General features: G+C 44.8%; 1 protein-coding gene across 3 annotated transcripts; it reads right to left on the reverse strand.

Annotated features, from left to right (window-relative positions):
- Nucleotides 1-1,195: 1,195 nt before the first annotated feature.
- On the reverse strand, nucleotides 1,196-52,158 carry Ankrd29 (ankyrin repeat domain 29). 3 transcript variants are annotated; one of them, XM_036205302.1, is made up of 10 exons: nucleotides 52,102-52,158; nucleotides 39,276-39,386; nucleotides 33,364-33,462; nucleotides 28,283-28,381; nucleotides 25,565-25,663; nucleotides 21,120-21,218; nucleotides 11,612-11,710; nucleotides 10,323-10,418; nucleotides 8,622-8,720; nucleotides 1,196-3,432 (listed from the first exon to the last, which is right to left on the reverse strand). In XM_036205302.1, exons 1-10 carry the CDS (start codon nucleotides 52,111-52,113, stop codon nucleotides 3,325-3,327), a joined length of 921 nt encoding a protein of 306 aa, XP_036061195.1. In that variant the 5' UTR covers nucleotides 52,114-52,158; the 3' UTR covers nucleotides 1,196-3,324. The 3 variants fall into 3 exon arrangements, with proteins under 3 accessions (XP_036061195.1, XP_036061194.1, XP_036061196.1); XM_036205301.1 differs by having other exon boundaries at nucleotides 39,261-39,386; XM_036205303.1 differs by lacking the exon at nucleotides 39,276-39,386 and having other exon boundaries at nucleotides 52,102-52,153.
- Between the last annotated feature and the right edge of the window lie 19,931 nt (nucleotides 52,159-72,089).

Raw genomic sequence — 72,089 nt, forward strand, 5'->3', positions numbered from 1 at the left:
GGACTCTTTAGTTGTACACATCTCCTGGCCTCTATCTAAACCTAAACCTCATGTCAGTACTCCCCCAATGTACTTGGGGAACCACAGGGCCTCCCTGTGTGTTCCTCGCCCAACGTGGCCCCACCAAATAAGCATCCTCTCTTACATCACTCTTGTTTCTTCAGTTGGCTTATTGAGGATGGACGGCTGAGTCGGCTTGTCTGGGCTGAGAGCCCAGGCTCTGACCTTAAAATGCCAATCGTTTCAATAGCACCTATTTCATAGGGTTGTCGTTGGGGGCAAATGAGATCGTCTCTATCAAGTGCTTACCACCAAAGTGCCCTGTAACAAACGGTCGCTTTTTGTTAACCTGTGATGCATCGCCTGGTTACCACATGGGCACTCAGCGAGTTCCAGCACTCCAGCCACCTTGTTCAGCAGTTAGGAACTGCACATCTTATCCCCACCATGTGCAGGACCATCTCAAATTTGCAGCCATCTCGCTCCCTTTGGGCTGTCCTTTCCTTCCTCCATGTCTTTCCTCCTAGAGAGGGTTAGTAATGACATGTAGCTTCTTGTCACAGAAGGTGGGACAGAGGAAAACCAGAGCCACAAGGGGTCTTTTCCAAGTTCCTGATGTCCCTGCTACAAATGTTTCGTGTACAAGTTCTGCAAACTGATCAGCTGTTTCACAAGAGAAAGTTAGCTGGCAAAGAGCTGACAGGCCAGAAGCAGCACCACCAACAACAATAGGAACTAGGAACTTTGTATTTTCAGTGTCTTCAGTGACTACCCCAGGAAGTTTTGTTTAAATTGAAAACATTGGGAATTGCTCACAAGTGTTCCTCCACAGTAGAAATAATAATAAATATCATAAGTCCTTTAGTGAAAAGACACTTAAAGAGCTATTTTGGATCCCAAACTTTAATCTACTTACCAGCAGAGTTGAATTACTCACTCTGAAATTTTAGTCTATTCAAAATCACACAGGGGTCAGTGAAATGGCTCAGTGGTAAAGATACCTTCTGCCAAGCTTGAGGACCTGAGTTTGATTCCCAGAACCTGCACAGTGGAAGAAGAGAATGCTCTTGCACGCTGTTCCCTAACTTCCAAGAGCACTGCTGTTTCCATAAACAATAAACGTAAAAGAGGGTTTGAAAACCACAGAAATAACTCTTGAGTTGTTTAAAGAAAGGAAAAAAGCAACAAAGGCAAATTGGGAAGTGCATTAGCTTTATTTGAAGTGGAACATGGAATGTGTTGTCAAACAGATGCATGTGTAGTGGCAAACTTTTGTAGTGCAGTTAAACAGGTTGTTTGCATAGGAACTGCTCATGTTAAGTCTTTGGAGAACAGTGAATTGTTAATGAGACTAATATAAAGTAAGAGTCCTTTACACATGTGCAAACTGAAGCATGGTTCCTGAAATAACAGACATTTCATTCAGTCTTTGGTAAGGTCTAGATCAATTTCCCTGCCATGGATAATAACATCATAATTGCATCTAGATCAAATGCTAATCCAGATACCTGTCTTCTACAGTACAAAGGCCTTTATTAAGTATTGCTAAAGATACTGAATTAATTCTATGGCCCTAAAATAGTTCATATGAGGGACAGGCCAATGCCAACATGTTTTAGTGAAAACGTGCAGTTCCTGACACTGTCTTCTGGCATTTTAATGTTGGTACCTACACTTCTCCTTTGCTTGGCTCAGTGATGAACTGGTTCTGGGCTAAATAAAATGCAAAGAATTTAAGTCCACATTATTTTCTTTTTCAAGTCAAACACAATATTTCAAATTTCCCAAGGGGGGAATGTATATTTGTATTACTTTGCTGTGTAAGAGGCTGTCAATGAAGAAGTTGGCACTGATCTTTAGCTACCAAAATATTTGTGTCTGGTGTTCTGGCAACGAACAGCTTTCTTATCATCTCAAAATCAGCCTGGGGATTTTTGCACAGCCTGTCAGGCTCTACACTTTTCTGAGAGCTGTGTGCGCTGTTTGTTACCGGCTTTGTTAGCAACATTTATCAGTATCTCCTCATTCTGATTGCATTTATAATAAACAATTTTAAGAGACTATCTTCTAATTTCAGAAGTTTCATTCTGGCATTTACTGACTTAAATGTAATGCTTCTGGTACCACTGCATGTTAGTTAAGCAAAACTAATTTAGGACTACTTTTCCCTCCATCTTAACATGACTCTACATAGAGACTACTGGTTGGAAACTGGAGCATAACATGAGCAAGAACATTGGATATGTGTTTAAACATGAGAAGGACTACCAGTGTTCCATACGGTGCATCATAGAAGACAGCTTGATGTCTGTGTGTGCAGTTAGGCACTGTCAGAGGCAGTTAGACACCATTGAAGGGGCACTGAACATCAACTTTAGAGCCCCTCAAAGAAACTCTCAGTAAACTTGGGGTTCTTTGTTGGAACCAGTTCACCCATGAGTATGCATTATGAGCACTTGGTAAATACTAACAATGCCTTTTACTATGGATACTCCTTCCCAAGTAGTAACAGTGACAGCAACAGTACTTATGTACATCATGTTTTGTCCAATGAGCTCAAAGTCAGTGTGTTAGAGACTGCTGTCGGAAGCCAATTCCACAGCATATTATGGACTCTCTTGTGGCACAGGAGATGGACTCCAGACAAAACAACCAAAATCAAAGCTCAAGGAGACTTGTGGTTTGCAGCTTTGGGGATTTTCAGTTTTCCACTGGATTCCTCATACACCGACAATGTTGATTAAGAGACTGTGACTTATCACAAATAAGATGAGGTTTTGTCAACAACTATAGTTTATCTTTTCTATGTATCAATGGCTCACCTTTGAGTAGCACATAGTAGAATGTCAGAATGCTTAGGTGTCATCGGGTCACAAGAATCATGGCTATGATCTTCAGGTGGTAGAAAATATTTTATACTGAAGGGACATACACAACTATGATGGATGAAATGTATTTTAGCATAGCTACATTTAACACAAAAGCAAAAATGCATTGATTCATTGATGGTCAGTCTTTGACTCTTAAAGAACAAAGCCTTTGTCTCCACTTTTTAGCACTAAACCCACGTCAAACACCAAGTTTAACTGAGGGACTCACACTAGCATATTCATAATAAGTTTCTGTGAAATCTGTGAATATCCATGTCCTCAGGGGCCAAGTTACCAGGCAGTGTGAGAAGCTCAATGTAAGTAGGGGAAGTAGACCCCAAGCCCTTCCTTGATTTAGTGCACAATGCACAAACCCACAGGGTGGACATTCTTTCTTCAAGAATGTCCAACCTTCTTAAGAACCATTTCTTTCCAGACAACACGGCCTAAATTTCTACCTATCTAAGATGGAGCCAAATTCATTCTTCCCAGGTCCGTCTTTGCTTCTTAGGAGGTGCAGTATGCGCTCGTTTTTGGTCAGTTCTGCTGGAAGCTCATTGGCCTGAAAGAAGATGAGATGGCCTTGAGTGAATTCGCTCACTGGTGTGGTTCTAGGGATTCTAGCAGGGCAGGTGATGCCACACTTTGCCCTTCAGAAGCAAAAAAGCTCCACTGGGCTCACTGTTTTGTAGGAGGCAACTGGGGCCTCCTCTGAATGCAGAGATGGTACCTGCTATTTCTCACCTCAACATTAACTTTGCACTTAGCAAATCTTTACTATATAGAGGCTCCCAGTGGCGGCAGGGCCTATGTCTTATAAATCATTGTATCCCCACTCTCAGCACAATGCCCAGCACATCTAATACTTGTTGAATGAATACAGGTATTTGATTTTTTTATACTCAGTTTATTAAATGAGGTGGTTTGTCTCATAGGGAGAACTCAAGACAGGGATTTTTTTTTTTCTGGCCACATTCCAATTTATTTATTATTTTTTATAACTCTTTTTCCCTAGTTTAAAAAAATGACATGGTGTATGTGTTTGCTTGCTCAAGTGCATGCCACAATGGGTTGTGGGTGAGTTGGTTCTCTCCTTTCACTCACTGGAGTTCCTGGCCTTGAACTCAGGTCATCAGACTTGCTGGCAAGCACCTTTACCTGCTTAACTGCCTCTCTGGTCCCACATTTATTAATACATATTTATACATATGTTTATACATATTTATATATTTATGGGGTACAGTGTGATGATTGATACATAGATGTGAAATATGATTGAATCAGGATGGTTGGCATCTCCATTTCCTTAGATATTCATTGTTACTTTGTTAGGGAAGCTTTGAACATCTTTTAGTTCTTCATAAAATACATAATAAATCATTATACACTACATCACTTACTGTGTGACTACAATTCATTCCTTCCACAAACTGTATTTTAGTATCTGATATCTGACTGCCTGGACTCTTGCCCTCCTCCTTTCTCTGAGCTCTATCTAAACCATCTTTATTCTCTGCCTCTATGAAATAAATCAACTTCCTAGTTTTCATCTGTAGGAGGAACATGTTGCAATAAGACAGGAATCGTCTGAAGAGAAAACAGTCAGGAAGCATTCCGAGCCTAACACACAGCCAGGAAGGCAGTTTCTGCAGCTATAACTTCCTATGGGACCCTGCAAGTTATCAGTCTGCTGATCACTGTGTCACCCGCTGAGACATCATCAAGCATTTAGGGAGCTGGTTTCTCCCACAGGCAGCATGTGTTACAAAGAAAACAATTCTTGAGCTCCCATGACTTCAGGACCATTTTACACTCTTAAATATTATGGAACACTCTAGTATGTTTTTAACTTAGAAATGAAAACTGAAAAACACATTTCTTAGTTGATAAATCCACTACAGGTTGATATGTAAAATATATTTCTGAAAAACAACTGCATTTTCAAAAACAAAAGCCTTAGGAATGTAGAATTGCTTGTCTGCCTTACACATTTCTTTAGTATGGAGCTTGACCGAGGACAGCTGGACTCTTCTGTCTGCCTCTGCACGCAGGCTATGGTGATGTCTTGGATGGAGCACAGGACAGAAATTCAGCTGCACACTCATGGGTGGTCGGGAAGGGAGGAGTGTCCTAACATCCCCACAGACCAGTGCAGACATCTTCCATAGGACGCCAGTGCTGGCCAGGCTCCGTCTGTCTTTTCTACCCTTCCTCTGCCTCTCCCTCCCTGCCCTGCCCTTTCTTCCCTCTTCTCTGTGTCTGTGGCAGTTGCCCTGCTGGAAGGAAGCTCACTAAGACTCAGGAATTTCTAAAAGGAAGCTCCCTAAACCAGGAAGTAAACACTCAGAGTCTCAGGGAGTCCCTGAAACTTACAGGAGGCCCCTCTCCACCCAGATGTAAACACCAAGGACTCTGAAGGGAAGAGATCTCCAGCCCCCAGGGCGGCTGCCAGTCAAGTGGAGGGCGCCAAAGTTCTGGCCTTCAGAGCCTTCACCCATGCAAGTAGGGGTTTTGGGCAACACAGAGTCTTCCCCACCCCTATAGACAACCCCTCACCTATACTCCTGTATGTAAACCCAGCAGATTCTTTGGCTCACCAAGTTGGGCTTTTGTGGCATCATTACTTCATGTGTTGTCACTTTCTTCTCTGGGGTGAGTGGACAGTTTTCAGGTCTCTCTAGGATTAGTGTCAAAGGCCCCTCCCCTCCCCTCCCCTCCCCTCCCCTCCTCCCCCCTCCTCTTTTCCTCTTTCAATCAATCCTCTCCTCTCTCTCTCTCTTCCTGTGGGTCTTTTCTTTTCTTTTTTCTCTTCTTTTCTTTTCTTTTTCTTTTTGATGAAAAGGTCTTGCTATGTAGCCCAGAATGGCCACAATCCTTCTGCCTTAGTCTCCTGAGTACTGAGATTTACAGGTGTGTGCCACCATGCCAAATTTCTCATTAACAGCCATATAGGATCCAGAAAAGTATCATGAATGGTTTTGTACTTTGCTACATGGAAATCTACAGGTTCTAGCATTAGTCACAACATTTGGAACACATTAGCTTACTGAGCCACGCAGGTTGTGCAAACATTGGCACATTTCTACGTGCCATATCAAAAAGTTGCACTCATTAAAATTGCTACTAATTCATCAGAAAAGACTTTCTGGACTGGTAAGCTCTCCCACCCCAAGGGCCATTCTTCCAAATAAACAACGGGGCCAGCGAGTGGCTCAGCCAGCAGAAGAACTCAATCCCTGGACCAATCCCTGGGTTCCACAAAGTAGCAGGAGAGAATGGATCCAGAGGGTTGACCTCTGACCTCCACACACACTGTAGTACATGTGTGTCTACATTCTCTCACATATATGCACAAAACAAATAATTCAAATAAAAATGATGATTGATTAGAAAAGTAACCATTCAGGGATTCAAGGAAATCCCTGGATGCAGGAGACAGACAATAGCAGTTCTCTTTGAAGACTTCAGGTTGCTGCTAGACAACTACCTACTGCCTTGCTTCTGGGGCTGTGATTAAAGAGGCTGGCTGCTCTTGGTGTTTGGTGGACAGGGATGGTTTCCCTGGCAGTAATTCCCAGGACCTGAGGTTTTCCGCAGTATGAGCAGAAACATAAGTTCAAGTCCTCCAGGGAGGGTGGAAGCTCAGCATTTTGTCCTCTGGAAATTACTCATGACCAGTATGCCGAGGTTAGCCCATTAGGGGACACAGAGGCACAGTGGGAAATGTTTTTTGTTTTTGTTTTCCAGTTTCTGTATCAGGGTATTAGCGGTATTCCTAGTCCTGACTCAGTTCTGGATAGCTCACTACCAAAGTTTTATTTCTTTAAGAGTTCCATGTACAAAGTCTAGAGATAAGATGCAAAAGAAAGGCAGTGGTGACTTGAGCTGGCTTGTCAACCAGCCAGGCCAGCTAATGGAAAACAAATCCAGGGATCTGGGAAAGATCTACAGAAATGATAACAGAAAAGCTTTCTGCAAGCAGTTGACTCCAGGAACAAGGAAACAGTACTTCCGTGTGCTAGGTAAAATGAGTGAGAGCCATGACCTGGCACATTGTTTCTTTGGCCTTTCTTAATGGTGTGTGTGTGTGTGTGTGTGTGTGTGTGTGTGTGTGTGTGTGTGTGTTTGTGTGTGAGTGTGTGTGTGTCTACATGGAGGACGGAAGGAGGCTGTTGTCCTTTATCACTTTCCGCCTTATCCCTTTAAGACAGGGTCTTTCCCTGAAACTGGAGCTTATGGTTTTCAGCTAAGCTGGCAGCCAGCAAAACCCTGCCTCCATCCCCTCAGTACTGGGGTTACAGGCAAATGCAACACCATGACAGCTCACTGCATGGATTTTGGCTCCAGACTCAGGTTCAGACAGTGATGCAGCAAGTTCTCTTAACAACCAAGTCACCTTTCCAGCTGAGATGGTTAGTTCTAACTGGGAACCTTGCACAACCTAGAGTCACCACGAAAGAGTTTTACCAAGAACTAATTGCTAAATCGGGTTGGACTATGGGCGGCCAGCCACAGACTTCTCTTTAATAGGATTAACTGAGGTGAGAAGACCCCCCACTGTGGGCAGTTCCATTGCCTGGGTTTGGGTCCTGGACTACGTAAGAGCAGAGAAAGGGAGCTGGATGCAACATATGACTGCACTCATCGTGTGTGTTCTTGACGTGGGTGTGATGTCACTAGACGTTTTGTCCTGCCGCCCTGACTTCACAGCTGAGATGGGACCCAGGGCTAAAATGAACCCTTTCTTCCCTAGATTGCCTTTTGTTGGGTTAATTTTTTTTTTTATAACAACAACAGCAATCAAAATACACCACCAATCCTAATGGGTTTCTTTTAAACTTCCAATTAACACACAAGATGACTCTAGCAGACATCAAGTAAGAGGAAATACAACGACAAACCTTTCTGCTGTGGTTGTAGATGCTGACTTCCAAATTTGGTCTAATCCAAGGATTTGAGATAATAAAACTATGGATTGGTATTGGAATAGTGGCATGCAATCCTGCTGATAAAATAAATCACATTTTCCTGACCAAGCCATGAAGCATACATTACTAATTCTCAAGATATAAACATCTGACTTACAGGGAAGGCCATAGGCTTCCAACAATGACATTTTTAGAGTACATACTCCCCATAATGACTACCTCCTTCCTCCTACTAAGAAGCCACACCACTGCAAGCTTCTGATTCCCTGCCTCCAGCACCTGAATGCTGGTATTAGAGATATGCACTACCATTACCAGTTTATATGATTGCGGGATCCTGCATGCTAGGCATGCACTCTGTTGCCCCTAATGTTTGCACATTTTATTTTATTTTATTTATTTTTTTAAAGATTTATTTATTTATTAAGTATACAGTGTTCTGTTTGCATGTATCCCTGCAGGCCAGAAGAGGGAGCCAGTCTCATTACAGGTGGTTGTGAGCCACCATGTGGTTGCTGGGAATTGAACTCAGGACCTCTGGAAGAACAGCTAGTATTCTTAACCACTGAGCCATCTCTCCAGCCCTGCACATTTTATATGAGTAAATGGTTAGAGAAAGCCATGGATGATATAGGATTTTTTAGCAAAATTCCCTGGGTCTAAATGCATTGGCTAGGAATAATTTGTAATTGCAGTCCTGCCCTTTCTGTGTATAACTATAAAAATAGAGACAGGAGCCCGAGAGATGCTTGTGTTGCTTTACAAAGAGGTGGTCTCTTTGCACAGGGGCCCAGTGCAGTCAAAGGATGGGTTGGGTGGGTACCTGGTTTCTCAAGGCTGGATCTGCCCCTGCTTCCAGGAGCAGTGCAACTGTTTTCATGTTTCCGCTGAGCACTGCTGCGTGGAGAGCTGACGTCCCATTCTAAGAGAAAATGAGAGTGTGTGTCAAGAGTTGAGCTCACAGCCCTCAGGGCTCTTCCTGGCTTTCATCACAAACCATCTGAGAGGTGCGATGGGAATAACACAGTCTTACACCACTGTATCTTTCCTTGTACTCTTCAAAGTCACATCTGTACCTACTACAGTGTCCTCAGATACACAGCTATGTGGTATATGGCTAGATGTATGGCCATATACTATACAGGGAGAGGAGAGAAGAGATTATAACCAAACTTGCAGAAGAATGGGTGCAGACATGGGCTCCAGTGGGCACAGATGTCTATGAACAGCACTACAAAGCAAGCTAGGCTTCCTACTTGATGACTCATAATCACCATGATTTGGTAAAAGTTAAAAAAAAATCATACCTGGAAAAAACTGTAGCAAAGCAGCCTTTCTCTGGCCGCTTCCACACTTGGAATGCTAACTCACTAAGCTGGCACTAGCTCAAATGTCTAAGTCTTAGCCGACATGCATGGAATGGCTAACCCAGAGGCAGAAAGGTGTGTGTGTGTGTGTGTGTGTGAAGCATGAGTAGATACTGCCCAGCTCATGTGAAAGTTTCACTTTCATAGATAAAGCCTTGTTTCCAAATGATTGTAAGGAGTTACTTCCCCATTCCCAAGTTCGTGGGAGATTGGAGGAAACTCAGTAAGAGGAGCCGGGGACGGACATACTGAGCATTGCCATTCTTTATTAGGCAAGAATGGGGTCTAAAGTGTGAAGGGCAGACAGAATGTTTCCAGTGTGGACATGGTACAGTCATGGGTCATTCCAGGGCAAAGAGTTTGCATGTCTCAATGGGTCCTGAGGACACGGCCTCCGAATGCTAAGCCACAGTGTCACCTTAGAAAAGACTTGGTGTCCTTTATTTAACAAAACAGGAGAGTAAACGCTTCCTCCAGTCAGCAAACTGCCCCTACGGGTTGGGCCTAGTCCACTGCCTCTTTCTCCTATGTCCTGAAAGCTAAGAACATTTTGTAACATGCCCAAATGTGAAATTTCATTACTGTATACCCGAAATTAAAACTCTGGATGGCAGCCTCACTCATTTGCTGCTGTCACTTTCTTTGGCTCCTCTGAGATGGCAGAATTGAGAACCTGCACAGGAACTGCAGGTCGCCGCAGCCCAGGTGCACTTGGTACCTTGCAGGGACGCTTTGCTCACATTGCTACATCCCCCGCAGCACAGACGCATTTCATCCCAAATGATTCCCACTTAACAAAGCATTCCTAGTCTCCAGAAAGACCCATTTTCTCCCAGATGTTTGAATTTTACACTGAAGCTAATCACACAGAGCGGGGCTTTCCTTGGGGATGAAAAGAAAGACATGTCTTCCTTTGATTGTACAAATCTTCCACATGATATCAATAGTTCACTTGCCTGTTTTTAGTGTCAATTATACTATTTTTTTCCCTAAAAAGCTATGTATTAGGAGAGTGTTCTATTTACCACCTTCCCATTCCCACCTAGACCCAGGGATCCTGAGCTACTGACAATCCAATTCTATCTCAGTCACTGATATGTCTTGGCTGATTTGTCTCTCTTTTTGATAGAATGGCATAACTTCTTTTTAGGTCTTACCTTCAAAATACCGAGAGCAGGTGAGAATTTGAGCAACTCCTCGATGACGTCACTGTGCCCTTTGTTGGCTGCCTTCAGCAACGCTGTGGTGCCGTCCTGAGGAGGGGCACGGCAGTTAGTTATTAACATACATTTGTGCTGGCAAATCAGCCATGTCTCCATCTAGGGCAGGTTAGGGCACCTAGGCAGTGACTCTGCATGCGAGGATATCATCCACAGTGGGTGACGACTGCCATTTGGTGAGTCAGATGCTTCTCCAGTCCCCGAGAACACTGGAGCATCAGGGACAAGGGGACTTCAAGACCATATTTTAAGGTTATCATGGACCCAAGAGACCTTCTCTGCTGTTCATGACAGTGGAAATTGCTTAACTGCCTTTAATGATTCATGTTATTGAACCACATTGCTGCCTTAAAAATACACGCAGTCTTGATTTCACCTGCCCTGTGCATTATTGCCTATGTATGCTGGTGGTGTTGCAGGAGGAATGGATCATATCTGATTAATCTTTTAAAAGATTTATAGACAAACTTAAAAATCCATCTTTAGTGATCATTTTTGGCTCAAAGAGAGATGTTTCCAAATCATTAGCATTTCCTGCTTGTATCAATGACTGTGTCTGGAGGATCACTTCTGAGCTGTCTTCTGAGCTCATCTGGAATGGGAAGGAGGAGGAGGGTGTGATGGGGGATTTCTCTCTTCTAATTTCCGAGACCACAGGAAGACAATGATGAGGGGCAGGACAGGAACAGGGCCTCCAGACTTCCCTTTTCTGAGACTTTATAGGCGACCAGGAACGACACAAGAGAAGGCACAAGGTACTTCAGACCCGCGACACACAGCTGGCAACCTAATGCCAGGAGAATCTCTCCAAGTCGCCCTCCATCCTATAGGCCTGCAGCTGGCACAGCAGGCAGGATTCAGGGCCACCCTCAGAAGCCCAGTGTGTGGAGCAGGTGCTTGAGGGGTGGAGCACAGGGGTTTGCAGCGGCAGCGGGGTGCAGCAGCTAACAGTTGGCTCTGCCTGAGCTCACTCCATAGATCCTGCATGTCCCCTGCATGCACGAGGTCAAAGCAAACTGTACCCCTCCCCAGCTCCTCCAGAAGTCATCTCAGGTGGAGGAGGGAGAAGGTGACACCACCTGTGACGTTTCCACTTAATCGGACTTTGACTGTTTTCCTGCTAAAGAGATGGCAGAGGTTGGGGGCCAGTTGAGTGGTAAACAACACACTCGGGGGTCACATCTGATCCCAGTCGGGGCTGGAGTGGGGGCAGGCTGTCTACTCACGTTGCGTGCAGCGTCACGGTCAGCTCCCCTCAGCAGCATCACGCGCACCACCTCGCTGTGGCCCATCTGGGATGCGATCCACAGCGGCGCAGTTCCATCCTGTGAGAAAAGGAGGTACCTAGTGTGACAGGGGTTCCACTCACTCATCCCAGAACCTCAGGAACATCAGATCTCTCTCTGAGTCCAAAAAACCCTGGAGAAGATCCCTTCTCCAGCTGTTCTGCACACCTAAGAGGAATGAAGCGAGAAGGAGGTCGGGTAAACACAGGCCACAGAATGGCATTGGCAGGCAGGACCCAGCAACTAACTGTTCATGATAAACTTTTGTCTTATACAGTCTTTCCTTTTCTCCTTAGTGACAGAATGTTGTGCATTTTAGGTTGGATGAAAACTCACCGTATAGCTGAGGATGACCAGAGTCCTCTCAGCCCCTGCCTCTACCTACTGAATGCTGGGATTATACTTGTGCCACCATACCATTTTATGTAGTACTCTATTGAACCCAAGGCTTCCTGCATGCTAAATAAGCACTTTACCAACCAAGACACATCCCCACAAATCTCGCCTTTGATGTCATGGTATAAAACAGGCTGGGGAAGGTTCTGTCCTTATTCAAGGACAGCCAAGATGTACCACATTCTGAACTCCTCCCCTAGCAATGAGGCAGCTGTGTCTTCCCCTCAGATGATCTACTTCTCTGCTTTCTGTGTTAGGATGAGGCAGCTGTGTCTTCCCCTCAGATGATCTACTTCTCTGCTTTCTGTGTTAGGATGAGGCAGCACATGTCCAGCAGGGAATGGCGGGCAGTTTCTTTTGAGGTGGGTCATTTCACTTTCATATTTGGTACCCCAAATCTCCCATGCTTTAAGGAAGCACAGACTTATGTAGAAGGCGATGCTTTCCCTAGGGATGGATGCCCAAACTAGTGTAACAGGACATTGGGGTAACATTTCCCAAGGCTGAGGAGGTGAGATAATAGAAAGAGAGGAGGGGAAGAATTTGACTCCAAGGCTGTCAACTGGAGATCAGGAAGCCCTTGTAGTTCAGGAAGAAGCAGGAGAGGGAAGGGATTTATGTTTCCTTCCTGCCTGGCTTGACTCTGGCGTGTGGAGGGCACAGGGGTAGATAGCTAGGTGGTCCAAACACCTAGATAGAACACTGGGAGCTTCAGGTGGAAAGGGAATTTTCTCGTTTTCATAGAGCAGAACTCAAGAAAACAGAAAATGCCTTAAGGAAGTTCTCTTCTAGGCTAGAGCCTGAAGTGAGGAGAGGATTGCCAAAGGGAGCTGTCTGGGCCACAGGGGTACCTGAGAGATTCCCCCCAACAACTACGATCCATAGCCACCCAGCATCTGGTTATTCAAGAATTTACCATGCTCGTGGGAAATTGGAAGTGCTGAGGGAAGAGAGGCTTGAAGTAAGTTTGAGGTTGAGAAGGCAAGAACACAGAAATGACTTCACAAAGAGGTGTCAATGCGGAGCCAGTATCTAGGAAGGGAGCATAGGGATCTCTAGGAACCAGTGCAGACACTTGAGGACCAGAGAGGCCAGCACAGATTCAGGAAGGAGTCTCCCCAACCCCTCCTCCAATACCTGAGTGGTAGCCTGATCTCTGAGAACCAGTTTACCTCAGAAAGAAGAGCAGGAGGAGGGTGCAGGATCCAGAATTGGAGAAATGTAACTGCTGATGTCATCATGGTAATCTATCCCAAGATCTGGATTATCTACCTATCCACAGCAATGGGGGCCAAAGAGTATGATAATATACTGACAGATCATGAAGTTACAGCTTCTGCTGTAGTGTGCAATTTCAATCCAAGCCTACTAGCTAATGCAGGCACGCAATCACTGGAGACTGCCATCCTGACAAAGGGGCAGAAGATGGACTTTTGAGTCTGGTAGTTAAAAATGACAGATTGAGCCGGGCGGTGGTGGCGCATGCCTTTAATTCCAGCACTCGGGAGGCAGAGGCAGGCGGATCTTTGTGAGTTTGAGGCCAGCCTGGTCTACCAAGAGAGATCCAGGGAAGGCGCAAAGCTACACAGAGAAACCCTGTCTCAAAAACAAAACAAAAACAAAAAAACAAAAAAACAAAAACAAAAAAAACAAAACCCAACAAAACAACAACAAACAAACAAACAAACAAAAAAGATACAGATTGAAAGGTGGGGCTTGGGGGGAGTGGAATCTGTAGGTGCTGACAGGCGGAGAGTCTTGGGAGGGGTGAGGAAGGAGAAGCTGAAGGATAGAGGAGGGCTGAGGACACCACCAAGCCTGCTTCACACTTCTCTCAGTCTCTTGGAACTATTTTTGGATGTGAATATTATCACTAACAAATTATAATTTGTACTAAAAGCACAAATTAAAAGTGCAAACTAAAGACTAGCTTATTGTTTATAATAAAAGAACTTCCACAATTTTCATTTGATTCTCCCAATCGAGTATTTAATTAAGTATTCACCCAATCAACAATTAACTATGAAACCCCTTCTACGTCTCAGGTAGAATACTGAAGTACATCTCTCTTTTCAAAGGAAAGTCTAGAGAAGGAGATAATATTAACATTTCTGTGCAATTGCAAATGATAGTAAGTGAGCAAAATGTGCCCAATGAACGAGGAGAGGCCTCTACTGCTGTGGGGCTCGGGGTCAAGCTCCACAGACGGGGTCATAGTTGAGTTAGGTCTTGCAGGAAGGCCAGGTTTTTGTCAGGTGGCAGGGCAAGCATCCATTTACAGCGACTTGGACAGGCTTGCCGTGGCAGGCGGGCGTAGCAGGCAGGGTGAATAATGCCATTGCTTTGGCACATGGGTGCAGGTGGGACCCTGAGAGACCACAGAAGAGCTCTGGGCTCCATCGGTCTGTCATGTTAAGGTGAGCTGGCAAGTATGCTTGTTCCTTGCCTGCTCTGGGTCTATTTTGTTCTTTGTGGATGTCTCCACCAGAGGGCAGCCAGGGAAGGGAGATGGGCTGCCTCGTGACTGGGTTTGTCAAAGGTTTGGTTGTTTTAGCAAAGTTGCCTGTGGAAAAGTGCTGAGACATCCACACTGAAAACAGTTATCACTACTGTCAGCTTATAACAATCATAGCAATGCTCAGATCTACCACATTAACTGGGAAAACCCGCCAGCACTTCCTGCAGTATCTTCTGCAAACATGTCAACCTTGTAGAGACCTACTGATGAGCAGGACATGTAAAGGCGAGAGCATGAAGATGGACAGGTGCTTAGAAACGCTTACTGCATCCGAGTGATGTTTACCATGAAAGGCATAAAGCCCTGACTTGTACTCTGGTTCCTTAAGCCCTTCCGCTTGATTTCTTTTACCAAGTCTCCAGGTGACCCTGTACAATTGGATAGGGAGCAGCGAGGTCCTACTGACGTGGGGTCGCCAGCATCTGCTGATGATCACTTCTCCAGATTTGAGGTTGGAACCCAGGGCTTGTGAGTCAGAGCACAAATGTCAAGTCCAACTATTTATTATCTAGTTGAGTAGTAGACTACTCTTTATAGCATCATTTCTGCGAAATAGTCTGTGCCTTCCTCTTTTTTATTTTTACTTTTTTTTTTTTTTTTTTTTTTTTTTTTTTAAAGACAAGGTCTCTAATTATGCAGTCCAGGCTGCTCTTGAACTCAGAGATTCACTTGCTTCTGCCTTGTAAGTGCTGGGATTAAAGGCATGCACCACCATACCACACCTTCTTTTTCATCATAAAAATGATGGAATACAAATCAATTTGTTTCTCTTTTCTGAGGTTTTGGAGTGAATTAGAATGGGCAAAAAAGATTTAAAAATTTGTAAATACTTTTAGATACTTCTGAACAAAAAACAGTTAAAAAATATTAAGCAGAATAAATTACTGTGACATAGAAGTTATAAAAGTTATACATTCCACAGCGTTCTCTCTCTCTCTCTCTCTCTCTCTCTCTTTCATGTGTGTATGTGTATGTGTGTGTATGTGTATGTGTGTGTGTGTGCATGTGCACGCGCGTGTGTGCACACGGAGGTCAGGGGTTGGCGTCAGGTGTCTTCCTTGATCACTCTCCACCTTAGTTTTTGAGATAGCACCTCTCACTGAACTCATTGGTTTGCACGGGCTGGCTGGTCAGTGGGTCCCAGGAATCTGCCTCCCTGCCCTCCCGGCATGGAGTCGTAGAAGAGCACAGCTCCACCTTGGTTTGTGTATGTGTTTGGGGGCTCCACTCTCAGGACTTCATGCTCCTGTGGCCGCACTTTACTGACTAAACCATTTCCCCAGCACACAAACCGCTTTAAAAAGAAAAAGAAAGATTCACGGGTAGTAGCTGGCATCTAGTATCGGGTTCCCACCAAATGAAGGAGATTTAGATTTACTTTGTAGGTCAGTGAAAGGGGATTAATAGATGATGGGGACCGCAGGCCCAGGAAAGCACAGGAAACATGAAGGCTGAAGAGGACTAACCACCCAATAAACAGCAACTTCTGAAGGTGTTTAACACTGGCTGATAATTACAGAAAGAACTCAAGTACCAAATGGACTGTTAGGGTGACTTTGGCATTTCCTATCACATCTGTTGCTATTTTCAGGCTATATCTATTTTACAGATAGAGGATCTATAATACCACTCACGTTAGAAACTTATCTTCTATAATCTTATGTAGGGTTCTAAAATCTACTTAGAGAAAGAAACCAACCCATTCAATTCCACAGGAACACATATATGAAATGCTATATGCTCTCTGCTTCTGTGGCCTTCTAGTCCCCAGGCATGGACTGCTTTCATCTGTAGGTTTCAGGCCTGATAGTCTCTGGGATCAATTCTATTGATAGTTGGGGTTTCTCAAGATACAAGGAACTTTACCAGTAGTGGTGAGGGCCAGTAACAAGACAACTTTGCTACCAGAGTTAGTCCAACCCAGAGCCACGGCAATAAGAATTTTGCTGGGAATATTTTATATCATTTTCATAGCAATTCTAGAGCAAAGTTACCATTACTATCTTGGGTTTATAGATGAAACGATCAAGGTCCAGGGAAAGGAAACCACTTGCTCAAGGTCATGGAAAACTAGACTGTGTTTCATTTCCTAACCATGCATATCCTTATGACTGCAGCTTCTCTCTACCTGAAGACATGTGTTTACCAGCTTTCTAGAGTGTATATGTTGCCCACCAGCATGGGCTATACATCCAGATTCCTTTAGTTTCCAATAATGGATCATTCTGTGCCATCATACCTCCCTGGTGCTTGCCCAAGTCACAGTATCTTTTGGTGGCCAACAGGCCTTTTCCAAATGCCTATACCATGTGCAGAGGGCTGAAGCAGCCAGTGACCCCCACAAGCGTTCCTGTGGTGGTCTGGTTCAGTATCCACATGCTTGGGATCTGACAGCAATCTGGAAGCTCTTGTTTCTCCCATTTCCCATGTGCCTTCAAACTTGTAACCCAAGAGAATATTCACCTTCTGGGTCCCTGCAATTCTCTGGCCAGCCAGAGGCTTTTGTTAGAACAGTGGTTCTCAACCTTCCTAATGCTGTGACCTTTCAATACTGTCCTCATGTTGTAGTGACCCTCAACCATTGAATTATTTTCATTGCTACTTCATAACTGTAATTTTTCTACTGTTATGAATCATAATGGAAATATCTGTGTTTTCCAAAGGTCTTAGGTGACCCCTGTAAAAGGGTCATTGGACCCCAAAGGGATCATGACCCACAGGTTGATCATGTTAGGGAATGCACTCATTAGATGGTCTTTCCATCAGACTCCACAGAAACACTGACAAGCAGAGGAGGAGGATTAGTTATTGAGGGGTGATGCTGGGCCAGCCTGATGCTGGGCCTGAAGACCAGGCACGGCTGCTCTGAAAATGTTACTCTAGTAATGTGGGTGGGTTGAGCTGGGAAAAGTGTATGACAGGGCATGTGGTTGAGAGAACAATGGGTTAAGTAGGCATCTTCACTGTGATTAGAAAGGTTTGCTTCCTGGCAGGTTCTCCTTTCAAAGGACACATGGAAGAAACCAAAGTGAGTTTCCCAAGTGACAATGGGCTTCAGCAATCCCCGGGACTCATGACCTATGAAGTAGACCAATGAAGGATCTCGAGCTGTGCACCACCCCGCATCATGCTCTATGATCATGCTTCCTCAACACAAACCACCAAAGAGGTCTCTGCTTAGTTCTCAGGGATTTCCCAAAGCTCACATCAAATGTTAGCTGGGTGACTTCAGAGCGACTTTATTAGCATCTTGTCACAGATGCTAATGGCAGGACTCTGACCAATGGTGTGTGTGTGTGTGTGTGTGTGTGTGTGTTTGCACACATGCATGTATGTGACAAGCGTGATAATCTGAGTTTGACCTTCAGCACCACGTAAACTGGGTGTGGTAGCATGTGCTTCTGAGCCTAGGGCTGGGGAGAGAAGGGATCCCTGGGATTCGCTGAACAGATAATCACATTGAAAGTGCCAGGTTCCAGGGAGAGACTGCCTCAAAACAGAAGATGACTCCTAAGGGGACACCTGAAACTGACCTCTGGCTTCTACATACATGTGCACATCAAGTTTAAAAAAAAATATTAAGAATTGGGAAATTAGGTACACATCCTTGTCTTTATACATTCAAGAATTTTCTGATGAAGATTTTCTGAGCCAGTGGGGATTTCAGAAGAAAACACCAGCTCTAGACACCCTGCCTGGAATGTTCTATCCTGTGTGAGCCATTTTCGTGAGAATGCTAAACCACACTTTTCTACACCTCTAAATAACTTGTACCCAAGCAGCCACGCTTGCACAACGTCTGTCACACTTACGATGTTTGTTTTCTTAGACAGAATGGAGTCAGCAGAGGTTCTCTATCAGAGAAGGCAGAACACGGAACCAAGACCGAGACAGCTAAGTCTCCAACTGGAGGATTGTAGGCCCCTGGCGGCATGGAACCACTTACTGTGTGAGAGCGCTCTGGAGTGAGCATGTGCAGCAGAAGGAAACATTCCACTGCTCCCCCACCCCAAGCAATTCTTATTTCTATAACATGCTTTCCTGAATAACAATCTTTCCAGACCTGGACTCCTACAGTCACAAAGCACTTTGTTAGAAACAGTCTTTGGAAGGGTGTGTCCCTTGCTCTCTAATCTCAGGGCAGGCCCTCGTCCTCACTGGCTAGGGTATCTGCTGACCAGGTGAACCTCACGCTTGAGGAATGCAAACAGCCATGATGTGTTGTGGTTACTGCTGCCATGCAGGCTTACTTTTTAACCTCCTGGCTTCAATGCTAACAAGTGACTCAGCTCAGGTTCAAGTGCTCACGTACCCATGCAGTCTTTGAAATATCAACTCATACCAATTTGGGTGTCATTTTTTAAGCAAACACGGCTGTAGGAATAAGAATAATGAAACACATTTTACACACAGGCTTGTTAAAGTGACAAATTATTTTGCAAAGATATAATGAAAGAAACTTGGCACTCTCAATAACCTCTGGCCTCCAAGTTCACAGGGTACCTGTGGTGACAATGACCTCCAAATCATTCCACCTAGAGCCCACCACCTCCTTCCATCAGTTATGACAGAATGAAGATTTTGAGTCAAAATAAGACTGGTTAACAAAATATTAAACTCCAAATTCCAAATGAGAGCTTTAGCAGGCCTGATGTGCAACTTTTTTTCTTTGTGTGTGTATGTGTTCATGTATGTGTGTGTGTGTGTGTGTGTGTGTGTGTGTGTGTGTGTCACATGCACATATGTGTCTGTTTATGTGGAAGCCAGAAGTCGCCCATGGGTCTAGCTCTTTAGGAGTGGTTGACCTTGTTTTTGAGACAGGGTCTCTCACTGGCCTGTGGCTCACTTATTAGGGACTGCCTATCTGTTTCAGTTTTCCCAGTGCTAGGATTAACAAATGCATTCCATCATGTTTGGCATTTTTACAGGGTTCTAGAACTCAGATATAGGCTGTCATGCTTGTTTTACTGACACATATCTCTTCATCACTGATGTGCAACTTTTTCTAAACTGCTTTCTTTCCAAGAGCACTTCTAAGGCCATCAAAAGCTAAGAAAATCTTTAAAGGCTTAAAACATGTAATTTCACATTTCTAGATTTACCTGGTCTATGGTAACTGTTCTGGGGATAATGACTGAACGTTGATAAAACCATTATCAAAGCTCTGGGAGCTTGAAGGGCTCGCCAGGCACATCCTTCTAAGCCTCCTGGTCCAGGTGATGGCCCAGAGGCTTTGCTTGTCAGAATCACAGAGCTGGACCCACAAGATGGCTTGGTGGGTAAAGTGCTGTGGCAGAAGCCTGATGGTCTGAATTCAACCCTACAGTCCACGATGGAAGGAGATTGCTATCTCCCAAAGGCTATGCTTTGATTTCCATATGTCTTTTGTAGCGTACACATACACACACACACACACACACACACACACACACACACACACAAATAATACATTTCATTTAATTTAAAATCTCCATCGAGCTAAGCAGGCATAGTGGTGTAATCCCAGCACTAAAGAGGCTTGCTGAATCATGAGTGTAGGGGTGGGAAGCCTAGCAACACAGTGAGACCCTATCTCAAAAACAAAACCCACCCCCAGGAACCAAACCACAGACATTGGCAGAGCTGGTCTAGATTGTTGATGGCAAACCTACTATACCTAGACTCTCCTCATTCATTATGCACTCAGGCTAATGAAGACCCTAGAAGTCTACAGCCAGGAATACAGACCGTCTAGAGGGTCCCCAGAGCTGTATGCTATGTAGAGACCCAGGCATTCCCATGCCACATCAATTCTAGTAGAAACCTGCCTTGGGAGTATTACTGCTTAAGAAATCAGTTTAACTTTTCTAAACAAACAAAACCTTCACAGTAATGTTTCCTTAACCTCAGATGCAATGAATTAAACAGAGCACAGCTGGTTCCCACAAAATGGAGAGCTGTGCCACCTTACATTTATCGTATATAAAATGGTTCCAGTGTTATCTTGCATTCCAGAGCTTTAAGCATCAGCTAATTGATTTGCCAGATGTTAGCAGAGGACAGATGTCAGGTGCTGGTAAATGAAGTCCTAATGGCAGTATGCTTGTGATTGAGGAAGGCATCAGACCTACCCATGATTTCAATGTCAAGGGCTTCTCTTGGTTTGTTGGAAAGTGTTGGGCAGGAGATACAGCAGCATATCAGGAGAGACCAGGCAAGGACTTGCCTCTGTTTACCTATGGCTCAGGTCAGCCAACACTCTTTACTTCAGCACAGTCATAATTTATTTGAACAGGAGGTGGCAGAGTGTGTGCTTGACCTCAGACATTAAACACTCAAGTTTTCAAAGTTCTGAATCGTGAAGTCAGCTTCAGTTCAGAGGCATCTGGCTGAGCTCAAAGCAGAGAACAAGAATCATCTTAATCAAAGAGTAACTTCTCATCACAGAGGCAGGGGCTGAGGGATGTCTACGGTGCCCGCACATGCCAGGCTTAGCTGCTCCAGACCCCTGGCACTCCCTGCTGCATGCTCCATGGACTCTGGCAATGACATTACCTGCCTTGGCTGGTTGACTTTTGCTCCTGAAGACAGCAGTAGTCGAATAACATCCAAGTAACCACCTTGGGCAGCTAGGAAGAGGGCAGTGGCTCCATCCTGAGGGAAAGCAAGTGTTCGGATTCAGGCTTCCGATTTATTTTAAAAGAAAATTAAAGGTACATATACTTAATTAAAGCTCATTCTCTTTTCTGTTTCTATGCTTTTGCCAACCAATAGCTATGAGCTATTAGGTAAATAAATGGTGCAGATTTACACATACACACACACATACACACATGCACCGGCACACACCCATGGAGGCCAGAGGACAACCTCCATCATTCCTCAGGAAGGCACTGTCCACTTTGTTGAGATCTCTCACTGACCTGGGGCTCACACCAGGCTGCTTGGCCAGTGACCCTGAGGGCTCTCCCTATCTCTGCCTCCCAGGTGCTAGGATTTCGTGCATAAGCCACCACACCCAGCTTTTTAAAACATATTTTTATTTTATTCATGTGTATTAATGTTTTGTCTGCTCATATATATGTGTGCATGCAGTGCATTCCGGACACCCTGAGAGGCCAGAAGTGGGCTTTGAAAAGATCCCCTAGAACTGGAGTTACAGACGGCTGTGAGTCACTCTGCGGAACAAAACTTGGTTCCTTTGCACGAGCAACACACGTTTTTAACTCCAGCAGACCCAGCTTTGTATTTTTAATGTGAGTTCTGGGAATGAAATTCAGGTCTTCACATCAGGAAGCAAGCACTTAACTAACTAAGCCATCTCCCCAGAATCCACTTCTGTGACTTTACCAACTGGGAGTTAGTGTCTTTCCCTTGGCATCTCCACACCCCTCAGCATGCAGTTTCTCTGAGTATTAAAGGGCATGGTGGCTCAGTGGCAGGGCACTAGCCTAGCACTAGCACAAAAATGTGATTTCAGAAAACCTGCCTTAGAAACACTCCCCACCTGGCTGCTGCCTGCCAGCCTGTGGAAGTCAGCAACACCTATAAACACAAAGGGCAATTTGCACCAAGCCCCAAGTGACAGCCCCAGTCTCCATGAGCTTTTCTATATGTGTGGGGGAATTTCTTTTCTTTCTCAGAATCATGTCTTCCTGATTCAGCAAATTTGTAGGTTGTGTTCGTCCAGACCCTCACGTCAGAGTATGTGTATATGCTCCACAGTAGAAAACCTGGACAGTCCCCTGTGGAGTCAACACCCAGGTAATCACCTTGTGCTGGCAATGCTAATGGCAAGCCAGAACCCCAAACAAACCGGGGTGCGCATCACCTGGATGGGGCTGGATTTCCACTGGTTCTGCTGAGCTACTAGACTACCTCGAGGCAATCATTAAAAACAAACCAGCCTGTACAGAGTTTAGGCAGATGTTTGATTACGGTTGCAAATTTTAGCTGCTCTTTGGTGTATTGGCACAGAATGTTCCCCATGCCCTTAGCTGCGGCTGACTTTGCTCTTTTCTGAGACATACTGTCTACACAAAGGGTCTCTCACTGTGCATCACGGCATTTAGTTCCCACTGTTTTCAGAGATCTTTGACACGGACCCCACCACCATCATTTTTTATTTTATTTTTTGATACAGGCCTCACTCTGCAGCCCTGGCTGGATTGGAACTCACTATGTGAACCAGGCTGTCCTTGAACTCACAGAGATCCATCTATCTCTGCTTCCCCTAGTACTGGGATCAAAGGTGTGCACTACCATACTCAGGTCAATTGTTTTTAATAGAAATATTTGGACCAACTTAAAAGTAAAAAGTAAGAATGAATTTACAGCACATGAAATTTCTTAATTCACCTTATAACAGAGAGGAATTTACTATGAATAAGGGCTCAGCTGAAGTCTATATTTCTAAGAGCCTTCTGGAAGAATATTGTCTAATGAGTATAAATTTTACATCCACTCTCAATCCGGACTGCTAACTCTGGGTCATATTGTGAAAATAAGAATTGCCTTTCCATTTCCAAAGTTTCTGGAAGCCATTTCTATTCAGTCCCACACTACAGAAACCTAGACTCTCAGCTACTCTTTACTTACATCCACCCAGAGAGAGGATCCAAAGCTTTAGATGTACACTCATTTTCCCCCCTTTTTTGTGTTGTGGTATATGTATGTGTTTATGCACATGCGTGGATACATGTGTGCATGCATGTGCACTCAAGTGTATAGGTTAAATAAAGATCAATAGTAGGAGTCCTCAGTTGCTCTCCACCTTATTTTTGGAGAAAGGGCCTCACTGAACCCACAGCTCACCACCAATTTGGCTAGACTGGCTGGCCAGCAGTCTAGCCAGACTTCTCCTGTCCCTATCTCCTCAGCACTGGGATTACAAGTGCACAGCACAGAGCCCAGCTTTGTGTGTGGGCGCCGGGGATCAAGCTCAGGTTCTCCAGTCTGCGCAGCAAACTCCCGAGCCCTCTCCCCAGGTCTGCCTGCGTTTCTCAGAACCTCCTCATGCCACAGCTGCATCCACAGAGACTGGCTCTGCTGGTCTGAGGGGGTGGCTAGGACTGGAAGTTTGGATCGCTCCACAGGTGTGTCTACTGGGCAGCCAGGTTGAGAAACACTTTGTTAGAGTTATCAAGGATCTTAGGCCCCAAGTCTTCCAAACTTTGAAGTGCCAGAGGGCAAGGTGAGTTACTGTGGACTTCAAAGAGTTAACGAGGGAAGCTCTGGAAAGGATATTCAAATGGAAACCTGCACACCCACACAGCCCATTATATGGCTATGAAAACCTAGCGCCTGTGGCGTAAGGGCTCACGTGTACTTGAGGAATAGCCTAAACACAGTTCCTGGATAATTGGAAGCAGGACTCTCTCCCTCCCCCTGAGACTCTTGTCAAGTCACCTCATCTTTCCATATTTTATCTTTCCTACAAAACCAGGATAATAACAGTTGTCATAGAGTCTACAGAATTATAGTGACAATTAAAAAGGCCCCTGGGCTACGTACTAATTGCCAATTAGCTGCAAACAGACTCACAGTGGCAGCAGATCCCCTCACAGGCCTACCTTGTGCATCCATCTCCCAGGTTTTCACCTCTCATTTCTCTTGGAACAACCTGGTTTCTCCCCCTGATGCCTTTCTGTTCCAGTGTCTTTACAACAGGAGGCTGCAGTCCATGCACTGGACCACACGGCTTGTCATGGCCTGACTAAATATGTGTCCCAGGACTTTGGGGCAGCTGGATTGCATGAGTGAAATGTGCCAGATGTACCGCAGATTTAAAAGGGGCGTGGTTTCCATGACAGGGAAAGCTCACCTCATTAGCTGATTTTCCCTTGAAGTCTCAGATGAAAATCCCACTGTGTAGGGCTGGAGGGATGGCTCAGTGGTTAAGAGCACATACTGCTCTCCTGAGGATCTGAGTTTAATTTGTTAGCATTCTGACCTGCCCCTTGGAGACCCACCCAGAGTCCTGATGTCATTTTACATTAAAGCCCTGTGGTGGTATTGTGTTCCCCAAAATATTGTGTGACCTTAATAAACTTATCTGGGGTCAGAGAACAGAACAGCCACTAGATATAGAGGCCAGAAAATGGTGGCACACATGCCTTTAATCCTGTCACTTGGGAGGCAGAAATTTCTGTGAGTTTAAAGCCACACTGGGAAACAGCCAGGCATGGTGACTCATGCCTTTAATCCCACTAACTGAGCCTTTAATCCTGGAAGTAATGGCAGAAAGCAGAAAGATATATAAGGCGTGAAAACCAGGAACTAAGTTGGTTAAGCTTTTAGGCTTTTGAGCAGCACAGTTCAGCTGAGAGGCATCCAGTCTGAGGAAACAGGGTCAGCTGAAGAATTGCAAGATGAGGAAGCTGTGGCTTGTTCTGCTTCTCTGATCTGCCAGCATTCACCCCAATAACTGGCTTCAGGTTTGTTTTAATTAATAAGACCTTTTAAGATTCATGATACAAAAGCCCCCTTAAGAGGAGAAAACCTCTCCCCTCCCTCTCTCACCTCCCTCTCCCTCTCCCTCTCTCTCTCCCTCTCTCTCCTTTCTGCTTCCTTCCATTCCTTCTACACTCACCCCAAAATAAACTTGCCACATGAACGACATGTCTGCTGTGTGAGTAACTTGCTATGTCCAGCGTGCTTGCGTGGCATGTCTCACCCACTGCTGTGCACCTTGGCCCAACCTGCCTAGGCCTCCCATGGGCCACCTTGTCATTACACAATTCCCAGCACCCACATCTGGTGGCTTGGAATTGCCTGTAAACCCAGCTCCAGCAGATCTGACACCTAGGACCTCTGTGGGCACTTGCATTCATGTGCACGTGTGCGCGCACACACACACACACACACACACACCTGTATACATAATTAAAACAAAAACAAATATTCAAAAAAAGAAAACCCCACTGTGCACTAAAAATGACTTTAAGTTGGCAGTTTTGACATTGGGATTTGGACTGGATGTTCATTGTGGTGGTACTCACATACAGTTGGTCATGGATGTTGGCCCCATGCTTCAGCAAGGTCTCCACCACTGGCATGTGCCCATACTGACTGGCAGCCAACAGGGCAGTGCCCCCGTCCTATGGAAGGAAAGGACACTGCGTTGTATCTGGTGCAATTTGGATTTCACCAAGCATACTCTTCATAGAACTGGAAGAAAATGTCCCAAGATAATAAACTCAATTCCCTTCTGTCATCTCTCTTACCTGGTCTTTATTTTTTAAAGGCTTATTTTATTTTTTATTTGTATGTATGTGCACATCTGTGTGTCTGTGTGAGTGTATGCCCTGTGTATGTGGGGGGTACCCACAGAGGTCAGAAGAGAGTGTTGGATTCCCTGAACTGGAGTCGCAGAAGACTGAGCTACCCCACATGGGTGCTGGACACTGAACTCTGGCCTTCTGGAAGAGCATCAAGTGCTCTTAATCATGGAGCCATTTCTCCAGCCTCTCACGTTTTCTTTGCAATCATGAAAGCTTTCATCTTAAGGACCTGCGCATGGTGTACCCTTGTATAACTTGCCAGGGACACAGTGCAGTTATCTCACCAAGTTATTACAAAATATCTTGTACCAAAGCAGGAATACAGATCTGCCCCTCAATGCACACTTCCAGGTATTGTCAGCTCCTCCTGGAGTTACCAGAAAAGCCTTCCACAGCTTCTGCCCAGAGGCTCCTTTGGCAAGCTTTGGCTTATCCTGTGGTGCTATTTGGGTATAAGCCACTGAGTTTAAGATGTTTTCATGGGACAAGATAGGCCTTCATTAAAAGAGCAGAGCAGATGATGACATGATGGTCCATGTCCTTTGGACATGTGCCAGTTTGTCTGGGTCTCTTCTAAAGCATGGGCCCTGAGACTGAGCAGAGTGCTGTAACGTAATAATGCTCTAATGTGAAGCAGGGCATCCCTTTGTTCCATCAACTCCACTTTCATCTCTGCATCTGAAATTAGAACACGCACTTACACCAACCACATCGCACTACTGACTCACTGAGTCTGTCTGTGTTCGAGGAGCCATTAATGGCTTTCCTCAGGTGCCTCTGGTCAAGCAGCAGCTTCCCCACCTCTGAGGGATGCTCGGTTCTGTGAACTGTGATGTGCAGACTTAGGCTAATTATGAGGCATTCAATACATGTGACTTCACTAAAAATACGAATTATAAATATGATAGTATAGTTCATAAATTTGGGCATAGGTTGTTTTTTTTTTTTATTTTATTCAAAGCAAATTCTACCCTCAGAGGTTCTGATTCATAAGGTCTTGGGTGTGGCCCAGAAAAATAAGCCGTTTAACTAGTCATATGGGGTGTGGCTGTGACAGACGGGGCAGCTGGCCTCACCTGTGAAATGCCTGTATAGAGGTCTTGTGTTCACAGTTAAAGTGACATCCTGGTGCATGACAGTAGCTTCAGGTGGCATCAGGAGGGACTGTCTGTTAAGGAATAGGGTGAACCGGCCTTGAAGGGCAGGGAGTGGAGGGAGAGGGGCGGGAGGCTGAGGCTGATAGCAAGATGGGGGACATCAAGACATTGCTTAGTAGCAGCAATGACTGTTGCTCTTTTGGAGCTCCCTCCTGTCAACTTTCTGGTCTCTCTTCCTGATGAGGTAAGAGAGTAGTAAGATACAGAGGCGCCTACAGAGGAGCAATCTCTTTTATTAAAGCATTTTCAGGCTACAAATTGCATGCAGTTAGTAACAAAGAGGGTGATTATTAAAACCAAGTCAGTTTTGATGACAGGTTCATACTGAAACTCACAACCTCCTGACACTCACTTCTGCCCATGGAAAGCTCTTAAAACACCTGCAGTTGACCTCATGGAATCATGGAATTGCTCATCCTGGGCTCTGCGTTCTATGGATCTGCGGGAGCACAAATGGGCTCCTGCATAAAGACTTTAAGCCAACATTAGCTTGGTAAGCAAGAAGATGACTGGAGTAGACATGTGGTCATGTATGATCATTCTGACTTGGTTCTAGGGTTGAGATTTGGGTTCAGTGAACTTGCTACTTTAGTTGTAACACGTGTGAGTGAGCACACACATGCTTGTGTGCATGCATGTGCACAGGTGCACCCACGTGGTGCATGTGGAGGCCAGAGGTTGACATCAGGGTAGCTTCCTCAATTGCTGTTCCATTTTGTGATTTTGAGACGGTGTCTGTAACTGAACCCGGAGCCTATCTTTTTGTCTACACTGGTTGCCTTCAGCATCCTTATGTCTCTCTTGTCCATCACCATCAGGGCTGAAGTTATACATGCATGCCACAATGCCTGGCTCCATAGGACCAAGTCATACTTCCAATAGCTCCTACTACTGTATTGGAGCTAACACGGAACTGGGGACTGGGAGAGCCACCTGGTGACGAAGCTTACATAGAACTGGAATAAAACACGGAAATGGGGACTGGGAGAGCCACCTGGTGATGAAGCTTACTTTCCCCAAACAGAAAATAATTGATGCTAAATTACACGAAAGAGTACACGTTTTTCTCCTTGAAATTTTCCCGGTGTAAAATTAGAAGGAATCCCAAAGACTGGCTATCCCTGAACCACTTGTAACCTCCTGAAACCCACTTCCTTTGGCTACAGAATCTTCCAGCAAGAGCAGCACATGTTTGTGCCACAGATACAGAGAAAATGGATGCAGGTATGTGGAAGGTCTTCGACAGGATATGAAAAAATCAAGACCTGAATTATCTTACTTTGGTCCTATGTTCAGTAGATGCTCCAAATCCGAAGAGAAATCTCACGACGTCATTGTGGCCTTGCTGGGCAGCAAAGAACAGGGCAGTTGTACCTGACTGGGAGAGAGAGGGGATGGCTTTAAAGAGACATTAACAAAATCAGTTTACAAATAAAACAGAGCAGAATCTTTGCACAGACTTCCTAGTTCCAAGAGGGCCATTTTTGATTTGTTGTGATTTTCTTTCTTTTTTACAATTTTACTTTTTTGATGTGTGATGTTTTGTCTGTACACATGTCAGTGTACAGTGCCCATGGAGGCCAGAATAGTGCACTGGACTCTCTGAAACTGGAGTTACAGACAGTTGTGAGCTGTCATGTGGTTGCTGGGAATTGAGCCTGGGTCCTCTGGAAGAACATCCAGTGCCCTTATCACTGAGCAACATCTCTAGCCCCTGTTGCTAGTTCTTGATGAGAGAAATATCATGAAGGGAAGACTTTGTTCTTGTACTAGAGTGGATGCGCCTCCCCCGAAGGCCAGACTCCATCCTGATTCCAGGATGTGCTATTATTTTATATAGTGAAGGATGCGACTGAGGAGCTGGAGAGGAGGTGTTCATTCCGCATTGCCCAGACAATGATGAGTGTCCTTGTAAGTGCAAAAAAGAACTGAACCCCTTGCTCTGCTCTGTGAACTGTTCCACGGTGTCACAGGCCTATAATCCCAGCATGTGGGAGGCTGAGGCAGCGGGACAGGAAGTTTGAGGCCAGCCCAGGCTACAATAGTGTACCCCATCTCAAAAAACTTAAACCAATCCCAAACGAAAGAAAACAAAACAAAATAAAACACCAAAAGAGAGTAAGGAAGAAATCTGGTTTGCAGGAACTATGGCATGGAAGCAGTGGAGCGGCTCATCTGTGGACAAATGGAGGAGTAAGGCGGCGTGGCCTACCATGGCAGAATATTACTTTAAAAGGAAGGAAATTAAGACAGACAGCACAACAGGGTTGAAACATAAAGATGTGTCACACGGAGTAAGCCTGTTCCACAAGCACAAACTCTGTTAGATTCTGCTGTGGTGTCTGAAGAACACAAAGGAGGAGGGCAGCTATCGTCTGGTGGGCACAGCTGCGGGGAAAGACTCACAGAGAAGATGCAGCTGTGGTTACACAGCACTGAGTGTAGCCATGGTACCATAACTGCATATTCTAAAACAGCTAAGGTGAAAACGGGTGAGATGGTGAGCTTTATGGAGATGTACTACAGTAAAAGTAATGAATAAAAGAAGATGGATGAAGAGGGATATTTGACAGCAGCGGCAAAGAGACCATAGGCATGGTGACTGGGATGCGGAAGCCACAGGCACGGGATGGTGTCGCACCAGCTCTGGAGACAGCAGAGAACGCGCCCCCCCCCCCAGCCCCAGCCTGCCGGCGGCCTCTAGCAGGCATGTCCAATCTTGATATCGTAACTCAACACTGTCATCTTCCAAGTTCCTGCCTAGAAACTGTGTAAATGAGTCCTAGATAATTCACCAAAAGCCTCCTAGCATTTTCATATTTTCAGTAAGTTTTGTGTCGGGCCCCACTCATGATTATCCTGGAGTGCATGTGGTCTGGAGGCCATGGGTTGGATGCCTACAGGGGGAATGAAGCCCAGCCCACACTCTGGATTTAGATTTCTGGCCTCCAGATCTCCAAGATAATCAATTCCTGTTGTTTTAAGCCATCCAGTTCATGGTGATCTGCTGTAACAGGCAACAGATATACTTGGTATAGTGTCTGGGGGAACGAGAATCCATCAAGACATGGAAGAACCCTGGCAGCAGGACTGTGGGTTCCACAGCTCAGTACTCCAAAGCAGAAAACAACCAACGCCAAGAAAGAGGAAAGAAAAGGAGGGAAAAGGAGGAAAAGGGATCTAAACAATTCGCGTGTGAATTCTTCAACTGGAGGCCAGAGCAGAAGCTGGCTTCAAGTATTTTTCAAAACTGGACGTATTAACCACTAACAGTCTAAATTCACATTTTCATCACCCAAACATGGTATTTTTACATTTGAAGTCACTTTTATAAGCCTACTCAAAGACTGGTACCCAAATCATAGTGTCCCATGAACAAAATCATTATAGCACAGCAGTGGCCAGTGTATATCATTTCTATGAAAATGCTCATCATGGGGGACGATCTGGGAAGAGGGGGGATCAGCAGCAGGGATGGGAGGGGATGAGGGAGGGTAATCAGAGTGAACGTGATCACAATACACTGTACATGTACAAGGAATTGCAAAGAAAATAAAAGAAAAAAATGTCCATCACATCCATAGTCTGCGCTTTTGGTGAAACCAACATACTTCACTTCTCCAGCCTCTGTGAAAAGCCTCTCTTTCCGTAGCTCACCCGGAACCTGTGGGGATTGACTCTGACTCAGGCCTGAGGGCTGGAGGAGGCATCAAGTCCCGGGGACTGTACTCATCGCTCTAAATTCATTCTCATGGGGCAGGACGCCGAGGCAGAACATGGACCACCTTTGCGAATGGAACCTTCTGCCTCCAGCTGCGCCCCGAGAGGAAAGGCAACCGGACCATTCCCAGAGCCTGGCTGCTTGCCATGAGTGGTTCCCCACGTGTCCCACAGATGCGAACCTGCAGCACCTGTCCTTTGCTGTCAGAGAGCAAAGGATGCTAAGTTCCAGAATATCTATAAAGAGGTTTTGATGAAAACACTTGCTTCTGAAATAAAATTTAGAGAGTATCCGGAATTCTTTCTGGTGTTTTCTTTGTCTTTTTTTTTTTTTTTTTTCCCATAGCTGAGGACCGAACCCAGGGCCTTGCGCTTGCTAGGCAAGTGCTCTACCACTGAGCTAAATGCCCAGCCCCTGGTGTTTTCTTTATTAAGAGAAGGTATTTATTTTTCAGTAATTTTTCGATAAATAAACTAAAATGATGGTCATAGCAGCTTGAGGTAGGTTTATATATAAAATCAGTCATGTAGTCAGATACAGTAATCCCTATCTAACAGGATTTAGAGTTCATTCTGAAAGATGAACTAAGTTTTCAGTGTACATTCTTTCCTCCTGAAGCCCAGACTACAGGCCAATTCCTGTTGCTTTCAGTCAGCCACCATTGCTGGGTCTCTACAGCGACTGCCCTTCAGGACCGTTGGTTTCCAGTTGGTCTAGAAAGCTCTACAGACCTAGGAAAGCAGGTTAGGAAAGTTCTAAGGACACACTCTGATGCTGCAAATGGACTAATAGTGGGGCATGGTTAGGCCGGCTGCAAAAACACACTCCAAAGACCCCCATGGAGTCAGTACTTTGGGGCCTTCCCCTGGTTTAGTATTTGTATTGCCTGAGGCTGCCATGGGCTCAGGAAATTAGAGGGACTACTGGAAACTTCCATAGCATCATCATCTGGGTCACGATTTGCCTCTGGACCGAGTGTGTGTCAGGGAAGCCCTCAAGTGCTGTTGTCCTCGGGGCACAGACGCTTCCATCTGCTAGTTTGGTTGAGCCATGGTGATCGGATGAATGAATAAACAAAGCCACACACTAGCTAGAAGTCCGCTTTGCTCTTCTCAGTTGTTCTCAAGAGGCTTTTGTACACAGTGTACCTGCCCTTCGGGACCAACTTCATGAATAAGTATATTTCTGGACTGCATTGTTTTTATTAGAGAAAATCTGCTTTGTGTTTTAAAGTTATAACAAACAAGGACTATAAAGTAAAGAGAAAAAGATGAGGATAATTTAAAAATATATTTCTAAATGGGCTTAAACATCTTTATCCCAGAGAGAGATTTTGTTTCAGTAGCTGATGTGAAAAAGGCCTGAAACAAGGACTTAGCGTTGTGAGATTGCCCCAGAAGGACCCGTGTGAGAGAAGATGGATGAAATTGACGGCAGTGTCCACACTGCCGCTCTGTATACCAGCCTCACAAAGGTTGTTTTTCACGGTCTACAGACAAGGCCTCTAACATTTAGCGGTAGATGAAGGACTGTCAGGGGTAAGGCAGGTCATGAATCAGGCCAAATGAAGAAAATCAAGGGTCCACTATGGCTAAGAGCTGTCCCAGGATGCCCACCTCTGTGTGAACTGAGAGGTCAAATTTACACCTAGAGTGACCAGAGCACACATCTCCACAAAGCTTTGTCTAAACAGGTCCTACATCAGTTTGGAGATGTAGGTGGGGTCTCCTCAGACCCGAGCTCCAAAGTGTGTTAAAATGCCACAGTCATCTTGTTGCTGCTCTAGATTGAACCACAGTTGGAGCCTCTGGTAAAGCCAAGCACCCCAACATTGATCAAGTGTGATCACATGCTCACATTGTATTTCACTATACCCCCACACGACTCTTTTGGAGAGATTACTTAATAAAAATGCAGTAACATCTGGGAAATTCCTATACATTCCATGGTATCTCATCCCAAGAGAGGAAGAAGTACTGATTCGTGTCTGAGACAAAAACGTGATTGTTAAGGAATGTGATAAGGCAGGGTGGTGCCTGGGATGGAGCAGATATGGTTTGAATGTGTCTTCCAAAGACTCAGTGCTAGGAGCTGGGTGTCCCAGTGATGATCCCGAGGAAGTGGGACCTTTAAGATGGAGGCAGCAGTGAGGTCGTCATCAGTGGGTGGAGCTATAGTAAAGATTAGTGCTGATCTCCTGGAGTGGGTTAGTTCTCACAAGCATGGGTTGTTAAAAAATAAGACACTTGGTGCTTGGTGGTCTCTTCTGTATATATGGTCACTTCTTTTTCCTTTCTTCAACCTCATCATGTTGTGAGGCAGCCAAGGAAGCCCTCACCAGATGCCAAACAGATGTAGTTCGGAATCTGAGGTTTTCAGTCCCTAAAACTGTGAACTAAATAAACCTCTATTTTTAAAATAAAATACCCAGCACCAGTTATCCCATTATGGCAGCAACAATGAGTACAGTTGATGATGGTTCATTCCCAGTGTTTGTTTTAGGCACAGTAAGCTCTGCAGTGGGCTTTGGTGTGGGAGCAAAGCGATGGTAACTCCGGTCCTCTTAAGCACTTTACTGCCATAAAGACCACAGATCTTTTCACCGGGTCATGGTTGGTCATGTGCACAACTTGACTTACCTCTCTCTGGAGGTTGATGTCTGCCCCCTGTAGAACCAGCTCCCTCACACAGTCTATGTGGCCAGCGTAGGAGGCGACCATGAGGAGTGTGGTGCCATGCTGCAGGAGGAGAGAGATGAACAGTTATGCTTTCACAGCAGAGAGCCTAGAGGACATTCTAGAGATGTTAGCTTCACCCAGATGAGGCACACAAGATTAACAGCTCTGGAGTAACTAGGATGCCAGCTGGACAGGAGCAAGCAAATGGATAAATCGCCAAGGTTGGAATTTGAAGGTTACAAATTCACTTATAGCCATCTCCTTCAGAAACAGTCGAAGTGAAATATTGAGATTGCATTTTAAGCCAGCAACGATACAATGTTCTCACTTTATGACACATACTAAATGATTCCTGATCCATAACACTGCTACTAATTCCAAAGGGAGTTGAATGTTACCAGCTGGTTTTCTGAATTTGGAAGGTTTTTGTTCTTGTTTTGTATATGCGTTTACAGTATAAGTTGATCAGTTATAGTTACAACTTAATATATATATACATATATAATATCTTAGATATAATATATTAAGTATTAGACTCAGGTTCTTTAGGATAGGACACCTTTTGGAATGATCCTTGTAACATGCCACCTACCCATGCTCTAGACTTCCCTGGATTTTAATATGTGTTTTTGCTTGATATTGTTTGCATTTATTGTAATTCCAACTTATCTAAGTCATTATCCCTCATTACTCCTGGACAATATTTGATAACCATCTCTTTGTATATAGTCTTGTATTAGGTTAGAACTTTCTTATTTAGACAAAAGGGGGAGATGTAGTGGGTAGCCATCCCAGCATTGGCCTGGAAGTTCCAACCCCCATTGAGGCTTCGGTCATGATCACGCCCACAAGGAGGGGCAGAGGGGGGAGCGGAAGACCGAGGATCAAGAGGAGGTCTCTCTCTTGGTTCCGGGACCTTGGACACTGGAGGTAGACTGAGCAGAGTTCTCCAGAGAACACCGCCAGACTGCACTATACCTTTGCCAGACCCTGCAACCTATCCCTTCATTTGTAAGTTACCCCACAAAATAAACTCCCTTTTAACTACATGGAGTGGCCTTAATAATTTAACCAATAAGCCAGCAACAATACAATGTTCTCACTTTATGACACACACTAAATGATCCCTGATCCATAACACTGCTACTAATTCCAAAGGGAGTTGAATGTTACCAGCTGGTTTTCTGAATTTGGAAGGTTTTTTGTTTTTGTTTTGTATATGCATTTACAGTATAAGTTGATCATTTCCCCTCCACCTTTCTCTCTCTCCCTTCATACCTTCAAGTCCTCTCCTGTCTTCTCTCTGTAACACTGAATTTAATTAGTGCTGCCTGCTACAATGTTAACTGTTGGTTCAACCTTATGTAGGTGTGTGCATGTGTGTGCGAATGTGTGCAGGTGTGTGCAGTGACCACAGCTGCAGTGAGTTCATGAATGCAGTGATTGTGTCATGCTCCGAGGACATCATTTGAACTTAAAAGTCTTAAATTGTTTTCTTTCATTTTAAGCCAGGTGGAGAGGCTGAGCAGGGGGATTATGAGTTCTAAGCCACCATGGACTACATAATGGGTATGTCTCTAAAAAATATTTATTTATTTCTCTAAGAAAAAGTTTTAACTCAGATTTAGCATGGAATTAAGGGAAGGAGAGAGATTCTCAGGAAAAGGACAAAACACTCTCAACTATGGACATGGGCTTCTTAAGAGAGTCAACCAATTTTTATTTTAATTTAAAGTCTCTCTTGACTTCTTCAGTAATGTGTTGTTCAATTTCCATGAGTTCCTGTAGTTACTAGAGAGTCTTCTGCTGTTGACTTTAACTTTTATTGCATTGTGTGGTCGGAGAGTAGATACAGGGTTATTTCATTTTTAAGAGTTGTTTTGTGTCTCAGAATGTGGTCTGTTTTAGAGAAACTTCCATGAGCTGCCAAGTAGAACATATATATTCTTTGGTGTTTGGGTGGAATGTTCTGTAACTATCTGTTAGGTCCCTTTCATGTATGATGTCTTGGGATTCTGGTTTCTCTGTTTATTTACTCAGTTGAACTCCTTTCCTCTGGGGTCTTCATGACTAGAGTGGCAATCTTACATTCACTAACTTCTTCCTGAATATGAACAATTTTTATTTAGACAAGAAATAGGAAAATCCTTGGTGCTGTGGTCTGAATGTTTCCCTCCAAAATTCATGCTGAAATCTAATTCCATTGCAGTGGGTTAGAAGACAGGCCTTTAGGAAGTGATTAAGACACAACAGACTTGTCTTCCAAGTGGGATTAGTGCTTGTAGGAAATGACTTGAGGCGGGGACTCCTGCCCTGTTCTACAGAGAGAGATCTTAGCAGACACTGAATCTACAGGCACCTGGGTCTTGGTTTCCCAGCCTACATGACTGTGGGCAATAATTTTCTGTTGTTTATTAACTATCCAGTCCGAAGCATTTTACTATAGCACCTCAAGTGGGCTCTTGGCTTAAAGACAATTTGTTTAAACAAGCTATAAATACCTCCTTTTACATGAGATGTAAGAAAAATATTTATCTCACAGGTCACACTGTTTTCAAAATAAGAACCAACCATGCTGGGCAGTGGTGGCGCACGCCTGTAATCCCAGCACTTGGGAGGCAGAGGCAGGTGGATCTCTGTGAGTTTGAGGCCAGCCTGGTCTACAAAGCGAGTCCAGGACAGGCTCCAAAGCTACAGAGAAACCCTGTCTTGAAAAACAAAACAAAACAAACAAACAAACAAAAAGAACCAATCACAAGCAGAAGAAAGTATCTGAGTACTTAATTTGGATATTTAAAAGAGAAAAAGAGGCTGGAGACGTGGGGGTTGAGAAAGCACACTGCTATTACAGAAGGCCGTGTTCCCAGCACTCACACTGAACAGCTCACAACCACCTGCAGCCCCTGTTTCAGGAGATCTGACACATGATTTCTTTCGCATCCACGGGCACTTGCATTCATGTGACATAAATGCACACAGACATGTATACATAAAATTTTAATCTCCCAAAGATGGAAAAAAAAAACCCTTTAGGCTGATTCATTTGAAAGAAAAGGTGAATAAAATAAATAATAAAAACATACCTTTATGGATTGATTGTTTCAATTCTATACTATGATCAGTTGAAACAAAGATTGGTTCAATAGAGAAAGACCATAAAAAGTACCATAGTACAGCATACACTTTCCATTTTCCTAAAAACCCATTAGCTTGACAGATTTTTGATTCCTGAAATATTAAGAGTACTTTATTTTATTGACTGAAGCTAAAAATATATTTAGAAACAAACTAGTTTTGAACAAAGCATTTATAAATGTAAATAAAGGTAGTGAGGCCCAAAAACAAAGACATTGAAATACCTACATTAATAAATCTAAAAAAAGTTGCAAGAATCTTGTAATTCACATCAATGTGGTTAAAAAGATAAGCAAAGCAAAAAAAGAAAGAAGGAAAGGAAAGGAAAAATGGGGTTAATTTAGGGTCTCCCCAGGCATGGGGGTAGAAGGCTGCAGTTCCGATGAGGCAGGAGATGGGGCCATGGAGCACAGCCAATGTCAAGGCAGCTTGGGCTACAAGTGCTGAGGCTCTGCCTCAGAGAATTAAAACAAGATCTAGAACTCTCAGGTGAACAATGTCAGCAATTCAAAGCTCTGAGCACATAGAATGTGGTCTAGAGATGCAATATTTGTTCTTGACAACCTGTTGGAAAAGTCTGACAATGGCTGCTTGGATTGAGAACCATTTCCAAGAAAGCCCTGGGCACTCTTTGCATCTGAAAGGTCTCCATAGGCTTCTTAGGTGACGCTGCACCTCAGTTCATAGACCTGGTAGTGGCAGCCTACACATCAGTCATCACAATAAGACAATCCTAGAACCCAGATTCCATGCCCAGGTGCCACATGGAAGAGACAGATGCCCAGCCAGGATATTCCAAGAGGAGCGAGGTCCTGCACTGTCTCCACACATCTCCTTGTTCTTCCATATCACTAACTGTCCTTTCAAAACAGCAAGATGTGCTCCTTGTGTTAAGAAATTGCTTTCCCAGAAACCTCCTGATTAAGTGTTAAATTTATTTTAAAATTTTATTTTATTCATTACTACTTTATGTGTATGACGTGCATGTGTTGGGGCGTACATACTACAGCACACATGTGGAGGCAGATGACCACCGTGTGGAGTCAGTTCTCTCCTTCTGTCTTTCTATAAGTTCATCAGGCTTGTGGCCCAGAACTCTTACCTGCTGAGCCATCTCACCAGAGGGGAATCCAAGAGGGGCGATTTATAAACAGACTTATTTATTAGTCAAACATCTATTCCCAGGAGAAAAATCTTGTCCAAACAGCTGCTGCTCAGATAGACACAGTATAAGCCCTGTGGGCAGGGTGTAGCACAGATGACTCAGGGTACCAGAAAAGGTGGGTCTGTGAGGGACAGCAGAGTGACCTTCAAGAGCTAGAACTCAGAGGATGTCATGGGAGTGTCTGAAGAGGGATTACTTTAAAAAAAAAAAAAAAAAAAGAGGAAGAGGAGGCACCAACGTGGTCAGCGAGGAAGGTCACAGGTGGTTCCAATTGGTTCCTACCCCATCTTGTTGGTTGGTGTAGGGCAGGAACTCATCTACTGAGACCCAAGTAAGACCAGGGTGGCCGTTCACAGATGCCCAGAGTCCCCTTTAAGCCTGGGTTCTGACAAAGAACAGATGGCATGTTCAAATTGGGATAATTGGAGGGGAATTTAATAAAGAGACTATTCATAAAGAAGTGGTCTGGTAGTGTAGTTTGGGACTTAATGAGAGCAGGGCTCTGTGACTGGCCAGGCTGGAAGGTACAAAAGTAACATAATGGTGCCTGCACCAGTGTGAGCCCCAGTGTGAGCACCAGAATGAGGCCTCTGACTCTCTCCTCCACCTTCTGCTTCCAGAGGATGCCTTTATTGGTCAAATTAAATGAAAGGACCAAGAGAGGGAGACTTTTGGGGCATTTCTTATGATTCAGATTCTGGGCCCAGGGCCCACCAGAAGAAGGTACAGAATGGATCTGGATGTTCTTGGTGACCCAGTAAATAAGCTAGAGAAAATCTTGCCTTTTCTTTCTGGGGCTGCTGGTGGTTTTCACTCGGCAGATTTCCACATCAAAGCTGAAAATGGCACACCCAGTCTCAAGGAGCGACAAGGATCCTTTGAAAACATTGGTTTCAAACCACAAAACTGTCCCCTTATTTGAGGTCCTCCTTGTCCCCAAGGATGCAGAGAAGTCTTGTGAAACACAGAGAATTGATGGCTTCTAGCTGGGGAGGGGGCAGCTCTGGGTGGGACCCGCCAGTGGCTCTGTCACCTACTTTAATTTCCTTCTAGCTTGTCACTTGGTGACTTGACTTGTCCTTTTTCAAAGTGAAAAGATGGGGGGGCGCTGGTGGAGGGGGGTGGTGGAGGGGGCTGGTGGAGGCTTCAGTTTCTCAGTTTTTGCATTCATATATGAAAATCACAACAATCATGGCTGCCCACACATGCTCTAAATAATCCTCCCTCTTCTTTCCTGCCTCTCTTTCTCCTTCCCTCCCTCCCTTCCTTTCTTTCTTTTTAAAAGTTGTTTTCTAAACAGCCCTTTCTTCCTGGAACTTGCCTGTCTCCTTTCCCATGAAAGCCTCCATTCACTATGCCGAGGCCTTCTGCTCTCCATGTCCAACCATTTGCTTCCTGACCTCCTCAGCATGTTTCCAGGTCCACTATTACACCTCAGGACTCTTGGAAAGGATAGAGCAGGCAAACACAAGAACAAGTGCATAAGCATGTGAAGGAGGCATGTTCATGGGGTCTCATGCCTGCAGAGTGCAAAGGTGTGCTCTGGGCATGCAGATACCATGTCTGTCCATACACTGTCTCTGCAGTCCACATCCACACGACCACTGTTCAACAGAAGTTTCAGTAGGGCCAGGTTTCCCCTCCTCGCTGCCCAGAATGCAGCGTTGGCAAGCGGAGTTTCTTTCTGCAAAAGTGGAAACAAACAGGCTCTTAAAAGAGAAGTCAGTGATCATGGCTGCTTGTTATTTGCACACAAATAACACCTTTCTAAAGGAAGAACTTCCAGATGAGGGATGATCATTTGCAAGAATACCCTCCTCTCGATATATGAGATTGTAGAATTCCAGGCTGTAAGAAGAGTTTTATTTATAATCTATGGGCCCAAGGTTGTCTGCAGAGCAATACTCTGATACACCAGAATCAATGCCTCACCTCCCACCAAAGCCTCTCCTTCCTGCCACTGTTAGGTCTTTGTTCACAATTTCCTTTTAACTTGAAATGAATTTTCCCCATCCTAGCAGTACAAGGTTCTGCCCAGATGTCATTTCCTCTCTGAAGCATGCCAAATAACCCCTTCCTTGCAAGTGGAGCAAAATCTCTCTCTTCTGACCTTTGAAAGGAGTTTAGTGGTACCTTTTCTGTGTCTTCAACATTTTCTAGCCAATTCCAGCCATTGGGGTAGGCAGCTCACTTCCCCTCCACCCAATATTTCTCCCTTCAACTGGAACTTGCCAGAGGCTTTGGGTGAGAACTGGGGACTCTGGGCAGAGAATGCTCTTTTGTCCCCCACTTCCTCTGTTGCCGGGGCATTCTAAAGTGGCTAAATTAGAGTTGGGCCATACTTATGGAGGGGGAGGGACTGGAAATAAAGCCTGGTTTAATTTCCTGTGCTAAGACAAACTGGTATGGATTTGTGGAGAAGAATCCTTGAGAAGAAGAATGGCTGGGGACCAGACAGCTCTGAGATTCAGAGTGCCTTGGTCTGTGGGAGTCATTGTTGCCTTTTGCTTTAGAAAGAGATCAAAATGCCTGCCCTAAAGTTCACAGGGGGGAGGAAGGGAGGGAGCGAGGGAGAGAAGGGGAGAGAGAGAGAGAGAGAGAGAGAGAGAGAGAGAGAGAGAGAGAGGGAGAGAGGGAGGGAGGGGGAGAGAGGGAGAGAGATGCTGGGGGTAAACTAACTGCCTAAAACACAGGTTCTATTTTTTTTTTCCCTGAACTTGAACACTCCTTCCTGGAAGGAGACTTAGAAGGTTCAAGAAGTAAACAAAACTTGAAGGACTCAGGAAGCTCCTAAAACCTATAAGATTAACATGGCTTCTTCCCCAAGGTCATAAGGTAATACAATTGCTGAAGAGAGAAAGCTCTCTATTCAGCGGAACCCATGCCAGTCGTGCCGGGAGCTCCAGCGGCAGCTTTCCATGCTGGGGTGGGTTTCTCAAGGATGAAGCTGCTTTTCAGTCACTCATGCTCTTGTAAGGAAGCCCAATAACTCACTGACTCGGGTAAAACTGTTCATTTGGTCTGTCCTCAGTGTCCAGTGTGGAGTGAGCATATGCAGGAAAGGTGTGAGACACCAGCACACCATAAATGCTCATTTCTTCCACTCCAAATGCTTTCCTTCATGAGGTTACAGTGATAGGACAATTAAGTTCCAACTATTAGTCCTATTACAGAATGTTGCTGCTCTCAGGACATTTGATGGCATTCACGTTATCTAATAAAAGGATTTGGGGAATGTGTAAAAACATCTCTATGATGGCAAAGGCCTGTTTTTAAACGTCTTTTGAATAGAATTACATGCCCGATAACATTTTAGTCAACGACAAGCTGCTATACCAGGACAGTCTCCTAGGATTATATTAACCAATGACACTAGCTAGCTATCTTAGTTTTTATATGCACTACAGACATTCCATGGCTGTTCATTTTATGAAACCATCTAAGACCATTTCTCAAGACACCTACTGGTTGTTGTTTGTTTTTCAAGACAGGATTCTCTGTGTAGTCCTGGATGTCCTGGAACTCACTCTGTAGCCCAGACTGGCCTTGAACTCACAGAGATCCACCTGCCTTTGCCTCCTGAGTGCTGGGATTAAAGGCGTGTGCCACCACTGCTGGGCTCAAAACATCTATTGTTAAGTGAAGGATGACGATCCTGTAGTAGTCCCTCTTAACTGTGGTTTGACTTCCTGTAGTGACCCACAGTCAATTGTGGCACAAAAATATTCAGTGGGAAATTCCAAAAATGAACAATGCATAAGTGTTAAACTGAATACTGTTTTGAGTAACATGATGAAATCTTGCACTCTCTTTCCTGCATCCCTGTGAGGAGGAATGGACTCACTCCTTTGTACAGTATATTTACACTGTTTGTGCCATTACCCTCTGTTCACTTACCCACCTAGGTGATGAGAGCAACTGTGCTTGTGTCCAGGTAACTCTTTACTTGGTCACAGCACCAAAGAACAAAGTAGCGATTTGCTGTAGAATTTTGTTTTAAGATGTGTTACATTTGTTTATGCTGTGAAACATTTGTTTTAATGATGCAAAGATGTGTTGCATACGTTCATGTTGCATCCATTTAACTCAGTGAAGCTGTGTTACTATGTCTGTCTAAAACACCTGATGATCTAATAAAGAACTGAATGGCCAATAGCAAAGCAGGAGAAAGAATGGGCGGGGCTGGCAGGCAGAGAGAATAAATAGGAGGAGAAATCTGGGAGGAAAGGAAGAAAGAGCAAGAAAACAAGGAAAGGAGGATGCTAGGGGCCAACCACCCAATCACACGGCCACCCAGCCACCCAGCCAGCCATGGAGTTAGAGTGAAAGTAAGATACACAGAAGTAAGAAAAGGAAAAAGCCCAGAGGCAAAAGGTAGATGGGGTAATTTAAAGTTAAGAAAAGTTGGCAAGAAATAAGGCTGGACAGTTATAATTAAGAATAAACCTCTGTGTGTGATTTATTTGGGAGCTGGGTGTCAGGCCCCACAAAAGAGCAAAAACACACAACGGGGTTTCATTACGGTATTCGGTCATAATTGTTCTGCCTTACTAATGTTTGTCATTATCCTTTACGTGTCTAGTTTAGAAACTTTCATAAGTATGTATGTATAGAAAAACAGAGCATAAAGGGTTTGTAAATTCCTGCAGTTACTTCCTGAGGGGGTGGGTCTTGAATAAAGGCATGAGCACCAAATTGTATTAAATACAGTGCTTTGCTAAGTTAAAACCACAGTACCATTAACCTCAGCTACTCAAGAAAGCCAGGTACGTGAGTGTGCAGGGCTGGCAGACGATGGTGCAGGGTTTCATTTCAGAGTCTTTCAGCACAAACGAGCTAGTGCTGCTGTGCAAATCTGAGAGCCAGGCAAGGTGGAGAGTGACAAACAGATCACAAACATGCTTTGAATAGCTTCCTAGCTCACTGGGGGACCACAAATCCAAGTAACCAGTTACCTTCCCTGAAGGCATAAACTTGACTCTCCTGAGTTTTCAAGCTAACTAGTGCCAAGGTACTCACACCAGAGCCTCCCACATCTGCCCCAGGCTGTGTCTAACTTGCTACAGTTCCTAGTACCCTAGTAAAGCCAAGGCAAGTGGGGTTGGTGTGAATAATAGGTCATGAGATCATGCCCCTCTAATAGAGATTGCATGAGGCCAGGATGAAGTCTAGGAAGGTGAACTTAGGGGTTGCTACAATGTCAACATGGAGTATCTCTGCAGGCTTTCCCTAAAATGAGAACAGGGTGGGGTGGGGTGTAGTAGTTTGAAAGAAAATGGCCTCAACGGGAGTGGTACTATTAGGAAGTGTAGCCTTGTTGGATTGGGTGTTACCTTGGAGGAAGTGTGTTACTGTAGAGGTAGGTTTTAAGGTCTTCTATGCTCAAGCTATACCCAGTGAAACAGTTCACTTCCTGTTGCCTGTGGATCAAGAGGTAGGATCTCAGCTCCTTCTCCAGCACCATGTCTGCCTGCATGCTGCCATGTCCCACCATAATGATAATGGACTAAATCTCTGAAACTGTAAGCCAGCCCAATTAAACAGTTTTCTTTATAAAAGTTGCCATGGTCATGGTGTCTCTTCACAGCAATAGAAACCCTAAAACAGGGTCCTTCCTTCTTCCTTCCTTCTTTCCTTCCTTCCTTCCTTCTTTCCTTTCTTCCTTCCTTCCTTCCCCTTCTTTCCTTCCTTCCTCCCTCCCTTCCTCCCTCCCTTCCTCCCTCCCTCCCTCCCTTCTTTCTTTCTTTCTTTCTTTCTTTCTTTCTTTCTTTCTTTCTTTCTTTCTTTCTGTTTTTTCAAGACAGGGTTTCTTTGTGCAGCCCTGGCTGTCCTAGAACTAGCTGTATAGACCAGGCTGGCCTCAAACTCACAGAGATCCACCTGCCTCTGCTTCTTCAGTGTGGGAACTAAAGGCATGCATCACCATGCCCATGACTTCACTGAACTTCCAGTTGAACTTCAAACACCTGGGAAAACCACTTGGAAACAGCAAGTGCCTACTGTTAGAACAAGCTACACAATTAGAACAAGAACACAAATATGCATTTTACATGCTCAAGAAATCCTGTCTACAAATGCATAGCCAGAGCTTGATATGGTTCTCCAAGCAATATGTAAACATGGTCACTAGCCTGTGCTGGGGCAGAGGAGTGGTTAGGGTTAGGAATACAGGTTAACTTTGATCTCTGCCTACAGTGACTTTATGGTCTCATAGGAAAATAACCCACGTCAACAGGCCTGACTTTTGTAGATCAGTGGAGAAGTGTGGCTGCTAACAGTGAGAATAGGAAACAGACCATGGTCACTGTTGCCCAAGGCCTACCTTAGTATCATTCTCAGAAGGACGAGTGGAGGACATAAAGGAGAAAAAAGGAATGAGATTTCTTCCTGGACCAGAGACCCAGGGCAGAGCAGATCCATGAACTTGGACTTTATCCTGGGGAGCCAACTGGGTGTTTGAAGGTGAGATATACCAGTTTTGCACACAAGAAAAGTCACGGAGGAAAGGAAGATGCACGGCTAGAGTGACACTGTGTAGGGGAGGCCAGAGCTCTGGGTGCTGGGGCCACGGACTGCTGTGGGAACGGGAGTGGGGGAGACTGGCTGTCCTGGAACTCGCTCTGTAGACCAGGCTGGCTTCGAACTCACAGAGCCCCGCCTGCCTGCTGGGACCAAAGGTGTGCACCACCACAATGATCTCAATTTTGAACATGTTCCAATTGCTTGGGGGCACATTCTGGCAGAAATGTCAAGCAGAGAAATGGGTGTGTGCTCTCTGGCACTGTGCCCACACATTGTGGAGGCCAGGCATCCTGAGCTAACACTTTGAAGGTCATGCTCAGTGTCGTATGGTATGCTGTCTTCATAGACATCATTTACTCCTCAGCACAGCTCAGAGAGATGGGTTCTGTCATTTCAGACAAGGTCGGAGAGAACTGGCAAGTCAGGCACCGGTACCAGGTTGCCCCCTTTGGGAACACCACACTGTTCTGCCACTCACAAACTCTTCAGTAGACAGCAAGGAATAAGGCTGCCATGACCTCCAGTGACCTTTCCACCCGCCCTTCCAATCTCCTCTCTTGCCAAGACAGAAAGTTCCCCCAACTTTCCTTCCCGTGGGGAGTCTACAGGAATCACAATCCTGGGTCACTTCCAAATCTCCCCTGAGTACATTATGTAGAGAAGCATAAAAGGTGTGGAGAAGGCCGGGCAAGGCCTTCAGCCTTTAACGCAGACAATGTCTCTGTCTCTGCCTCTCCCTCTCCTACTTCCTCTCCCCTTTCTCTTTTCCTCCTGGACTTCCTACCACATTATACATACATTATAAATCTCTGTAAAAAATAAAGGAAAGAAAAAGATGATACTCTGAATTATATGCCAGGTTAAAACATCCTCATTTTTGTTAATTTATTTTCCTGTGGCTTGTCCATGTACTTTAAGGTACGTGGTGAACTGGAGTTCATTATGAGGTAATTTATGTTTGGGGACTGGGATGAAACACAGGGATCTTGTACTTGTCTAGCTCAGGCACAGCTAGCTTCAGCGATGACCCCAAAACTCCATAGTGAGATACTTCATCTTCCTGGCTAAGACTTGGTCAAGAAAGTTCTAGAAACTTCTGTTTAGCTGGCAGTGTTGTTTTCTCTGATCATAAACTTCCCCATCTCCAAATGAGTAGGGCTCTTGGCAGCCTCAGTCCTGAAGACCAAGACTTGGGTGTTTGGAATAGCAGTTACAAAGTCAAAAGCCAATGTACTGAAATCCATGGACCTTACTATACACACACACACACACACACACACACACACACACACCACCACAACCACCACCACCACCAACAACAACAACAACAACAACACCAAACAACAATAACCAAAAACACAAAACCCCTCAGTCTTCCACTGTGCCTTACTTAGCTTTCTACTGTTGTGATAAAACATCATGACTACAAGCAACTTCAGGAGGAAACTGTTTATTTAATCTTCTACTTCCAGTTAACAGTCCATTACTGAGGGATATCAGGGCTAAGAACTGAAGTGGAGGCCATGGAGGAGTGCTGCTTACTGGCTTGCTCAGCCTGCTTTCTTATACCATCCAGGATTGCTTGCCCAGGTATGCTACACCCACACTGGACTGTGCCCTCCCACATCAATAATCAGTTAAGAAAATGCCCCACAGGCTTGACTACAGGCCAGTCTGCTGGGGACATTGTCTTAGTTGAGGTCTCCTCATCCCAAATGACTCCAGCTTTACATGGTTGGCATTAAACTAGCCAGCACACACTGTATATATGCCTATTTCCTTGGCCAGAACAAATTAGGAATTGCCAATTAGGAAAGGTAGATTTCTGGGGCAAGCTGGTACCTGAGGGAAGTGGTAGCTAGCAGGGCTGGGGTGGATTCAGTGGTAGAGAGCCTGATTACCTTGCGCAAGGCCCTGTGAAACAAGGTGACTGGTAACAACAGGAAAAGCCATACCAGAGGGCATTGAGGGGCCATGTGGTTCAGATTCACACTGCCCACATGCAGTGGTTCCGACTCAACACAAATGGCAGAAACTGATGTGCGATGCCTTGCAGACTCTCTCATGGATGCATCAACAATGCTGACGTTTTGTTCATGGGCTTTGAAGACCCAAACACTTGGGCTGAAAATATAAAGGTTAATTCCTGGCTCCCACGTTAAAGTTAATATGTGTTCAAGAAATTGTTAAAGAACACAACATCCTGTCAACTTTGTTAATTGTTGAATTTGGTATAATGTTGATCCCATGAGAAAATAATGTACAAGCCTGGCTGTTTTCACCACAGTTACTGAGTACAGATAGCAACTGCAGAACAAAAGGCATAGTTGAAAGGTAAACCACCCATAGCTAAGTAAATAGTTTACAACACAAATGTCATAAAAACTCCCTAAAAGTTTATAGTCAAGTCTCCACAATTATTGTGGGCTGAGTGTGTTTCAATACGCTTGAGCTGATGGGAGGCAGGTGAAGAGCCTTGCTACCCTAGGTCACGACTGGCCTGAAACTCGGGCCTTCCCCAGCACCTTTCTACTCTGCAGCTAAGTCCACTTTCCTTCTTCGCCAGCGCAGACTTCTCCTTCTCTCTGCTCTAGCCTCCCCACCCCCTCCTGGCAGAGGCAGGGTCTTCTCACACTCCAGCACAGGATCTGGGCTCTAGACCACTGCCCTTCAGTCAGATGTACAGATCTCCACCCCTTTAAGACTCAAGCTAGCCACTTACAATGATGGTATTAAAAATCATTTCTGCCAGGTGGTGGTGGCGCATACCTTTAATCCCAGCACTCAGGAGGCAGAGGCAGGTGGATCTCTGTAAGTTCAAGGCTAGCCTGGTCTACAGAGTGAGTTCCAGTCCAGTCCTCTGGGCAACACAGAGGAACCCCATATCAAAAAACTAAAAACAACAAAATTATTTTCTCTTTTGAGATTATACCATAATTACATCATTTCCTCCTTCCCTTTCATCCCTCCAAACTCTTCCCCACAACCTCCCTTCCTCCTTGCTCCTTTTCAAATTCATAGCCTCTTTTTTCATTAACTCAGGATACATACATATATATGTATATAAAACCATATATAGCCGGCAGTGATGGTACACACCTTTAATCCCAGCACTCGGGAGGCTGAGCCAAGCAGATCTCTGTGAGTTCGAGGCCAGCTTGGTCTACAAAGCGAGTTCCAGGAAAGGCACAAAACTAAACAGAGAAACCCTGTCTTGAAACTCCCCCCCCCCACAAAAAAACAAAAAAAACAACCCACAACTCCCCCCCCATATATATATATATATATAACCATACTTTCTAATTCACTGAAAACTGGCATGTAGCCAGGCAGCTTCTATCTCTGTGTGTGGTGCGTGCGTGCATGTGTGTGTGTGTGTGTGTGTGTGTGTGTGTGTGTGTGTGTGTGTGACATGGAGGTCAGAGGACAATCCTCACCATCATTCCTTAGGTGCTGGCCATATTTTTCTTTGAGACAGAGATCTTCAAGTACTCTAGGCTGGTTGGCCGGCAAGCCTCAGAGATCTGCCTGTCCCTACCTCCTCAGTGCTGGGATTACCAGCATGTGCCACATGCTTGGCTGGGGGCTAGAACTCAGGTCCTCATGTTTGCAAGAGTTTTTACCAACTGAGCCACCATTTCAGCCCAGAAGCTTCCTTTCCACTTACCCCAAGTGTTAGAATTCTGCCCTCACTCCGGCGACATGACTGCACATGCGCAGTTCAGGAGTTAAGCAAAGGGTCTTGTGTCTTACATCATCAGTGTGTGCTGGCAACTATGTGCACCGCGTGGTTGCAATCAGCACATGCATGGTGTAGCACATGCATGCTCTGTAGGCCCGCTTCACCAGGAGCCCTTAAAAAGTCGTACGTAGACCCCACCCTCTCTCTCTGCTCTGCTCTCTCTCCCCCACCCCACTATCTTTCAGTCTGCTCTCTGCACGAGCTCCCCCACTCCTTCCTCCTAATAAAACTCTGAAACTAATACTGGGTACTATCGTGACCGTGACTGTGACCTTGCCACGTGGTAACCATCACCGCCACCGGCACCGCTTATCATTCATTTCACCAAGTCCAGAACTCATCTCAGGTCTTACTTTAGAAAACATCAAGTAATATTCAGCTTCCTCTCAGGTGAGGCTCAACCTCTCCTCCTGTTCTTTAATCCCCACGGGAGAGGTCACCCCCACTTTTCTAGTTCATCTCTCTAACTAGTGGAAGCCCTCTGCTCAGGTTGCTTCCCCTCTGCCTCCTGCAAAGATCACCTGCTTGCAATTCTCGCTTCTATTCCCAAGCATTCAAGACATGCCCCATTGCCACTTCAAAACACATTTGTATTAAAACACAATTTACATGCTATATAATACTCTCAAAAATGCAATCTTATGGCTTTTGGTTCCACAACCATCGCTACTATTCACTCCAGAACATTCCATCATTCCCCACAAAGAAACTTTCATACTCATTTACATATTAATATTCCTTCCCCTCCTTGCCCTTACAACACTAATCTACTCTCTGTCTCTACAGACTCACCCAGTCTAGACATTACATTTAAGTGGAAGCACAGTCTGTCTGACTGGTTTCACTTACTGTGTGCGTGTCCAAGGTTCCCACACTGCAGCATGTATTAAGGGTTCATTTCTTTTGACTGAACAATTGTATTATACAGTTACATTTTGCGTCACTGTAACAAAATACCTGATGGAAACAACTGAAGGGGGGATTTATTTTGACCTTTTAAGAACAGGAAGAAGGCCAGCTGGATGGCTCAGCAGGTGAAGATGCCGCTAAGTCTTGATCCCCATGACCCACAAGGAGAGAACTCCAACTGCATGTTCTCCTCTGACCTCTGACCTCTTCGTGAACACCATGGGCATGCATGTGTCCACAACACAAAACCAGTAAATGTTAAAATACAAAAAGAGAAGAGAGGCCAGAGCTTTTTATTTCCATTCTGCAAGGAATCAGCTGGCAAGTAGCAAGCTGCAAGCCAAGGAAAGAGCCTCACTAGACACAATTTGGCCAGTACCCAGCACCATGACCTCAGACTTCTCAGTCTCTAGAACTTCAGAAAAAACAGCATCTGCTGTTTAATTCTCCCAGTCTGTTATTTACAATGCAAACTGTATCATCAGCTGATGGACATATGGAGTGGTTCCATTTTTTGCCTATTTTAAACATTATTGCTATGAATGGGTATACATGCTTCTGTATGAACGTATTTTCATTTCTTACATGTGCATATCTAGGAGCACATTCCCTGGGTCACGTGGGAATTCTATGTTTTAAAGGTTTTGAAGACAGATCAAACTTTTTAGAAATCACACCTGTGTTGGGCAAGATGGCTCAGAGGTTAATGTGCTCACTCTGCAAGTATGAGAAATGACTACCCATCCATAATCACAGCCTTGGAGAGGGTCCCCAGAGTGAGCTGGTTAGTAGGACTAGCTCTGTCAGGGAGGCTTTGTCTCATTGGCTAGGGCGGAAGTGCAAGCAAGTATGATTTTTGACATTGACCTCAGGCTTCCATGTACACCTGTACACCAACATACATGTGCACTCACACCCATACACATGCCCTCCCCAGACAAACAAGCATACACATACATGTACACACAAACAAAAAAATGGAAAAATTAAGTAAAAATGACCATATCCTATTACAGTCTTCCCAGCAACGTATAGGGTTCCAATCCCTGCACATCTTTGCCACCACATCTGCCACTGTCTTACTAGCTAGTCATCCTAGTGGGAGTGGAGTAGTATCTCAGTGCGGTTTTGATTTGCATGTCCCTGATAGTAAATGATGTTGAACATCTTCTCAGTATTTATTGCCCATCCGTGCATCTTTGCGATTTGCTGGTGATCATTTAAGGATGTTCAAGTTCAACCATCACAAAGCAAATAAACCTTTGTCAACTGTGGATCCCAGCTGCAGCCACGGCCTGAGACAAAACAAACAACCACCACAACAAGAACGCGTTTGCAGAATTTCTTGAAGGAGTTCCCTATGCTTGTAGGTTCCACCTAATCTCTTTACTTGCTATTGTAATCTGGCTCCTGAACCTAATCCTTTGCCAAACTGCCCTGGGCAAGCCGCCAGTGGCTGTTTTGTTATGAAACCCAGAGGTCTTTTCCATTCTTAGTTCAATTTCCCTATGGAATTCACCACTAAGGCCCTCTTCACTTTTACTGAAAGACTAGAGATCCTCGGCACATGCTTCTGTTGTTGTTTGTTTGCTTGTTTTTCATCCATATCTGGTTGTTCTCAGTTTTCTCACTGGGCTTCTTATTCTGTTATTCTAAATCTTTTTGTTTTGTCTTTGAGCTTGTGTACATGTGTAGGACATTCTACTGACAAGTCGGATGATAAGAGTTTGATCCCCAGGACACACAGATGTGTGTTCACACAGGTGTGCATGTTGTGTGTTTCAGAGGTCAAAGATCAAGGTCAGATGTCTTCTTCCATTGCTCTCCACTTTATTATTTGAGAAAGGGTCTCTCAGTGAAACCAGCCTGACTAGCCAGTGAGCCACCGGACTCTGCCTGGCTTTGCCCCCCATCCTGAACACTGAAGTTACAGCCTGAACAAGCCATTTGAACCGGTCCTTACCTGGGAGCCACATCCCCAGTTCCTCATGTTAAATCTTGGTGTTCTTCACAGAGCAACACCCTTGGGTTCAGTGAGCACATAATTTTGCTCACTGTAAAAATCTCATCTCCATCTCTAAGCTGCCACCCTAGGATCTGTCTCACTAGCACCTTTGTGTGGGCTCCCATTCACGCTCAAACTATTCCAAGCCAACATCTCACCTTTGTCTCACCTGCCTTCTCTACTCTTGAGCAAGATCAGTTAATAAACTCTGCCACTGGAAACGAAAGTTGTCATGTGTCTAATTCCTTCTATTCTTTCTGCCTACATTCCAGCCCAAATCCATTTCTTTTAATTTAAAGAAGTTTAAATTATATTTTTATTAATTCTTAAGAATTTCATAAAATGTATTTTGATCACATCACACACACACCCCAACAAGGCAGGGTAGGGGGACATATCATCAGAACGCTAACCATAACATTGTTCTGAAGGTGTGTCCCCTACCCTGCCTTGTCTCCAGCGGCAGCCAGTGTCTTTCTGACATGCAAATTTTGTCCTGTTATTCCTCTGCTCAAATAAGTTACCAAAAGAGATGGCGGTAGGGGCTTTGGAGTTTGATGCACCCAGATTTCAGTTTTAACACCATTAGCTTTAAAGTTGCAAATCTGGGAGGGTTATTTAACTTCTCTGTCTTTATCGACTCAAAGACAAAAAAGGAAGGAAGGAAGGAAGGAAGGAAGGAAGGAAGGAAGGAAGGAAGGAAGGAAGGAAGGAAAAGAAAAAAAAAACCCGAGTATAGCCGATTAGAGCATCATCCCTCCCTGAAGACTGGTTCACCAAGGCACATTTTAAATATCTGATCCATTTGACTTGCTTTTATTAAAACCTTCCAGCCGGGGCAAATCAATGATTCCCACTTTCACCCTCAAGTGTGGGGATTAAATAGAACGACTTTAATGAACGAACTCTTCAAAAAAGACAAGAGTCCTTTGGACGCAGAAGCCTAGTGATCAAAAGCACTTCCGCCCTGCCCTGCAGATAAGTGCTCTGAGGAGGAGGCGGCGGCGGAAGGATCCAGAGGGCCTGGCTGGGATGCTGCGGGGAAGCCCTGACCTCCGCAGGCTTCTTCGCGGCCGCGGCCTGTTGCCATGGCGACAGTCCCCGCCGCCCGCCCGGCTCACCGGACCCCCGCGGAAAGTGCGCCGCCGGAGCGCGGCGGAAGGCTGGCGTCCGACACAGCGGAGACGCCCGAGTCCTCCCGCCCCCGCCCGCGCCGCTCACCTTGAAGGACATCCTGCACGTGTCCGCGCCGCCGCCAGCCTTCCCCGCTCTCCGCCCGCCGCCTGCCGCAGAGGGGCCGCCCCGCGCGCTCCCGCTGAGTGACAGCGCGGCGCCGGGCTCGCGCGCGCACGGGGCCCCGGCCGCGCTGACACGCCTCACCCCGCGGGCACACGCGCACAGCCCCGAATTTCGCGTGCACTCTGAGCTCGCCACACTCACGTCACGCTCCACAGACAGCTTACACACTCACAGTTCTCCATACTCCACGCTAGGACGCCCTCCACACTGATATCCTGCACCACACACACAGCTTCCACACACGGTGATCACACCCACCAAGTCCACCCTCCACACTGATATCCTGCACCACACACACAGCTTCCACACACGGTGATCACACCCACCAAGTCCACCCTCCACACTGATATCCTGCACCACACACACAGCTTCCACACACGGTGATCACACCCACCAAGTCCATCCTCCACACTAGCATCCTGCACCACACACCCAGCTTCCACACACGGTGATCACACCCACCAAGTCCATCCTCCACACTAGCATCCTGCACCACACACACAGCTTCCACACACAGAGCTCACACCCACCCAGGAGACCCTCCACACTTGTGTCACACTTCACGTAAGTTTCAAGAGTTTTCATGTTCACATCAGGCTTCACACACACAGCTCCCGCATACAGGTCTCCACACTGTACCAATGAGATGCCCCGTGTCGTGGCACACACCATTCCCATAGGCTCTCCACACACAGTCTGCACCCAGACGCCCCCCACACTGATGTCCTACGTACACCACACACCTCGGGTCGTACATCCATCTCTCCAAAGTGCTCCACACACACACTCCAAATTCCATACACACCGCGCTCTTAGCGTCGCACACACGTTCCCCTCACTCACATCCACACATTTAAGCCCGCAGACCCAGGAGGAACCTTGTCTGTTTTAGCTGATGCTCAGCCTTCAGTACGGAACAAAGGTCACGGTATTTTCAAACCAAGTTTTGGAGGGGTTGGTCCATCTTCCCACCACTCTTTCAAATAGCCGTTCTTATTTTTGTCTTTCCCATCCCTTTTCTCTTTTGTTCTTTTCCAAGAATCTGTGGGTGTCTCCCCGCCCTCCTCCTTTCTAGTAGTGTTGGTGGGAAAGTTTTGAAAGAAACCTTTGACTGCATGAGCAGTGGCTTTCCTTTGAGGAGCAGACATGCCACCTTATTTTATTTTACTATTGTAATAACACACTTTCGTGTCCGTATGCTGCACGGCTGTCCACTCCCTCACACAGACGGCTGCCTCTTGGGCTGGGCTTGGGGTAATGAGCAGTGGAAAGGCCATTTTTAAAGAAAAACATTGTTTTCAGTGAATAAAAGTAAAAACACTAGAAGATTCCAGTGTAAAGGTAAAAAGGTAGATGAATGTCTTACCCTCCAGCCCGGTGGGGGCCATTCCTTCACTCTCCCATCGCCCTGTCTGTGTCTCCTTCCTTCCTTCCTTCATTCCTTCACTCTCCCATCGCCCTGTCTGTGTCTCCTTCCTTCCTTCCTTCATTCATTCACTCTCCCATCGCCCTGTCTGTGTCTCCTTCATTCCTTCCTTCATTCATTCACTCTCTCATCGCCCTGTCTGTGTCTCCTTCATTCATTCATTCTCCCATCTCCCTGTCTGTGTCTCCTTCATTCATTCATTCTCCCATCGCCCTTTTTGCATCTCCCTCCTTCATTCATTCATTCTCCTATTGCCCTCTTTGCATCTCCCTCATTCATTCATTCCCCTATTGCCCTCCTTGCATCTCCCTCCTTCATTCATTCATTCTCCTATTGCCCTCTTTGCATCTCCCTCATTCATTCATTCATTCATTCATTCTCCCATCGCCCTCCTTGCATCTCCCTCATTCATTCATTCATTCTCCTATTGCCCTCTTTGCATCTCCCTCATTCATTCATTCATTCATTCATTCCCCTATTGCCCTCCTTGCATCTCCCTCATTCATTCATTCATTCATTCATTCTCCCATCGCCCTCCTTGCATCTCCTTCTCTCCTCAACTGCATCTGTGATGAATGTGACATTGTAAAGTTGTTAAAAGTACCAGTACAAATAAAAGTGAACCCTGAAAATGGAAATGTAACTCTTCATCTGTGAATTCTTGCTGTTAGCTGTTAGGCTAATGGAGTCCTTTTCAGGAAGTCCTAGCCTGTATCTGGTGTCTTTCTCCTGGCAATGTCAAAGGTTCAGGCCTTTGATCCATTTTGCTTTGACAACCTTTTAATATGTTTTTAAGTCAAGAAAGACTCAACCTTTCCCCCTTGTCTGAGATCCCTCTGTTGACAACACAGTTTTCATGTTGCTATGGTGACTGTGACAAGCAGCAGAGTCCTGCCTACAGGTTGGATGGGCACATGGAGAAAGGGAAGAACAGGCATTTAATATGTAGACTTACGAGCTAGCCGGCTTCCTTGTGAAAGTCCTGGGAGATGGGTCTCATCCCATTCTGTAGAGAAGACTGAGGCCCCAAGAAATGGAGTGACTTGCTAATAACTGATAGGGCTAGACATGCCATGAATGCTGTTTGGCTATAAATACCTTTTCACTTCCACCACCACAGGCTGCCATGGAAGTCCTTTCTGGAAGCCTCTGCCAGGGTGCTGACGGGACCCTTGACAGTCTCTGGAAAAATAGGACTCACACAGCGACCCTGCACCTGGCTGATGGGACTATTTTTGGTCTCTGTGGGTGCTTAATGCACCGTCCCACACACCTGGCTGAGTTCATCTTCATAAAACAGTCCCCAGAGAAAACAACCGCAAGGGTCACCGTCAGACAAATTTTTCTAAAATGGCTCACCCCAAAATTTATCGGTGACCCGCACTGAGTCTAACGTGGAAGGAAGTCCATACCCGCCCACTTCCTTATCCATAGGAGGCTCTTCCCTTCTTGACCCTAGTAACCATTTACTATTTTTAGAACTTTGTGGAGGGGCCTTGTGAGTCTTGTTTGTTTTAGTGTTTTCAGAGGTTTATTTACTTACTGAGTCTCATGAACCCCACACTTCCTTCCTGAAGAGAACGCTTTAAAATTTTATGAACCTATGGAACTCACCTCTAGGATGGAATGTTTCAAATCACGGAAGGAGGTGTGGGGTCTGAGTGGAGGGCAGGCTACCCAACAGACACCCTCTACCATGATATGTTGAGGCAGGAAGGTCCTTATCATAAGACTTTGGCTGATGGAAATACCATGCTCTTGGACTTTCCAGACTCCAGGACTGTGAACCAAATAAATCTCAGCTCTTTATAAAGTCCTCAGCCTTAGGTATTTTGTTATAGCGACAGGAAATAGGCAAAGGCAATGTGGTAGTTTGAATGTAATTAGCACACCTGTAATCCCAGCATTGGGAAGGCAGAGGCTGGTGGATCTCAGAGTTTGAGGCCAGCCTGGTCTACAGAGCAAGTTTCAGGACAGACAAACTCAGGTAGTGAAGGACAGAAAGCTGGTGAAGATGTAATTGAACAAGAGGATGATGTTCCAGCCCCAGCAAGCAGCAAAATTTGGCAGCTTTGGTCATGTGGTTCTGGCTTTAGAGTTAAGGATAGAAGAAATGGGTTGTGGAATTTGTCTCAGTGCCTAAAGAAAGTCACAGAGGCCAGGCATGTGTCAGGGGTGTCCCAGAATGGGAGCCTAGTAGGGAGGCCATTGAGTGAAGCTGTGAAATTGAAGCCTGGATTGTCTTGGAGAACCCAAGATATTAGAGATGCCAGAGCTGTGGGATATCTGCTGAGGAGAGCTGCTAACCCAGCTAACCAGCCCAAGAGAAAGTAGTATTCTTTCGGTCAAACTTGAACAGAGTCAGAAATCTGAAAAGCATTTTGACTTCAGACATGGAGATTCAAAGTTTGGAGTTTGCTCAGCTGGTTTTTGGTCTTGCTTTGGTCCAGTATTTCCACACTATGCTCCCTTCCCTACATTTGAAATGGTAAGGTATATCCTGTGCCATTATATGTTGGAAGTATGTGATTTGCTTTTTGATCTTGATTTTATAGGGGATTGCAGTTAAGAGATTGCATGAGTCTCAGAAGAGACTTTGGACTTTGAAACAAGTTTAGAACTGTTATTGACTATGGGGTTTCTGAAGTTGGACTAAATGCAGTTTCATTATGATATTGTTATAAGCTTATGGGGACCAGTGAATGGAATGTGGTGGTTTGAATGTGATTGGCTCCATGATCTCACAGGGCGTGGCACCATAGGAGGTGTGGCTTTGTTGGAGTGGGTGTGGCCCTGTTAGAGGAAGTGTGTCACTGTGGGGGCGGGCTTTGAGGTTTCCTATGCTCAGGATACTGTCCAGTGTCTCAGTCAACTTCCTGTTGCCTGCCAGATGTAGTACCCTCAGCTCCAGCACCAGATCTGCTTGCATGCTGCCATGTTTCCCCATCATGATGATAATGAACTAAACCTCTGAAACTATAGTCGAGTCACTCCAATTAGATGTTTTCTTTATAAGAGTTTCTGTGGTCATGGTATTTCTTCACAGCAATAAAAACTCTAAGACAGGCATGACTCTTGTTCTGTCCAAAGCCTTCTCTGGTCTTGTAATTGTAAATGGTTTAATTGTGGACATGTGTCAGATTCTGATTTCTAAGACAGGAGGTAAACTGTTCTGGGTGGTGGTGATGATTTAGGCCTATGTGGTTGTGCTTCTGAGAAGTTTCCTTGATTTGGAGATCTGTGCAGGAAGAGATAGTCTTCCATGGATATGAGGCCCAAGATTGGTGCAACCACTTGGTGACATGGGAAGAAAATCTCACTGACAGAACAGACAATAGTGTCACCAAGGCCATGTATTATCCAGTCATGACTTTCTTGCCCCTGGATTTCTTGTTTAAATCACTTGCAGTTGGTTTCTGTCTTTGTTTCCATTGGAAGATTCCCGATAGATGGTGAGATTGGAAGAGCAGGAACAAAGGATCAGGAACTAACTCACACTAACCAAGATCCACCATGTACTGACATTTTGAATGTGCCTCAGACTTTAATTCTCCTTCTTATCCTAGGCAAAAGTTATTACTGGTGAAAAAATGGAAATCCTTGGTGGGTGAGAAACTTGTGATCATAGCAGGGATTTGAACCCAGGATAGCAAAGCCCTGCTCTCCCACTGTATTAACTCACCAGTTCATATGCAAGTGCTGGCTCAGTGTCAGAAGAAACTCACTTGCTCTCCACTTGACAACCCAATCAGCAAGAGTCACCTGCTGCCTGTCATCTGGGTCACTCATCTTAGAAAAGCCATGTGGACAGTCTCTGCATAAGAATGTCATTTTACTCACAGACAAAGCAGGATAGACTCATGGGAGGACTTGGTTCTCCATGGTCAGTGGGCTACTGCTGACAGCCAATGAAGGGGAAGTGGTGTGTACCCAAGCCTCTGTGCTGTGGCAGCAGGACCCTCCACTCAAGGGACAGATACAGTAGTGGGGTCTGGCCAGGTGTCATATGATGCACAAACTTAGGTATAGCAAAAGGGTACATGCTGAGTCTGAAACAGACCGATATCCCGTGATAGGTGATAGGCAGGCACAGCCCGTTCTCCATGAGGTTATGTTCCCGGTGGATGCTTATTCTCCTTTTTTTTTTTTTTTAAATTTTATTTGTACCAAATTTCTGCATTTGAAGGTATAGTACAGACTAAAGAACTCAAGTGGATGCTTTGGATGTGTTCCAGGGTGTGTTTGTCAAAAAGCTATTCCACTAAGGCTGATTTGGGAGCTCCCATCTTCAACAAGTTGGTTACATGGTCACTGTGCGCTTTGATGGATTTCACCCGCTTGTTTGGTAAGGCGGCTCAGTGCAGTGGCCTCTGTGCAGTTCCAGGAGTGGGTGCTTCACACTCTTTTCCAAGTGTGAGGCATACTTCATTTCAGCATGCTTTCCCAGATTCTTTGTTTTGCTTTTTGTTTGTTTGGTTTTTTGAGACAGGGTTTCTTTGTCCTGGAAGTCACTCTATAGACCAGTCTGTCAAAGATCCACCTGCCTCTGGTTCCTGAATGAAGGACTTAGAGGCACATACCACTGCCTGGCTTTGGTCTGGATTCTTGGTATCCTGCAGGAAGATTTGGCCCCCTTGTTGGTACTACCACTTAAATCAGTTTCTCAGTGTGTCCCCTCTCCTCACAAGATCCAAGTATCTGGCTAAGTTCTTCAGAGTCACATTGTTCCAGTAAAGGTCACAAGATGTAGACAGATAGACACAGGAGATATAGAGTTCCAGGTTATCTGACAGTTGAGGGCAGCCCTGTGTCCTGGTGGTAGGTCTGGCACACCTTTGAGGGGGACATGATAGTCATGTGGTTGAGTCAACACCCATTCTTAAGTGGCTGCATCAGCTCATTTAAAAATGTAATGTAAATTTCTTGTCCTTGAAAGTTAGTATTACAAACTATTTAGGATAATTAAGAAATACAGGGCAAGAAACTGCCTTGCCTCCACTGCTGACAGTATGCTGTCCAAATTGGACAAGCAGGACACAAAAGAAGGTGACTTGCAAACTTTGTCAAGACAAGGTAGGGCAGTCCTTCAAAATCCTGCTTCATAAAATAGTCAGATATTCTACGTCTGTAGGCCAAAGATGGATGCCCCAACGTTACAGAGGAACTTTGGGTGACTATCTAGGCAGGCAGATGTCTCTGTCATTTCTGTAGTTATGGAAGTTGTTTGAGTCCTGAATTTTATTTAATAATAGAATGACATAAGTAATCACTTCAAACACCAGAACTGAAAAGAGCCAGCTGAGCACAGACAGTGTGCCAGGTTCCTGCTCTTTCCTCTGGTTAAGAAACTGCTTGGAACTTTTCTGAGTGCTTCCCATGACATCTTGCAATGTGTTCTATTTACATTTGCTTTTTAATCCTTGCCAGACAGTATTGAATGCCTTTTTATGTAAACACATAAAACAAACAGGAAACAAACAGGGTAAAAACAAAGTAAGAGGTAGAGAAAATGGGATAAAGAGAAATTGAAAATAGAAAACTAATAATATACAGCCAGGAATGAGGGAGAGCAGAAAATGGAGGTAGGTGGCCCAGCACGACTCTGTGCTCCACAGCAGCAGCCAGGGCAAAGGAGCACCACACATTCTCCAGTGGCATATGACAGTTCAGCCATTGCAGACAGAATGGAGCTGCTTCAGATAATGCACGGCCACCTCAATAATCTCTTTATGATAAACACATCAGTTTCACAAAACTTGGTTTTAGAACATTTCTTTGTATTAGCCTAGAGACTAACCTCAAAGGAATATTAGGGAAACTCAAAATAGTACAGTTGAGGTACAGTATCTATTGAGCTAGCCTCTAAAACAGTGGTTTTCAACCTCCCAAATGCTGTGACCCTTTAAGATAGTTCCTCATGATGTGGTGACCCCCAATCATAAAATTATTTCATTGTTACTTCATAATTGTAAATTTGATACTGTTATGAATTGTAATGTAAATATCTATGCTTTCTTATGGTCTTAGAGGACCCCTGTGAAAGGGTCCTGTGACTTCAAAGGGGTCACAACCCATAGGTTAGGAACCACTGCTCTGTTATGAGAACCCACAGATGTCTGTTGAAGGATCTCAGGAACTCATTAAGATATAAAATAGGGATAGCATTCTCACAGACACAGAATGGAATAAGTACCACTGCTTATCCAGGTTGTCCTCCATTTAGCCCAAGGGTGATGAGAATCCACTGCAAGCTGCTCCATGCAGCCTGACCTGGTCCTAAGAGAGAATACAGCCCTCTTTCTCTTCTCTTCAGTGGTCACATACACAGACAAGACCACGCCCATCGGGTCAGATACCCCAAAAGTCATTGGTTGAATGGAATGAATTCCCACAATGTTTCCCCTTTTTGTCTAAATAAGGTTCTATTCTTTTCCTAATACAAAGTTATAAACAATAAGAACAATTATCAAGTATTATTTAGAAGAAAGAAAAGGTAATAACATAAACAAAAATGGAACTACAACCAACAAGAACAACATCAAGCAAGAGATACATACTAGCCGGGTAGTGGTGGCACACGCCTTTAATCCCAGCACTTGGGAGGCAGAGGCAGGCGGATCTCTGTGAGTTTGAGGCCAGCCTGGGCTACAGATCAAGATCCAGGAAAGGCGCAAAGCTACATAGAGAAACCCTGTCTCGAAAAAACAAACAAAACAAACAAACATAAATAAATAAATAAATAAACAAACAAACAAATAAATAAATAAACAAATAAATAAGAGAAAGACACATACTAAATGCCCAGGACAAAGGTGACTGGCAAGTTATAGAGATTACTAGCTGTCCTATTCTGAAGAATCTAAATCTTGTACCCGAAATGCTCTTAGCTAAAATACTCAAGGATTATAACTGTATCTGTCTAGTCTTCAACTCCATCAAAGACCTAAGAAGGAAAATAATGTTCTCTGAGTAAGCAAGAAGTACAAGCCAAAAAAAAAAAAAAAAATGTAAGGAATGACAGACAGCTGGCTGCCTGGACACTGCTCTAGAGGAGTGGTTGGGTGGACCACTGATTCTTAGGTGTAACTGTTCCTGCTGATAGTCTGAATGCTTGTGTTTCTCCTCATTCCTATGTTGCAATTGAATTCCTGGTACAATTGTTCTAAAGGTGGAGCTGGATTGGGAGGAGGGAGCTTGCTGTACAATCATGAGGATCTGAGTTTGAATCTTTAGCATCCCACATACAAAAAAGCTGGGTGTGGCCACACATGTGTGTAATGCCAAGGCTTTGTGAGGCAGAGACAGAACAACTAACTGCTAGGCTTTTCTGTTTGCTGCCCTAGCTCCAGCTTTCATGAGAGACTGTCTCAAGGGAATCCAGTAGAGATTGACATCAGAATCCTCTTCTGGCCTCCACATGTGTATACATGGACACATGTACCTGCACACATGGGCACATGTATGCATACATCCCACACATATCACACACACATACATAAAAGTAAAAAGATGATACTAAGGTAAGATAGAAAGGCAGAAGATGTGAAGGAGGGGTGAGGAGAGAAAGAAGCCCCCACTGAGGCCATGCTTTGCCTTTCATAATGACAGAAATTTCAACACTACTGGTAAAGCCACAAATATCTTCATAGGGAACGCATGTTTCCTAGACAGCAAACACGCCACGTTTACATAGGGCTGGGATGTTTGTGACCCTGTGTTTTACTTCAGCAACACCCCTTTCTCATCCCGAAGCTAAAGCTTCACCGTGTGGAACCACCTTACAATCGCTTTACCAGCGAGAACTACAGGTAGGAAAATAAGCCAACTAACTCACGTAGCTTTACTTAATTGGTAAACATTACTTAAAATTTAAACTTTTCTTAGTCTTCAAGCTTTACATCCTTGGAGTAATATAATTTGAAAGATCACAGCATCACGTATGTGATTATATATATATGTGTGTGTGTGTGTGTGTGTGTGTGTGTGTGTGTGTCTGTCTGTCTGTCTGTCTGTCTATCTCCCATCATTGTGAAGATACTGAGATGTGTCTTTCTTTAACACCTACACTTTTATCTGAAGCATGTGCCCTCCTTTACTCTTATTTTTAAGGCTTATTTTTATTTATGTGTGTGTGTGTGTGTGTGTGTGTGTGTGTGTGTGTGTGTAACTTGTGTGGAGGCACACTTGAAGGCCAGAAGAGGCCTCAGATCTCAGGGACCTTGAGTTACAGGTTGTGAACTACTCAATGTAGCTGCTGTCGCTGAACTTGGGTCCTCTGGGAGAGAGGGCATCTTTCCAGCCCTCCCTCTTAATCTTAATAAATTCACCGACTTTCCTTTGCTCTCACTCACTCTGAAATTCTTTTTCCTGGTGTTGTCAAGGACACTCTGTGGGAGCCCCCAAAGGGAAAGGTACCCCTCAGGCTGCTGGTGGCAGTTCTGGGCTGTGTCTTCTACCACACCCACTGATTAGGTCAGAGGGTGGAGTCCTCCTGAGTGGGATTGGGACTCTCATACAAGAGAATTTAGCAACAATGCTTCATCCATGGTCTGCTGCACTTGTTGGCCCCTTAACTATGGTCTTTCCATAATCTAAATACAGGTTTGATTTTTATAAACTACCTGGTTTATAGTAATTTGCTAAAGTAGCCAAAATGTATGAATAGTTCCCTTCAAGGAATCAAATCATTACATTTGGCTTGTGTGGTTACACTGCATGGCTTATACAAACCAGAAGTAGAAGGAAATGGGAGTTGAAACTCCTGTCTTAAAGGAAATTAAGAGGTTTTAGCTAAGTGGGGAACTACCCTCCTAATCAAGGAGCGGCACATGCTAATGAGCCCTGCCTGACCATAGGACGTCAAGTGATCATGTGGCCAGAACACATCCATATGAACAGGTTCTGTCATGAGTTATATGGCTTAGCACAAGCCATTACACGATGGAAGGGTCAATCTGGGATCAAACTAGAGCAGGATCAGAGAGCACAAGCCAGCTTGCACAAGCATGTTGCTCTCTACAATTCTACCCACAATTTCCCCTCAGCTCATGCCTATTGTATAGGGAATCCCTTAGGACAAGATGGAAAATCTGGCTCATAGATCACCTATTAGACTATAGGTAGTTATACGAGTGTAAGCAGAGGCTGGATAGTAGATACAGGGTAATTCTTCCTTGAGGTGGTGGTGGTGGATTGAAAAGCAGAACTTTGGTTTAGAGGTCATCGACTTTGTACGGAAAGAGAAATGGACCAAGATCAGGCTATATATGACTACTGGGGAGAGGATAATGGCTGGAGCTGTGGTCATTTTCCAAGAAAGAGAGAATCTGGAGACTGGGAGAACAGCTCTAAGGCAGAGTTGGGTTGGTGAACTTATGGGAGTGGGTAGACAGTACAGAGATCTTGTCTTGCGCATTAATGCTTAGTAAAAACCACTTACCACAAGCGATGAGCCAAAGTACCATAAACAAAGTGACTTACCCATTTGACACAACCAACTTCTATCCAGACCTCCCCAGTGCTATGACAATGGACATGAGTGATGTGTCCATAGCAGCAAAGGGTCATGACTGGTCCAATAGCATGGTCCCACTAACCAAGTCTGATATAGGTACTTTGGACACTAAATATCTAACCTGCACAACGGTACCAGTACCAAGTCTCTAGTATGATACCTCCACTCAAGGATATCACCTGTTCACTGTTGCCAAGTTGACTATATTAAATACTTTCCTGGAAAGTAGCAGGCTGGCAATTTATTTTGACAGGAATAGATACATATTCCTGTATGGGTTTGCTATTATTGCCTGTGGGGCCTCAAACAATACTATTATCCAGGAGCTAATGGAGAGTTTGCTCCAGTAGCATAGAACCAAGAGCTACATCAGATCAAGAGAACCACTGTAGGGCTGGGGCAATGGCTCTGTTGGTTAGGTCATCACTGTAGAAGCAGTGACCTGAGTTCAATGCCCAGAATTCATGTAAAACAGCTGGTCATGGAGGCATGTGCTTGTAATCCCAGAGCAGACAAAGGTGGATCTCTGGGGCTCTCTGACAAGCCAGCCTAGCTGAATCAGTGAGCTCTAGGCCAAGGAAAGACAATCTCAAAAAATCAAGGTGGATGGTACCTGAGGAATAATGCCGGAGGTTGACCTTGGGTCTTTACACGCAGCTACACACATGTGCATGCATGCCCACACACTTATGCCCCGCCCCCCAACAAGAGATATACTTTAAAACAGAGGAGTTTCAGTGTGCTCATGACCCTGGTATTCACTGGTCACATGTCATAGCTCATCACCAAAGCTGACAATCACTTCAGTATCAGAACGGCCTGTTCAAGTTGTAGCTAAAGCCTCCCTATGGAGATGGTTCTTTACAAATGTGGGACAACATCTCCCAGGACCTAGGACAGAGTTTATGAGAGAAATCTTAGGGGTCCTGTGGCAGCAGGAGAAGAGTACACGGGTCTGAAGACCAAGGGCCGGAAGCAGGGGTGGCTGCTTCCATTATTCCTACCAGTGACCCACTTGTGTTTTCCGACACTGCACCTTACATGCTTCCCATTTAGAAGTCTTGGTTGCCAAAGGAGGCACATCCCTACCTGGATACAGCAACAGTTTCTCTGAACGGCTATTGTCTGCTGACTTTGGGCCTTTTTGTGATTGAATGTAGCTGGTAAGAAAGTAGGGTGGTTTGAATGTGGCACACCCAAAGTCATGCTGGAGTTTAATCTCCATTATGAGATACTGAAAGGGTGGAAACTTAATCTGGAGATATGATTAGGATTACATGAGGTCATTAATGTACAATCACTGTGATTGGATCTTGGTGGCTTTTATAAGAGGAGTAAGAGACCAGAACACCTCTCTCTCTCTCTCTCTCTCTCTCTCTCTCTCACACACACACGCACGCACGCACGCACGCACGCACGCACACGCATGCGCACACACACACACACGTACCATTGCACTGACCATGAGGTAACTAGCTGAGATGACCCTTCCTAGAGCCTGCACTTTTCTGATCCCAGATTGCGAGCTAAATAAATCTCATAACTACCTTAGTTTGCTTCCTTTATTTCATTAAAGATTATTCGATTATTTCATGGAAAATGGACTGGTGCAGTCGAGTCCCCGCGATGACCTGGATGATAGGAGGAAGGAGACTGTAGGTGCACACCTCCAGAGTCAGTGAGGAGTATGTCCACTTAAGAGCTCTGCTTGCTTCTTGACAGTCTCTCAACCATACTCAACGGTAAGTGAACAGAAGACATCCCAGGAGCTGGGAGTCAGTGAACTGCTTGCTGCCCAAGCATGAGGCCCTGAGTTCCATCTTCAGCACCCACACAAGAGCCAGGGATGTGGTGGCACATTCTTGTGGTTCCAGAACTGGGGAGGTGGTTATAGGAGGATCCTCAGCCTTCCTGGCCAGTGAGTCTAGCTGAATCGGAGAACTCCGGGCTCCATGAGAGACTGTCTGAAGAAATTAGATGAAAAATGATTGAGGAAGACATTCAACCTCTGCCCTACATATACACATGAAAATGTTAAATAAAAAGAAGAAGCTTCATTTAGGGTGTGTCTGGGTGACTAGGGTTCACAGTGTTCAGGAGCAGGGTCCTAGTCATCTTCCCAGTAAGCTTTGAGGATGGGAGGAGTTGTTGGGGAATAACATGGTGGAAGTTTCAATCCTACATCAGCTGTAGCAGGGAGTAATGTGTCCAAGCAACTTCCTTCTTAGTTCACCATGGGAGTGGGCTCTGTCCAAGTCATGAAGGAGTCGCTCCTAGCTAGTTTATGAGATGGTTTTGAGCAGCAGAGAGCGTGCCATGAAGCATGAGTCACTCTTTCTGTTTCTGTAACAAATACTGAAACAATTAGAAAGGAGGTTCATTGTTTCAGAGTTGTAAGTCCATGGCTGGCTGGCTGGCTCCATTTTTCCTGGACTGGGATGAGGAAGAACATTATGGTAGATAAGGCATGATGGAGTCAAGTTGCTTACCTCACAGTCACCAGGTAGCAGAGAGAGCTAACAGGAAAAGGTCACCACCAAAACAGATCCTTCAAAGGTATACCCCAGCCAGCACATCCTTCAACTAGGCTCCACCTCTACAGTTACACCACTTCTCAAGAGTCTAGTCAAGCCTTGAATCTACAAAAGGATGAAACTGCTGACTAGGCCAGAGGTGTCTGCAAAGCTTTCCTGGACACGACACATCCAGACACGTGCTGTACTCCTCTTCTAGCTGAGACTTAAGATCAACCATCACCATGCACTTTGATCTTCTCTTCCTCAGAAGAACCTGCCACTTAGCCACGGAAAGGTTGTTGGCAGATAACTGTGACCATTCAGCACCTTCTGGGATTTCCTGGGCTGCAAGGAACCACCTCTTCCCAGGCCATGATGTCTCTCCCGGCCCAGTTCTAATGATGACTGACACAGGAGCGTAAGAACCCAGTCTTTGTGTCTGCACTAGTTTGCCTTTCTGTCACAGTGATAAATGCCATGACCAAAAGCAGCCTGGAGAAAGAAAGGGCTTATTTCAGCCTACAGGCAACAGCTCGCCAGGGAGGGAGGCCAAGGCAGGAGCTCAAGGCAGGAGCTTGAAAGAGAAACTGTGGAAGAATGCAGCTCCCTGGCGTATTCTCGGCGCACACTCAGCTTCTTTCTTATCAGCTCAAGCTTATCTGCCTAGGGATGGTGCCACCCACACTGGGCTGGGCCTTCCCTAGCAACTAGCAACCAGTCAAATGTCCCGCAGACAAGCCCACCAGTCAAATGTCCCACAGACATGCCCACCAGTCAAATGTCCCACAGACAAGCCCACCAGTCAAATGTCCTGCAGACATGCCCACCAGTCAAATGTCCCACAGACATGCCCACCAGTCAAATGTCCTGCAGACATGCCCACCAGTCAAATGTCCTGCAGACATGCCCACCAGTCAAATGTCCTGCAGACATGCCCACCAGTCAAATGTCCCACAGACAAGCCCACCAGTCAAATGTCCCATAGACAAGCCCACCAGTCAAATGTCCCACAGACATGCCCACTAGTCAAATGTCCTGCAGACATGCCCACCAGTCAATCTGATGGAGGCAATCTGTAGCTGAGGTTCCGTGTTCCCTGGTTGACAAGATTAGCCACCAGTGTTGATTCAGCCTACTCTGATGGGTCATTCTGGTCCCAGATATCCCTGTGGGGCCACATGGGGCTGTCGCTGGGCTTATGTTGGTTTTTAGCTTCTCTCTGTGACCAATCCTATCTTCACATTCTGTCTACAGCTTAAAGTGAAAATGTCAGCCCTAAGAAATGACTCAGTGTTAAAATATGACCCGGACTCTGCTTGCCAGGGAACCTGGTCTGACAGGGCTTCCTTCAGAAACTTGACAAATATCTCAAGTGTAGGCCTGTGTACTAGACCCACATGCTTTAAGTTTTATTTCAAACAGAAATGACTATTGGGTTTTAAATGTTAAAACAAAATAACATTTATACTCTAGAGCATGTCTTGTCTTAATGAGTTGCTTAAAATAATTTAGAAATTTTAATTTCCTTTAATAACTAAAATCTACATTCCTTGAGAGGTGTCACAGAGCAGAGGAAGCTAATGTCTGTGTATTTTCACTCCTAGGCATGGCTGCAGGGCTATCCCTTCCTTGTCTGTAAGTGCTTCTGATATAAATGCAGACTATGGTTTGGCAGACATAGGAAATAGCAAATCTGAATTAGTAGGCTATGGTGCTAGATTTTATGTGTCAACTTGTGTAGACAGAGTTTTCCTGTCCCACCATCCCGCTTCCAAATTACCACCCCCAGTCTTAATATTAATTATAAATGCTCAGCTGATAGCTCAGGCTTATTACTAACTAGCTCTTACAACTTTAATTAACCAATATTGCTTATCTAAATTCTACCATGTGGCTCATGGCTTGTTATTTCATTTCATACATGTCCTGCTTCCTCTGTGTCTGGCTAGTGACTCCTCCAACTCCACCCTTCCTTATCCCAACATTCTCAGTTTGGGGTCTCCCACCTAGCCCAATCACAGTGACATATTCACACAGTACAAAGGAATATTCCACAAACTTGCCTCAGTAATGATATCCAGCTATTTGGTCAAACAAAATTCTAGATATTTCTGTAAAAGTCTATCTTAGATAAGATTAACATTTAAATAAGTAGACTTTTGAGTAATGCTGATGAACCTCCATAATGATGGGCTTCATCATTCTAAACAGAAAGAGTTCAGCCTTCCCAGGAGAGCAGAAGATTCTGCCATCAGGAGTTTCTCACTTGAACTGAGACATTGACCCTCTCCAGGGTGTCCAGCCTGCCATTCACAAACAAAACAGAACAACACAAACAAGTAATTAGGCCTTGAAGCATAAGACACCTGGTAACCATGCCTTTGGTCAAAACATCGTATTATGCACCTTGGAGAGCAACATAAGCCTTGGCTCTCTGACCTTGAGTCAAAATGGAAACAAACCATATGTTGGAATCTCTGTGGGCTCCCACACCTTTTAGCTGGGGTGATGTGAAACTGACAGTTTTCCAGGCCAAAACCATATGAAATGGCTGTTGATAAGCAACTTCCTGATTTAAGCCAATATTTATTCTCTTTGAAAGTTTGGCTTCCTTCTCTGTAAAATGGAGATAATGGTATTGCATATTGGGTTGTTATGATGATTAGCAAAATGCACAGGAAGCACATGACTCACGTTGTACCTGACATGTGGCATTTGTTACTGCTGTTATTCTTATGCCAACAATGTCAGTCAGGTAGATCAGTGCATACATGAATGGACAATAATATTAATGCCCATTCTTACTCTGATGAAAATAATTTTTGAAAAATGGAGTACGATATTAAAGGATGATCTGGAAAGTATTGCTATTCTGTATCTACTTTGTAGTGTCTTTTCATTGTAATTTTTGAGCATTGGAAATATCGCTTGTGAGTTAGCTATGTTTCTTCCAATACTAAATCAGTCTCTTAATAGATTTGCCCTTTTGCTAATCTTTTCTTCTCTATCATATCCTTGATAGGTTTTTGTGTGTGGGGTGCATTTGCATGTTTGTGTGGATGTGTGCACATATGCATGTAGATGTGTACATATAGATGTGGAGGTCAGAGGTTGGAGTTGGTGTCTTCTTCAATTGCTCTCCACATTATTTTTGACATGGGGTCTCTCACTGAACTTGGAGCCTATTGACTGGCTGGCCGGCCAATGAACTCAAGAGAGCTGTCTGATTCCTACCCCATGTACCAGTACTGAGATTACAAATGTCACATCCAGCTTTCATGTAGGTGCTGGGAATCTGAACTCAGGTCCTCATGCTTGTGTGGCTGGCACTTTCCTGAACCATCTCCTCAACCCCTACTATCTTATTGAAAATGAATGTGCTTCTGCTGAGAATCTTCTCTTGGACTAGATCAGTTATTAATAAACCCTTTGTCGCTTGTTGCGCAGTTTCTGTTCTTTGGGTGGGATGTCAGATGTCACTCCCAGACAAGGTTCTTGGGGTTATGAAGTGTTCTTTCTGGCTTGACTGTGTCTGCAAATCCCTTCAGGAAAAAAGAAAAGCACGTTTCCACAGAAGGGCCTCATAAATGACCCAACCATTTCCCAAGCCTCTTTTCATGTTAGTCTAGTCCAGTGGTTTCTAGTTTCCTCTTAATTTTGATTTAGTACAATGCTCAGGTCCCTTAACTTTAGTGACGAGATGAATGACATTCCCTGCTCTGACATATGCCTGGAGGTTTAAAACGTGATGAATCATGGGCTACACACAGCGGGAATCTAAGAGAACCACCTGTGACCTGGTGGACTGAGAAGTGGTGCCAGCCAGAGGAGCCTTGGGTGGCTGTCGGACGTCTAGACTGTGCCTGGAGTGTTTGATCTTCATCTGGACACTTGGCATTACTGTGTAACTCTCAGCTTGCTTGTCTTCTAAGTGTTGTTTAAGCAGAATCTGGGTTAAGAGTTGCAAAGTGTCCTATCACTAATCTGGCCCTTGAGAATGAAAGCATCTGTCATGAATGTGCCCAGAGGAGCTCCTAAGTGAAGCTGCCTTGAGCATCCTGCTGATGCCTCAAAGTATCCACAGAATGGCATTGTCTTCTAATGGGATGGGAACCCTGGATGTTCTCCAACAGAAGAGCTCATAGATTTTACCATGTTGCTAAACCCACAAGGGACAAAACTGTAGCAGAATACACAGCAGACTTAGTTTGAAGTTACTTGAGAAGTTAGTACTTGTTTTGTTTAGTCTTGCATTGAACAAAAATGATTTAAGAGACACTGAAAAGGCTGAGGTCTGTCCTGAGGGACAAAGAACCGGGGGACTCCTGTGCTACAGAATTTCTCTCACTATACATGGAAGCGAGAATAGAATTTAAATTTAATTTTGTTTGTGAAAAATATATCTCATCTTATGGTAGGAATGACATTCTTACTGATATTAACTTTGGGGGGGTCTTTGCTTGATAATTATACATTAATACACTGAACTATGTCTTAAATATAGTGTAAATCTCAAGTGGAGAGGAGAGTTATTCTGTCAGTGATGGTCCCTTGGTGGGTTTTCTACAGACAGACATATCTAACTGCAACCCGGGAATTGATCGAAGGACATGGGGCTGAGGATAGTTGTGAATGTAAACAGCATTGTACACTTGCTTGAAACACCATGTGTGTTCTTTAATTTTTGTGAACTTAAACACTATAGCAAGTTTTTTTGTCAGACTATCTTTGGACTGCCAACCCCTAAATAACAACAAGAAGACTTCTTACTAATTAGGAAAGCTTGGCCTTTAGCTTAGGCTTGTCCCCAACTAGCTCTATGACTTAAATTAACTTCTACTAATCTGTGTTCTGCCATGTGGCTTTTTCTTTTTACCTCTCCTCCATCCTGTATGTCCAACTTGGTCCATGGCTCGCTGGCATCTCCGTGTGCCTAGATTCATCTCCTCTTCCTCTTCTTCCCGGAAATCCCTCCTATCCTCTCCTGACTAGCTATTGGCCATTCAGCTCTTTATTAAGCCAATCAGAAGGCACCCTGGCAAAGACCCATCTTCACAGTGTAGAAAAACATCATCCTTGAACAAAACACTTTTTATTACTTGTCTATTTGTCATGTGTTTGGGGTGTCACTCATGGGCCATGGCATGCACGTGGAGATCAGAGAACAGTTTTCAGGAGTCAGCTCTCTCAGGATCCACCTTATGGGTTCCAGGGGTCAAATTCAGAGCATCAGGCACGGTGAAAAGAACCTTACCCACTGAGCCGCCTCGATGGCCCTCCAATATGAACATTATAGATAGAAAACTGTGCTGCATTGTCAAGAGATTGGACACACCTGGCCGCTGGCAGCAGCAAGATGGCAGCTAGAGGCTGTAAGAAACTTGGTAAGTGTGAGCATTAGACCCCGACCAACAGAGTCATTTTCTCTGTTGCTCCAGTGTTAAATCCAGCCCCCAGTACATGCTCACTGAGTATTTTTGAACGAATTAACAAATATCCACATGTTATCCATGAATCCATGAACTTCTCAATTATGGAAAGCTCCTGCTGCCCTTTTCTCTAATGAGATCTACAGCCTCTGGTTTTCAGGCTCTTCTCTCCTTTAGCAATCTAAGCCATGTGACACTAATATGTGAGGTCACTGGGTGGACGACAAAGAAGAATATCCTTCTATTTCTTTTCTTTCTTCCTTTTTTTGTGTTTTTTGTTTGTTTGTTTGTTTTGTTTTGTTTTTGAGACAAAGTTTCTCTCTGTAGCCCTGGCTGTTCTGGAATTTGCTCTGTAGGCAGGATGGCCTTGAACTCAGAACTCAGAGATCTGCCTGCCTCTGCCTCCTGAGTGCTGAGATTAAAAGCATGCATCATCACACCTGGCATGAATATCATCTTATTTCTGCATGACAGCTCTTGCTTCACAAGAGGCAGAGCCTTTTGCCTTCAGCTCTCAACAGTAGTCAACACTGTGGAACAGGAAGAGGGGCCTGGAATTGCCAAGAGGCCATGACTCCATCTATGTATGTGTGTATGTGTGTTGGGGAGATGAGTATGGACTCTGGAATTCTTAAACAGAAGAACAGAGTTTACTATCATTTAAGACACCCACCCTGCTTGCTCTTGCTTCTTGAGAAGTGCCAGCTGAGCTAAACTCAGACACAGCCAACTTCAATGTCTTTTGTGAGAATGTGGCTGAGGAGGCAACCATAAACAAACAGTGGGAGGTGAGAAACCCAAGAGATTTCGTTGAGATGAGCAACATCAGCAAAGCTCATGGGACTTTACTAACACCTTCTAGACTTCTAGACTTTTCTAGACAGAAAAGCCAAGAGTATAGGGACTAACGCCTCCTCATACTTCTGCCTCCCAACTCTCGACAACCACCAGTTCTGTGTATTTGACACCGTAATGACTTCACTTACACAGTTGAGGCTGCGTCTTATTTATTTCACTTAAATGAT

The sequence above is a fragment of the Onychomys torridus genome, chromosome 13 (genome assembly GCF_903995425.1).
Source record: "Onychomys torridus chromosome 13, mOncTor1.1, whole genome shotgun sequence".
NCBI classification, from domain to species: domain Eukaryota; kingdom Metazoa; phylum Chordata; class Mammalia; order Rodentia; family Cricetidae; genus Onychomys; species Onychomys torridus.

Coding starts and splice junctions, on each gene's coding strand:
- Ankrd29 (XM_036205301.1), bottom strand. Junction 33,463..39,260: donor ACAGTGTATGGACAGACATG/GTATCTGCATGC, acceptor CTCCTCCTGCAG/CATGGCACCACACTCCTCAT. Junction 11,711..21,119: donor AAGTCAACCAGCCAAGGCAG/GTAATGTCATTG, acceptor CTTTTCTCACAG/GATGGAACTGCGCCGCTGTG.